We start from the raw sequence: 72,089 nt of genomic DNA, 5'->3' as shown, positions 1-72,089 counted from the left end.
AACGATTTTTCATGGCCGGAATTGGATGGTATTTATCTGGACAACGTTTATTTTGAACAAGACGGCGCTACATGCCACACAAGCAACGAAACCATTGATCTTTTACGGGAAAAGTTTCCGGACCGCGTTATCTCTCGAAGAGGTGATCTCAATTCGCCACCAAGATCTTGGGATTTAACCCCTTGTGACTTTTTTCTTTGGGACCACGTGAAAGAGAAGGTCTACGCCAACAGCCCAGGGTCGATTCAAGACCTCAAAGATGGAATTCGTGAGGCTATCGAGGACATAGGGCAGCCACTTTGCAATTCGGTTATGGAAAATTTCATGAAAAGGATATTGTCCTGTAAGCGTGGTCGTGGTAGTCATTTGCCTGATGTTATTTTCCACTATTAACGGCATACCTTCCTTTTTATAATGAAATAAACATCCTATCATTTATATTACAAAATAACATTGTCCTTTGAATATCAAAATAAGACCTCTTATTAAAAAAACCATACAGTCACCATAAAATATCTGTTTTTCTAAATCACATCATTTGCTTTTGGCAAAGCTTTACGAGGTCTACAAAAACGCGCCTCTTCCCACGCAAGCGGATATCAACTGCGTCTTCTCACTTGACTTCACAAGCTTGAACCAACCATTATTTTTCGATTTGCAGCTTTAGCTGCTGCAGCGAGCCTCTGCATTAAACTGCGGAAAATTGCACTCCGTATTTTCAGCGCACAATTCGCTTTGTAAATGCGCCAGCGCGACTGCTTCGGATAATTGTCGCTGTAGAATTCATTCGCAATTATGCTGTTGAAAAGTGTGCAGTTTTTATTACACATTTTTTTAGTTGGGTTTAATTCGGTTTCATGTTGAGCAACATGATAATTATAGCGATTATATGAGCTAAGCAGTGGAGGGGATTTGGTAAATTAAATCTTTTAATTATTTTAGATGGGCATTACTTAAATGCACTTGACTTAGAACAGCCGCATTAATATAATACTTTCAAACTATGCTAGGCATGCCAGGCAATGTTTCTTTACCAAAGATATATTTATATACAAAAATTAATTCAATTGTCTTCAAATATTTTCCCAACCAACAGATAAAAAAGTCGTTAACTTCAGCAATTTGAAGTATTATTATTTTTTTGGTATGTTTTTTCGGTGTAGTTATGTGTCAGTAGAGGGAATTCATGGGACTAAAAAAATTGGAAAATACAGTGAAACCTGGGGAAAATATCAAAACCTCAATGCAACGAAAAATGCAGACTTAAAAAAAATGCCTTGTAAGTTTAATTTCAGTTTTTATTGTTCTTATTATAGATTAACTAAGATGATGATAAATTATAGAAAAATTGTTCGCATAGGTGAATCAACTTACTTCTCACTGGATAACTAATTTTAGCCACAATTAAAACCAAACTGACAATTTACACTCAACGCAGTAAAATTCATTATGTAGAGACTTTTTCTATAATGACTTTAGTCGTCAATAAATTCATGGAATTTTTGTGCTCACAATGTCTTTAATCATCTGTATGTATGTTAATAGAATCACCAGGGAAATCAACAGCTTTGCCCCCTTCAGAAAACAAGTACCTGAAGTACTTGATATGCAGGATATCTACATGACGTGTATCGCTCTTAATTATTATTATATTTTTGTATTCGGCCGCCGTGGCCGAATGGGTTGGTGCGTGACTACCATTCGGAATTCAGAGAGAGAACGTCGATTTGAATCTCGGTGAAAAATCAAAAATTAAGAATATTTTTTTTCTAATAGCGGTCGCCCCTCGGCAGGCAATGGCAAACCTCCGAGTGTATTTTTGCCATGAAAAAGCTCCTCATAAAAATATCGGCCGTTCGGAGTCGGCTTGAAACTGTAGGTCCCTCCATTTGTGAAACAACATCAAGGCGCACACCACAAATAGGAGGAGGAGCTTGGCCAAATACCCAAAAAGGTTGTATGCGCCAATTATATATTCGTATATATATATTTTCCTTCCTTTATATATATTCCTTTATTATGCCACTTGGGATCATAGGGTTTTAACAAAACGTTTACATCCTATTCTATTAACTGCTGTTCTCTTTGCGATATCCCACGTTTGGTTAACTACTTCTAAATCACGAAGGTTAGAACGCCTCCAGGTAATTTGTGGACACACGACATCCCTGAGGACTCCAATTATCTTCCCCGCCAATTGAAAGAAAACGATGGTTGTTTTAATACCCAAGGCTAGTAGGAGGGGTCATAACTTGGCCAAGGACTTCAGGTCATAAGTCTTATCTCATTTATCCTAAAGATATTTGAAATATTGATCGATTATCATATCCGAGAGCGCATCGAATGCAAATTATCTTCAGCTCAGCAAACTTACCTGAAGAGGAGTCCACAGAGACCGCCTTACACGAGGTGGTGGGGACTGTGGAAAAATCTCTGGTGGTGAAACAATTCACTTTGGCGGCCTTCATAGATACAGAAAGTTATTTTAATAGCATTAGGGCAGAGCAGTGATGGTAAATGGTTTTTTGAAAAATCCCTACACAGCCCAAAAAAAATCCCTACTTTTCCCTATGCTTACAACAAATTTTCCCTACGAAATTTCCTACGTTTTTTTCTCCTATAATGAGGCAATTGCAACATCAAAATTGAATTATTTGCTTAAGATTTTTTTAAAATTTCGTACAGAGCTTCTGCAGTGCAATCAGTTCTTATTGGAATTAGATCCAGCAGCTTAACCACAAGCCGCTCGCTTTCCTCGTCGAAAAATCTCACTATGAGATATATATGCTTATTGAGGCCGATGTCTCTCATCGATCAGCGCAACATTATGCTCGGCGAAGAACATGCTAAGTCTTATTTCGAAATTTCTGGAACCATTTGGTTTACTCGCCTTATTTTAGATGTCTTTTTAATTGCTTTTATATTTTTTGGTGCATTTTTTGCATGAAATCTTACCGCAGATTTTTATTTTAAATGTACTTTTTTAATTTTACCCCGCTATTTAAAAATTTTTTTGTCCTTCTTGAAAATTCCCTACATTTACAGAATTTAAAAAAAATCTGTCCTTCTTTTCCCTACACCCACATTTTTCGACAAAAATCCCTACATGTAGGGAATTTTCCCTACATTTACCATCACTGGGGCAGAGCCAATTGTCACTGCGTCTCTGGATTTCGTTGCTGTTTCGCTGTAGGGAGGTTAATGCGATGTCAGAATGGGCTAAAGTCACTAGATTTTTGTACAGCTAACGCCGCTGGGTGGGCTCTTTCCGCCTCTCCTTTGGCTAGTTGCTTTTGACCTGGTCCTAATTGTATCTGGACCCTTTCCCTCAGTTATGGCTGAGATTTTGGAAGAACTATTCCCTTTACTCAGTCGCTGGCTTGCCTGCTGTGGCCTCCGAGACAACTCTGATAAAACGGAGCTGTTTCTATTTACCAGAAAATATAAACCTGCACACTTTCCCAGAATAAATAACACGCATGTTAGCATTTTTCGGCAGTTAGCACCATATTTTTCTGAACTCTCTATCCGCAAATTGGAGTTTGGCGGTCTTGCCATTGCAATCTTTCCAAGTAGATAGGATTGGAACGAAGGAATTGGAATCTGCACCGATTATGGTACCTCTGTCTTCACTGGCGGCTCTAAGGTGGAATCGGCAGTCGGAACAGGGGTTTTCACTAATATCTCTAATATATTCTGTAATTCATCTATTTTTTTTAACTGCAGAATACTGCTGGTGTTTTTCAAGCTGAAGTCTTCGTGATCCTGCAGGCACGCCAAATGCTTGGGTAACGTGAGAGCGAGGGAAATATTTAAACTTGTTCCTATGGCCGAACCGCGATCAAGGCTCTGATGACGCCGTAGTGCAGATCCAAACTGATCAACTCCTGTAAGGAGGAGATCAAATCTCTTTGGTGTGCAGGTAACATTTCTCTGCTCTGGGTTCTAGAATATAGGCACATAGCGACAAATGGAATTGCTGATGCGCTTGCCAGGTCGACTGAATTAGTCTCATAAGTCTCCGGTCTTCGCCATCCCCTTGACAGAAGAGGCGGAGCTCAATTTATTCGTGCGCTATTTCGAAAATCCTTTGGCTGCAGTATAAAAGACACAGAGCGCAGGTAGTCCTGGGAACTCCACGTCATGCAATTTCCAAACTTGTAGCTTAACAGTAATTAGAAGATCGGCACTCTCGTAGAAAAGCTTGGTTTGCCATTTAATCTCCATTGCAGAAATTGTGAGAACGTTTCAGAAAAGAAGACTATGGAAGACTTTCTTTGTGAATGTCCGGGCTTGGCAGTTAGACGGGTATGATCACTAGGTGCTCCTTTATTCGACAGCCTGGGGCAGTGCCTGGGCCAACCGTAATCCCATCAACCCTCTCCGTTACATCAACAGCTCTAATTGGGTGTAGATATCTGCCCGTTGGAGGTCCCATAAGGGTATCAAAACGGTACTTTAGTATTACTCGGGGAGTGCGAGACTGGTACTTCAACCATTTCACCGGCCTACCTACTTACGGAAAACAACATACGAATTAATATTCAGAGGATTTTTTGTCGTTTGTGGTTGGCTGGTGTGTTTCCAGTGGCAGAAATAATTACATCCAATTCAATGAATGGCTAATTAGAAAGTTTTTGACGTTTCGATTGACTAAAGTTTGCCCGAAAAGAAATGTCAGCCCAAGCACTGCATTTCGTTTGGTTGATAGTTGTAGTCACAGTTTTAAGATAATCTTTAAGGTTAGGAAGCAGTTTGGAAACCACATTTTAATGAATTTTCAGTAGCGTCTCCCATTTCTTGCCTTATTTTGGCGAATCGTCGTTCTTCTTCATATTGATTGGCACGATAACCACTCAAGTGAGTTTGACCGAGTTTAACAAAGCGCACCAGTCGTTTAATTCGCGTGCTAACCGACGCCAGTTGGAAATATTAAGTGATGCCATGTCCTTCTCTAACTGATCTTTTCAACGCAGAGGAAGCCTTCCTCTTCTTCTGCTACCACCAGCTGGTAACGCATCGAATACTTTAAGAGCCGGAGCGTTTGTATCCATTCGGACGACATGACCCAGCGAACGTAGCCGCTGGATGTTTATTCGCTGCGCTATGTCTATGTCGTCGTAAAGCTCATACAGCTCATCGTTCCGTCGCTGGCAATACTCGCCGTCGCTAAAGAGCAAAGCAAAGATCCAAAAATTTTCGTTGCGATTCGTCGTTAGCTACATTTTTTTGGTGGTAAATGCCGTTAATTTTTTAAGCGCTGTCCTGTGATTTACGAGCACCATTTAACTAAAACCTGATCACAATCAAGAATTTTTATTAATATATTTAAGATTTATCAACACGAAGATATTCTAAAAATCTACATATTCACTTGGATTCCAATTTACTAACCATAAAAACAAACCGAATTACATTAGTTGCTTAGAATTCCAAATGCGGGTATTTGCACTCAATCAATATTTGTACTGAATTGACGAAAATTTACGGAATTTGAAACATTTATTTACACAATAATTTATTCACAACAACACTAACAAAGCAAAACTGAAGCCGCATGTAATCCACACACATACTTCCACACTTCCATGCATGCATTAAACAAAATAAACTACCGTAATTGAAGACAATAATAGCGGTGACGGTGGTAGACATGCTGACTGGTTGATGAACGTGCTCGAAGGTGCAGTAGAGAGAGAGAAGAGAGGTGAAGAAGCTTTGACAGGCTGATTCATTCGTTCAGCAGAAAATTGAAATTTCGTATTAATTCAAAAACGGAAATCAAATTACAGGAATTTAAGTGGAATTCGTCAGGATTGGTAGCAGCCACTGCAGCCGAGCATGGAAACCTGTATAGGCGAGCAGACAGCAAGTGAAGACATTGAGCGAATCATCATGACGATATAGAGGATTTGCTCGCTTCTCCTTCGAGTGTCTGCCTACAGGCACAAAGGGGAAAGGGTGTGCAGGAAATTACGTTGGTTATGGGAAGGACGGGTGGTTCTACTGTACCGCCGCAGGCCGACGCCTTTATTAGGTTAGCAAAATGTCTTCATCGACAAGTGCTGCCTCTCACATGATCAAAATAAGCAATAGCTATACACTTATCCACATGCATACAGGCACACGTACATATATACAAAATGTGAATATCCCTATGCAGCCACTCACAAATGACAGGCATGCTTAAGGAATGCCGAACTGTCGTCTAAAGCCGCAGAAATTACAATACAACTAAGTGGGAGTAGTGGCAGGGGCGTTAGCGCTTAAATTATCTTGCTGTTATTTTATTTTGATTGGTAATGAAATGCTGAATTTCGATAATAATTCAAACATCACTAAAGATGCCATCAAGGAAGTATCAAGCGGGATAATAATAATAACACACAAAGTCGCATATATAAACAAATTTATACTTAGTCACCCTGTAAGAAAAACCACTAGTAGCGAATTTGGAGAGGAGTCATGACTATTTAGCATTGCTGCTCTTTTCGATTAATGCACAAAAACATTGAAAAATAATAACGAGCCTTTTATTTATCCAGCCTGTCCTTTGATTTTTAGAATACGCTTTCACAAACAGATATTTTATAAAATATGACTGAATAATTGGCACGTACAGGGTTTGATTGAAATGTAATGAGCCTTCCGCGCGGAGCGTCTGCCAAGCGATCAACCGAATCGGCTGGTGGGAGAAAATGATCGTTGGACCTTCCCCTTTCACTAGAAACCGGTTCGAGTTCGTTGGCAACAGCGGTGCAGTCAACATCGCTCCGCGCGTGAAAGCTGTTTTAAAAGTGTGTTAGGATTTTGCAGCCACGACCCAAGAAGGCGCGCATGTCGAAATCCAAGGTCAAAACCATGCTGATCATCTTTTTCGACTCTTAAAGGCAACGTCCACAAGTATAGGGTGATCAATCATGAGGTGCTTTTTTCAATAGTTAAAAAAAAACAAAAATGTAAATTATGTTCAAAACCTTTATTTATCATTTGAAAGGATATTCTTTGACATTTACTTTTTGAATATGACTTCATTCAAATGTTGGCCGCAACTACGCTTAAGGTGGTCCATTCTGAAGGTCCAATTTTCAATCACTCGTTCGAGCATTTCGACTGGTATGTCGTGAATAACACGCGTAATGTTGGCTTCCAGAGCTTCAATCGTAGCTGGTTTATCAGCATAGACCTTGGACTTCACGAATCCCCAAAGAAAAAAGTCCAAAGGTGTGATATCACAAGATCTTGGTGGCCAACTCACAGGTCCTAAACGTGAAATCAGCTGCTCTCCGAAATGACTTCTCAATAAAGTCATTGTTTCACGAGCTGTATGGCAACAGAACGCTGATTTTCATAATACAGTTGAACAATTTGTAGACGTTGTTGCGGTGTGAGTCTTTCCATGATGAAATGCCAAACGCTGTTCAACAAATCCACGATGACAGTTTGCCACAACTCGCGCGCGATCTGTAAAAAAAACGCAAATGAAAAAAAACTCCTCTTAATTGATCACCCTATAGTTAGTACCTCCAGGAAGCACTGTAAACGCGGCACTTTACAAAGAAGTGCTTCTTCGGCTGAAAAACCGCGTCGCCCAAGTTCGGCCCGACCTCGTCAACAATTGGACTCTTCATCACGACAATGCGCCGGCGCACACCGCCTTCCTCTGCACCTCTGCATTGGCCAAGGTGCTTCCTCACCCTCCCTACAGCCCAGACCTGTCCCCTCCAGACTTCTTCTGGTTCCCGCGCCTGAAAACAAAGCTGAAGGGGAGGCGTTTCGACTCCATCGAGGCGATCCAAAAGACTGTGACGCGAAAGGGTCCTATTTTGAAGAATATTAGTTGTATAAGCCAAAAGGTTTAATAAAACTGCTTAAAAAAAATAAGGCTCATTACTTTTCAATCAAACCCTGTACACTTCTGTTAGGTATTTGGCCGAGCTCTTCCTCCTATTTGGGGCGTGCGTCTTGATTTTATTCCACAAATGGGGAGACCTACAGTTTTAAGCCGACTCCGAACGGCAAATTTTTATTTTTTTTTATGAGGTGCTTTTTCATGGCAAAATACAATCGGAGGTTTGCCATTGCCTGCCGAGAGGTGGCCGCCATTAGAAAAAAAATTGTGAATTGGAGGTTCGAACCCATGTACTTCGAATGGCAGTCACGCACCAAACAACAATCCATTCGGCTACAGCGGTTTTGACACTAAATATTTTACAAAAACTCAAAAGTGGCGACAAAAACGGACATCAGCGCCCAATAACGACTCGAAACAGCAACTTGCCAAACCAAAAGCCATTAGAAGCGAAAGGTGCACAGATTTTAATACGCGCGCACTTGCGCCCAACGATTTTATAATTTTTTATATGTTTTGCGGTTCGATAGGAAAACCACAGTTTTATGGTTTGAAATACATTTTATTATTCAATATAGTCTCTCGGAACATCAGTACCCTGGTTCCGACGAGATTCCAATTTATGAATTCCATGCCTGAAGTGAGAATCTGGAAGGGCAGCAAAATACGCAGAAATCGATTGTTTTCTCGGTAGATGGCTGTAGTGATCGATATCTCATAAAGTATCGATCAAACAATTTAAAATGTATGCTCGTTCTCGAGGTTACATTTCACATTAAAAAAAATTGGTTTGCTGTTTTTTTTTTTTTTTGTTGTATTCAGTTGTGAGTGACTGGGTGTTAACAATGGAAGTGAACAAAGTGAAAACTAGGTACATTTTACAAAGTTTCTTTGATAAAGGCGAAAATTCAAGGCATCCCGCTGCAATTGTGAATGGTTTTCATGGTGCTGATACCGCTAATTACGTGCAATTTTTGTTTCGTCTATTCCGTTGAGGCATTTTTGATGCTTACGTAGAAAGATTGCCCTGGCACGACCATCAAACTCAAGTTTGCGAAGAGAGAAATCTGTCCGACGTTCGAAGAAATGCGGTGTTAACTGTCCATGTCCTTAGAGAGATTGACTCCAGAGGCCGACCTCCTTTAACCTGATTGCACTTTGAATAGCAATGGAAATAACGTGAAACTCGATGGGAAGTAAGTGCAAAACGACATTCAGGGCAGCACTGGGGTAAGTTCTACTTGCTCCGGTGATGCCAATGCATGCAGTCCTTTGCACCTTTCCCAGCTTAGTGATATTACAGCCCTTCCGAAGAGCTTCCCAGCAAACCAGGCATGCGTTCGTTAAAATTGGTAGAACCACTACGTTGTACATCCACAGTACATTGCAGTAGTAGAAAGTTATGCTGCCTTCTTTAATCGATTTTATATATGCAGGATCCAATGGAGTTTGGAGTCAAGAACCATTCCAAGAAACCTAACTTCCGATGAAGGCGGGCAAACATGGGTATTTAATTTGGGAAACCTAAAGTGTGGAGGTTTATATTTTCTGGTAAATAGCAACAGCTCCGTTTTGTCAGAATTGACTCTGAGATGGCGACTGAGTACAGCCTTTCCAAAATTTCAGCCATAACTGAGCCATTATGACCACGTCATCGGCGTATGCTACTTCCTGAACTCCACCCTTATTTAACATTCTCAGAGCTTCGTCAATAGCAACTAGACAAGGCGAGGTGAAAGAACCCCACCCTTTGGCATCCCCCTGTGCTCGAATCTAGTGACTTTGGAAATCTTGAAAATGAGAACTCTTGCCACCGCATTAGCTTCCCTACAACCAAGCAGAGACGAGATCCAGAGACAGAAAAATCTCTCCACCTCTAGTCTATCTAACGCAATGTCAAACGACCCCGCCCTTATGTTATTAGAAGCACCCTTTATACCTCTGCAAGCCGCGAATGTGAATTGTTTGTCTGTTCAGATTTTCCCATAGCCCCATACCCTACACGATGTGTGGTTGTTTCCATAGATTTCCCCTTCAGGTCAGTTTTCTGAGCTGCAGATAATTTGGATTCGATATGCTCTCATATGTGGTAATCGATGAATCTTTTAAACAGCTTTACGGTAAATGAGGTAAGACTTATAGGACTTTGACCGAGTGGTGTTCCCTCCTACTTGCCTTGGGTATAAATACAAATCCCATTTTCTTCCATTTGGTAAGGACGATATTTGTTTCGCAGGACAGGAACCACCAAAATGCTTGTTTCTGAAGCAACACAGCCAAGATATTGTCAAAACTAAAAGATTTAAAGAGGAAAAGTTATTGATTACCCAGGTGATTCTGTCAACAGACAGGATAGATTTCAGGGAAACATCGAGTAACCGTACCTGTCGACTCGTATTGACAAGGTCCGAAAGGGCAATAGAATTTTCCGGAAAATGAGTATGTATAAAGATAGTCAAGGATTCTTCTGTCGATCCATCTTACTTTCCATCCTCCCTCTTTACAGGAGTTCTGCTGGGTTCTTGCTTAGTCTGGCTGAATCCTTCGCGTATTCAGTGGACTCGCAGTACTCCTTCCAAGATCCTTCCTTCGCATATTTAATGACTTTTTTGTATTCACTCAAAATAAAACGGTAGGTTTGAAAGCCTTTTATTTGGTAGCATTCTCTGAAGACCCTGCTGACCTTCTCTTTCAAGGTGGTCAGCGTCATGCTCCACCAGGGAGGAAAATCTTTCTTGCTAAAAGACACTCGACAAGCCACTACTTTATGTTAATGATTAGCGAACTCGGTCGATAACCATGCCCAGCTGGCGTATAACGGTAATTTCCGAAAACGATGAAAACTGAAATCTCTGTTATACATAAATGAAGAAAAATTACTAAAATGTGGTACAAATAATTTAACCAAGGCAATACATGTATCGCAAGTAAGGTTTTAAAAATTAACGGTGCCACGCCTACTTTTGTGTAAATGGTGTATCTTGATAATGGCTTCGTTACATTTGGTACGTAAAATTACACTCCTAGTAAAGATCCGACAAAATTATTAATAAGATCGGATAAAAACTATGTCACCCTTTAGATGCAAGGACTAAGTTTCGGCCCGTCCTCTGCTGTTACAAGCTATAATTGCCATTGTCTATGAGTTGGTTGTTTTCCGAAAATTAACGGCCAGACCGAATTAAATCATGCGCGGGCATAAAAGATTCGGTTGGAAGCAAGTTAAGTCGTCCTTCCTTGTGCTTAATTACCTGCCCTCTGAAGGCAAATGTCGCGACTTCCAACTTAAGCACCAAAGATAAGGTTTTCACTAACTTACGTTTTTCCTGCAGGGCAGTTTTATACACGCAGAAATAGTAGTCTTTAGTGGCACTGCTACAATGCCATGCCAGCAAACGTTAACAACAATACAACAACAAATACATAAGTAAGTATATTTTTGCTTAGGAAGACAACAATCACCATCATCTTCCATGGAGCTATGAGTGAATCATGGCAAGGGCACGAAATGAATGACAGAAGTATTACAGTTTCCTTGAATTCCTGGAGGTGGAATTTTCATTAAAATCAACTGAAGGCGAGGATAGGATATTGGTGTGAAAAGCGTTTACGCCATAGCTCTTTCAAGCACGCTCAAGTAGGCGTTGCATGATTATGGTTTGTGACAATTTGTTACATATTCCCTACGATTCATTTGCCATTTGTCAGCTATTTATGCGAGTCAAATGATGCAACGCATATCTTTGGATTGTGATAATGTAGAAGGAGAGGGTACATGTGTGCGTGGAGAAAGTGTGATTGCAAAAGCGTAAAACAAGCGAAAGCACTTAGTGTTCCTGAACTCAGAAAATATTAAAAAAAATACTAAAGCAAATGCCATAAGTGAGCTTGCTATGGATGTCACTCGGTTCTTCTTCAATGGGTTAAACCCTATTTGTGTAACAGACGAAGTATTTTCACATTTGGTGTCATTTTTTCTACACCTTTGATTGCTTCTGCTGGTGCTCCTCAGTGAAGCATTTTAAGGCCCTTCGCTATTTGCTCTGTTTGCTAACGTTGTAGGTGGACACAAAAGAGCATGTGGTCGAAGTGCGAACCTCATAAATAATCTTATGTTGTAGGTATTTGTTTTTCTTACTCTAATTTTCTGCTCTGGGCTGATGATTTAAAAATCTTTTATTTCTTTCAATATGTTCTTGATGCCTTTTTTGGTACCAAGACCTGGGCGTTGGTGATTTGGTTGCGTACATTTGCGAAGGGCTGGGCAGTACCATCGATTTGCTTAGACATGTCGACAGCGCTACCCCACTTGGTCATGAAACTACTTTATAGGTCCCTCTATTTTGTGAAAAAAAACACCAGGACGCTCATCACAAGTAGGTCGGCCAAACACCGTAAAAGGATGTAGGTGTCAATATTATATTTATAAATATACACACAATTATTAGAAAAAATCACTAGAGCATTGCTCTAAAGTAATTTTCGAGCCTCGAAATTTAAAACGAAGATTTCTCTAATAAGTTCGAATATAGAAAGGTAGTTACGGCTATGAAGAAAAAAAGTAAAAAATAAGACTAAAACCAAAATGTTGGGTAGATGAAATGGCTCTAAAGCGCCGTTTCGATATCATTTTGAGACCTTCAACGGGCAGATATCTACAGCCAATCAGAGCTTTTGATGTAATGGAGAAGGTCGATGGGATTTAGGCTAAAGCTGTCGAGGAAAGGAGCTCCTAGTTACCTAATTCGTCCAGCTGCCAGAAACGGCCATTTACAGAGAAAGTGCTCAACAGTCTCCTTCTCTGAAAGGTTCCCATTCTGCAATGGGATTAAATTGTAAACTTAGTGTGTGCCGATCATTCTATGACCGGGCAACACAGCTACGAGTTTGAAAATTGAATAGCGTGGAGTCCGCATGCCTTTCTAAGTTCTGCGCCTTTCTGCAGTCAGTGGAATGCCGATAACTGGGTAGAAAACCTCTGAGACTTATTCAGTCGACCCCATCCTGGCAAGTTCATCAGCAATTCAATTTCCCTTTATATTCTTATGCCCTAGAGGCCAGAACAGAGAAATGTTATCTGCACACCAAAGAGATTTGATCTCCTCCTTGCAGGAGTTGACCAGTTTGGGTGTACATTACGGCGTCATCGGCTTGATTATGGGAAGAATTTTAATATCTCCCTCGGTTTCACGTTTCCTAAGCATTTAGCATGCCTGCAAGATCGCAAATACTTCTGCCTGAAAAACACTAGCTGTATTCTGCAATTTTAAGGAAGCCGATAAATTGGATGATTTGGAGAAAGCCACTGAGGTACCAGCATCGATACAGATTCTTCTTTTGTACCAATCCTGCCTACGTTTAAAGAGTGCCCTGTAGTGACCGTCAAACTACAGTTTGCGGATAGAAAGATCTGTACAGAGTTCAGAGAAGTGCAGTATTAACCGCCTAAAAAGGCTGCCTTTTCCCTTCAGAGATTTCCCAACACACGTTTATAGGATCAACAAGTAATGATTCAAAAGAAATTTTTTAAAGATTTTTTTTTTCTAGAATTTTCATTTAGTTGACTTTACATAGAAAAAAATTACATGCAGTCTTTTTGCCTAATACGATATTAAAAATATTACGTATAATTCGATTTGGATATCAAAAAAATAATTCTTGGTACCGAAAATCGCATTCAAAGCATTTAACCCATTTTCGGCAGCTGGTCGATTTTTCGACCACCAACTTCGGACTCCAATATCTCAAAAACTAAATGTAATTTTATTGATCAGTTTTCACAAGTTTTAAATTTGGAATTTAGTTAATTTCCAGAGCATAATTTTTTTGAGAAAAAAAGGGTCAGGGCAGATTTTTGTAAAAGAATGAAATTATCACTATTTTTACGTGTTTTTTGTGCAGATGAAAAAATAATGAAAAACAAAAAAACAAATAATTGTTACTAATTTATTTTGAAGAGAAAAGATGAAATTAAGAGAATCAAAAAAGTAACATATCGATGTTGCAATAATTTTTACTGTTTCATGGACGTAAACTTTAGTGGTCGAAAAATCGACCGCTGGCCAGGAACTGTCATGTAGGATAGAACAAAATCTAGCAATATTTTTTTCTTATTGAAAGAGATGGAAGTTAGTATCTTTGTGGTATAGGAAAGGTACTACCCCTGCAGGGAAAATCACTACTAGTGAACCAAAATTCTAGTTCAGCACTAGTACCTTACCTCCAAAATCGAACCTGTCCTATATTGGATGGTACGGGACTATTAGAAAATACCTACAAGTCGAACTAGTTCTCATTCGTCTAATATCGAACTAGGGCGGAACTATCCTAAAAGGGATGCAGCGGTGGAATTTTGGCATTCCGCTAAGATTTTTAGTTCTAGAGTTTTTCGCTTGAGTAAATCGGATTTTGCCCGTCCCATATGGCGAAAACCCAGAGATTTTCAATACGCAAGGACCGCAATAAATGTGGAAGCAATCAAATTGGAAGAAATGCTTTCTGAAATTGGTAAGCAATCAATCCTTTTTGTATACGTATATATAATTGCACTATTTTGTAGGCTCAAAATCCCCCTATGATCTCTTTACGTTGTTTTTTGATCACAAATATTACCACTTTCACAAATGAGTATGCAAACCAACACAATGCTCCAATTAACATCACGCCAATCGAAATACGTAGGTTTATTGGAATATTGTACCTATCGGGGTACCATACTTTGCCACACATTGACCACTACTGGTCTGTTCGACCGGCATAGGAGTTCCAATTGTGAAGCAGGCTATGAGTCGTAATTGGTTTAAAAAAATTAAGCAGTTTTTCCATCTCTGACAACACGAATTTAAACGCAGCAGACCGTTTTGCGAAACTTCGTCCTATTACTGCCGCTCTCAACAAAAAGTTTATGCAGTTTGGAGACTTTAGACGAACAGATGATTCCATACTTTGGACGCCACTCCTGCAAAATGTTTATCAAGGGAAAGCCAATCCGGTTTGGGTTTAAAATAATGGTGCTTGTGCTCTGAAAGTAGGTACTTATTTTCTAGTTCATTGTACGGGGGAGCAGCAACCCCTCACGATAAAACTATTGGTCTAGGCGCACAAACAGTCTTAGACTTGCTTGCCAACGTATCTGACCCTGAGTGCCACATCATTTTCTTTGATAATTTTTTTCTCTTCATACCATCTAATGTGCCCTCTGAACGAACGTCGATTTTTTTGCAACTGGTACTATACGCGAAAATAGAATGGGCGATTCTCCTTTGAGAAATTTAAAAAAAGAAATACGAGGAACATTTGACCAACTACTTGATCATCAGCAAGAAATATTTACTGTTCGGTGGAATGATAATACTGTAGTCAATGTTATAACTAATAACTCCACAGTCAATCCAATTATTAGCACTAAAAGATATTGTCGGAAGAAAAAACAAACTATCACTATCCCGCAGCCAAAAGTTATTCAAGAGTATAATCATGGCATGGGTGGTGTCGATCTCCATGATAATGCGGTGGCAAATTATAGAATAAAGTCAGAACAGAATTATTGAATTACGACAAGGACGAGGACGAGTATGAAAACGAACATGGATATGAAGGTCCATCGAACCTTCCTCGGATCAATGAAAGGGTACACGCCGTCATGAGAAGCATTGAAAACAAATTTTGGTGGTGTAAATTTTGCAAGAAACATACTATTTTTACTTGCAAAAAATGCAATATTCCTTTACATACTAAATGTTTTGATGATTATCATAAAAATTTGTAAGCTGACTTTTCTATCAATAAAACAACAAAAAAATATTTGTATTTGAAATAAAATGAAATAAATTGACTTCGTGTGCTAAATCTTTTTCATAAATGTTGCATTTTTTTTAATATATTTGACGGTTTTTGGCCAGTGGTCGATTTTTCGACCAGTCCATATCTAAAACACCGATGGTCAGAATTTTTTTTTTTTAATTTTTCTTGATTATGGACCTAAGCACTGACTAAAAAGGAAATGGAAAAATTATGTCGAATTCTTGTAGCGGCCGAAGATGGGTTAAGTAAATATTAAGCTTGTTGTTAATTCGTACTAATTAAAAATAGTTTCTTTTAAAATTTGAGGCGCTCAAAAATCTTTTTGGAGCTATGCTCTACCAGACTGTTCTTCTTAGAATCGTGCTTGGAATCCGAATCTGCTTAGAACGTTGGCGAAAAAAAATGTATCCCCCCTGGTGTATACCAAATTCAATGACACAATACGTGCCACCAATGGCACTTAACAATCCGGAATCCAATTTGCAATAAAACTTTTCAATTAACCGCCTTATCGCTATTCTCAAATACTTGCCTCCCTTGCAACATTCATACATTTACCCCCACATTCTTGTACATATTTGCCCCCACTACTAAACGATAAACGTCTTGCAGCCAGTAAATATTTTGTCTTATGACTAACCAGCAATCACCGCCAAATCTCCCCAAAGGCGTCAACAAAGTACATCGACGCTCAAATTTAATAGCCCGAAGATATTAAGCTGAAGCATTTCAACTTTTCAACTGACAATCAGTTTGACGTATACGTTTTACGCAATTTGCTGACAAATTTCATTTACTTTACGACTCCCTGGAAAGACAATGACAATTTAATTAGAATACATACAAAAAATGCACTCAAAGGAATAACGTCCATATTCACACACTTATATTATATATAAGTACATAAATGCACAAACATACATACAATGAGACCTCCTTGAAAGAAAGAAAAAAACGGAATTGTGAGAAGAAGAAAAATAAGGACCAAACTTTCTTTATAGACTGAACCAAACTGGACCGCCACCAAAGTGCAAAAATTGAACGCTGGTCGGTGTATAAAGGAGAGCGGGGTAGGGAATGGTTAAAAAACCACCATTTAAACGCATTTATGCGGCATTGAACTGGTGGCTCGTGGACAATTTTTTGGTTATATTTAGCACCATTTAATTGGCTGTATAGTATATGTACGTAGCGAACATACTGTAGATTTAATGAGATTTGAAAAGCCAGCTAAAATAAGCAAGCAAATATGCTCATTATGCAATGAAGAAAATTTTGGGTAGTCGAAAAAGTCTTTTCGTATTTGTCAATAGATGTCGTTGGAGTCATCTATCTGCAGTGCTACCAATCACATTGTGTCATATCATATGGTGTTAGAAAGGTGACATTTTAAGCTTCATTTAACCAAAAAAAAAAATTAAATTCGGAGAAGATGAAAAAAAGTTATAGCTGTTCAAAAATGAGTGAAAATAATGAACAAATTCGCTTTATTTTGAAATGTTTGTATAAAAAAGGGAAGAATGCCACCAATGAAATTTGTGAAGTTTTCGGAGACGATGCTGTATCAGTTCGTGTAGCACAACAATGGTTCGCTCGCTTCCGTTCTGGAAATTTCGATGTGAAAATGCATCTCGCTCCGGTCGACCTATCGTTGAAAAAGTCGATGAAATTATGGAAAAATTGACCAGGACCGTCGCATAAGCTGCCATGACATCGCCAAGGCACTACACATTCATCATCAAACGGTTTTGAATCATTTTAAAAAGGCTGGTTACAAAAAGAAGCTCGATGTTTGGGTACCACATGAATTGTCTGTTAAAAATTTAATGGACCGAATTAACATCTGCGATTCTTTGCTGAAACGAAAAGAAATCGAATCATTTCTGAAGCGAATGGTAACAGTAGATGAAAAGTGGATCAAATACGACAATAATGTGCGAAAAAGATCATGGTGCAAGGGTGGTGAAGCTCAATAAATGATCGCAAAGCCAGGATTGACGCCTCGAAAGGTTATGCTGTGTGTTTGGTAGGATTGGAAGGGAATCATCCACTATGAGCTGCTCCAGCCTGCTCGAACGATTGATTCTACACTTTACTGTCAATAACTGATCAAGAACTGATCAGCAGAAAGGGCGTCGTCTTCCATCAGAACAACGCTAGGCCACACACATCTTTGATGACTCGGCAAAAACTGGGAGAGCTTGGCTGGGAAGTTTTGATGCATCCACCATATAGCCCTGACCTTACACAATCGGACTACCATTTGTTTCGGTCAATGCAGAACTCCCTTAATGGAGTAAAGTTGGCTTCAAGAGAAGCCTGTGAAAATTACTTGTCGCAGTTTTTCGCCGAGAAACCACAAAAGTTTTACACTGATGGAATAATGCCTCTAGAAGAAAAATGGCAAAAGGTGGTCGACCAAAATGGTACATATTTGGTTTAATAAAGTTCATTATAAATATAAAAAAAAATTAGTTGAAGTTTGATTAGAAATACGAAAAGACTTTTTCGACTACCCAATAGTTCCAATCTCACTTTTTTGGCTATGGTCACTAATGTCACTATTAGAATATTTAGAGGATTATGGATTATATACAGAATTATGTTGAAGAAATTAAATAAAGGCCATAATATTTTTATTAGCGCAAATTTTATTAATGCAACTTTTGCTAAATAAAATTTGTATATTTGTGTGTTTGTGAGTTCGAATGATTGTGACTCAATCATGCTGAGACTGAACGTATTTCCATTGAATTTTGCACACAGATAACCCAGGACCTGGATTGAAAAATAGATGACTTCTTCAAGAAAGTTGCCACCTGTTAAAAAAGGTAAAATAAAATAAAACCATAAGCTCAATCAAATATTACAATACAGGTGTTAGGTGAAAAAGCTTCACAAGAGCTTGATTCCGAAAATATTTTAGAAGAGGGTTGCCACCTGTTTTCAAATTAAGTTAAATTAGACGCGGCGAAACAAATGATATGTAACAATTTAAGTATCAAAGGCAAGAGGTTTGAATAATAGCAATTTCGAAAATATTTTTGAAGAGGGTTGCCAATTTTTTTAAAATTAAGTTAAAGTAAAAGTAACAAAATAAACCAAATATTTACAATTTAAGTGCCAAAGGAAAGAAGTTCGAAAAATCTCAATTTCGCATATATTTTCGAAGAGAGTTGCCATCTATTAAAAGTTTAGTAAAATTATTAATATAAATAATAATAATTTAACTGTCAAAAGAGGTTTGAAAAATCTTACTTTCGGATATATTTTTTCAAATAATATCGCAAATATTTGTGAAGAGGCTTACCACCTTTTTTAAAATTAAGTGAAATAAAAGTATTAAAATAAGTATTAATAATTTAATTGTGAAAGAAAAGAAGGTCGAAAAATCTTAATTTCGGATATATTTTTAAATGGGTTGCCATCTGTTAAAAATTTAGTGGAAGTAAAAGTAATAAAATAAGTAAAGTTTTAATAATTTAAGTGTGAAAGAAAAGAGGTTGGAAAAATCTTAGTTTCCCAAATATTTCTGAATAGGGTTGCCACTTACATATTTAAAAAATAAGTAAAAGTAACAAAATAAATGAACTATTAATAATTTAAATGTCAAAAGTAAGAGGATCGAAAAATATTATATAAATTTTGGATATATTTCTAAGAGGGTTGTAACCTATTAAAAAATTAAGTAAAAGTAACAAGTTAAATATAATTTAAGTGCCACAGGTAAGAGGTTTTGAAGTCTCTCAATTTCTGATATATGTTTGAAGAGAGTTGACACCTATTAAAAAATCAAATAAAGGTAACAAATTGAATTAAATCAATAACTCGAGTGTTAAAGGCAAGAGGTTTGAAAAGTTCCAATTTCGGATATATTTTTCAATAGGGTTGGCATCTTTTAAAAATTTAATTAAAGTAATAGTAATAAAATAACTAAGTTTTAATAATTTAAGTGTCAAAGGAAAGAAGTTTGAAAAATCTTACTTTCGGATATATTTTTGAATAGGGTTGCTACCCTAACAATTAAATACAATACATGAAATAATTAATAATAATAACTAAGAATTTACGAAATCTTGTTTTACAATAAAATCTTTTTGGAGATAGTTGCCACATGTTTTGAAGGGCTGCTATTTTAATGTAATAAAAAGTTAACTGGTGTTAGGTGCCAAACGAAAGAAGTATAGAAATTTTTTATTTTGGACATACCTTTGAATGAGATTACCACCCGTTTAAAAATGAAATTAACTAAATTAAATAATTAGTAACAAATAACTGGGTATGGTTATCAGCTGGGAAAAATTTTAATAAATAAGTTAACTCAAATACTAATATGAATATGGGGCTCAATGGAAAGAGATTCGAAAAATCTTAATTTCTAATATATGTACATATTTATTTAGACATGAGTAGTGTTCTGACCATTCGAAATAGCGTTGGTTACTATGAAAATCGCAGTGAAGGTAATAAATTAATTACTACTAAATAAGTGAAAAGTTCTCGTTTTATTTTCACAAACCTGAGGTGCAAATAACCAGCTGGAGGTTCAATATCCTGCGCCTGCATGAGCAGAAACTAAAAGCTTTTCTGCGAAAAAAGAGTTCCATCTACTAAATAGTGCACTTTATGTTGCCTTTGCATTGGTATGTACGAGTATGTGCATATGTAAGCACGTAAGCGAGAGCTCGCAACTTATAGGGTGGAAACGGGTAAGTGAAGGAATGTAAATTTCAATATCGCATTGAGAAAAAATGCTCACACAAATGAATGTACGCTCGAATTTCCCGTTTATCCAAGTGCGTCTACTTTCTGCGCATATGAATCCGTACAACGACCTATGAAATTCGTTTGTATTAGAAATGCAATACTGCACCAGAAGCATTACAACTCTCCCCAAACCGCTTCCTGTCTATTTTTACTCTAAAACCCTTTGGCTAGTCGGCTGGTTACTTTTGCAATAAAATGGTGGCAACAAACACAAAAGAAAACACAGTGGCGGTAAAAGCAATAAAGACTTTCAGCTTCAAACCAACACAATGACAACAACACAACTACAACAATAGCAAAAAGAATACCAACAGTGCAAACTTACCAACTAACACCGCAACAACAATACCAACAACAGCCACAAGTGTAATACAATGCTAATAAAAATAAAAAAAAAAAAAGAAAAAATAAAAATATGAAGGAGAAATACAATAGGCGCGAGTTGAGTAACTGTAATAAAAAAATAATAATAGAAATAACAATAACAAAGGCTACAAATGGAATAATAGAATAACAAACAAAAAAACAAAACACAATAAGGCGAACAAATTGCAATGAACATGAAAATCGAAAATGATCTCCATATGCAAATTTGGAACTACGAGCATTCAGAAGAAGCAGAGTATACTCGTATGTGTATGCAATATTTATGTATGAGTGACTGGTTTTAAATACGAACTGCTTCAAGTATTTATGTAATGTAAAAGTGGCTCTTGTGGGTAATAAAAGCCAAATTAAGAGCGAAATTAACACCTTATCTGATCCTCTTCGTATGATTTCCACATAAGAGTTTTCAATTTATTTTCCATTGCATCTACTCTCGACTCATAATTCAATTATTAAAAGCTTGCTATAAAAGTATGCTATCCAAAAAGCAATGAACTTTGTTGTGGAAAACAGATGGGCAGCAAAGCTGCGCTCAACGCCTTACACAGCCCTCCAAACACTTAAAAGGGTAGTTGAGTCCTGTAAATCCAGGCTGAATAATGTCGGTAGACATAATAGCCTGATGCTGACATGGATCCCGGCGCACGTGGGTATCGCGGGTAACGAGACCTCGAACTCTTTAGCTAGGATGGCCTCTGAGGCCAACTTGTTTGGTCCGAAGCTCGTTCTACCACTCCCTTCTACAGCCATCAAAGCCACCGTCAACAAACGGATTACTTCAACCCACAAGCGAGCTTGACAGGCTGAGAGAGCCTGCAGATGGGCAAAACTGATGTTACCTCTAATGTCTAACCGATTGCCGCAGATCTTCCTGTCATTAAGCAGAAGGGACTGTAGGCAGCTGGCTAGACTGATGATAGGCCACTTGCGATGCACAGGCATATTTACACCTGCAATATTTGCCGGTGTAGCGAAAAAGTGAGAGCCCAGATGTCTAAACCTTTGCCAGACAATATTTCCAAATACGATGGATGTTAGTCTTAGAAGTTCCCTCGAGCGCTCGCGATCTACACGCGGCCAGAAAGATCTCGCGACTTTGCACGTTTGCGCTCGCTAAGTTGACGCGAGGCTCATCTTTCCAGTAGCAGACTACAGGTTTTCAAGGGAGCTCCAATCTTCTCATGTTACGGTGAAGCCACCTCCGAGATCCGCCCTCTAGCCAGCTCAACGGCCTAGCAGTTTTCCTCTATGCCGCTAGGACCGGGAACCCAAGGGAGCCCAATATTGCCGTATTCCGATGCAATTGAGAGAAAAGTCAGGCATTCCCCGACTAATTTCTAACGCACAAATAACGAGCCCAAGGCAATAATTGCTGCTTGGCTGACAGCTAATAAACACATTGGTTTTGGTAGACATTCTGGTCAAAGAAATACATAGAGTGCAGGCGTAAAAATATTAGGGAAGACGTAATGTATTCTGTCAAAATGGTGCACCGAATGCGGACTAAATGCGAATCCAGCAAAGACAGATCTTGTTCTCTTCAATAGGAAAAAACAATCTCCTCCATTGCAAACAATAACTTTAAAAGGGGAATCATTACTTCTATCTGATTCAGCTAAATATCCAGGAGTTATTCTAGATAGGAAGTTGAGTTGGAAATTGAACATCGAAAACAGATGTAAAAAAACTTCCATAGCTCTTTATACTTGTAAGAAAGCTATAGACAAAACCTTGGGTTTTTCACCTCGGATCATTTATTGGATATATATCTCGATCATCAAACCGATACTCTTCTACGGCGTGGTTGTATGGTGGACAGCACTCGAAAAACGGTGTAGAGTCGCCAAAATTGATCGAGTCCAAAGAATAGCTTGCCTCCTGATAACAGGATGCTTAAGTACAACACCTACTAAGGCTCTAAATACGTTGCTTCACTTGTTCCCTATCGATCTGGCTGGCAAAGCGATTGCAGCGAAAGCAGCGACACGCATGAATGCTATATCGAAATGGAATAAGTATCTTGGCCATTCGGCCATACTGAACAGGAACACTGTTAACACTCTTCCGACATAGACTATCATGTAAGTCTTCCATCACCACCCTTGCTATTCTCCTGTTCACTCCCAACTAGGGAAGAATGGAAGAAAAATCTTACCGAAATCGATGGCCCTCTGATTATATATACAGATGGTTCAAAACAAGACGGCAAAGTGGGATTTGGAATCTTTTCCAATTCCCCTCACATCAATCTATCATTTAGATTACCCGACTACTGTAACGTATTCCAAGCGGAAGTGTGCGCTATCTGGTATGCTGCGAAAACTCTCTTAGAAAATAGAATATCACTAGAGGATATCCGCTTTTTCACCGACAGTCAAGCGGCCGTTCGAGCACTCAGCTCCTCTTATACCAACTCAGATGTGGTGCGATCCTGTCTCTTATCTCTTAACACGATAAGTGTTCAGAATTCTGTCCAAGTTATCTGGATACCGGGTCACAGTGGATTCGAAGGTAACTGCAAAGCTGATGAGCTCGCCAGAGCTGGAGCTGCGCAATCAAATGTTAGTAACTTACCCACAATCCACATTCCGCTCTCAACATGTAAATTGCTCATTGCTCGAGAATTTCAGAGCATTGCTGATCGGAGGTGGCGAGTGGAAACTACTTGCGTTACGACCAGACAAATCTGGCCGTCCTACAATATGAAACAGACAAAAACCCTTACAAGTATTTCGAAACACGAACTAAGGCATATAATACCTCTTATCACCGGCCACTGCCTGTTGGGCACTCACGCACGTCGGCTCGGGGTTCCTCAAAACGACCTGTGCAGATACTGCGAGGACGAAGTTGAGGAAGTATCGAGCAGACATTTGCTGTGCAGTTGTCCCGGTCTAGCCAGAAGTCAACGCGCTCTTCTAGGCTCTCCAACAATTGACAATCTTTCAGTACTCTCGAATCTGAAAGTCGAATCTCCCATCAAATTCTCGAAACGAATTAATATCTTTGACCAAAATCTACAATGAAAATCTGAGTTAGGTGGGGAAATCATACAACATAATGAGCTCTAGGGCAACACAACGGACCCAACTTGCGGTCTATGTGGCACTCCGATGCGGGGTCACCCTTAAACCAACCAACCAACCAACCAAGACGTAAAAATATTAGAGCAAAAGCAAAGCGTTGTTCGATCGTGCTCTGGCACCAGTGGATTAGATCATCGAACCCAGCCTTGTATTCCTTTCGAGGCACGGGTTATTTCGAAAATACCTCCAAGGCTGTTCAACAAACTGCCCGATCCGTACGCAGAGGGAAGAAGTCGTTGATCAGGTTTTGGTCCAATGCCCACACTATGCTCCCGAAACCTTTAACATCAGATTTAATATAGATTTTATGCTGAAATCAGCTTATAACTGGAAAGGAATCTGCGCGCATGTAAAGTACATTCATTTTGATCTAAGATGCGCGGAGATTCGTAGACGTAAACAATAACTAGCAGCCTATGAGCTAACCAGCCCCGCTAGGTAATAACTTTTTGGCAGTTCCGCGGGGAGAGTGGTAGAGTGAGGAGAGGTGTTTAGTACGTAGGTGTAGCTGTGTGGCTACGAGTACAAATCGTTTCAGTACTGATGAGAGTTTCCTCTTCACACGCGTCATCTCAAAAAAAGAAAAGAGCTGCCAAAACAAAATCTTTTATACTTGTATTTATTTATTTTATTTAGATTTATAATAATTTATATAAAATTATTACATAAATGTATAAAGGCAGTACTAGCTACGAGGCCTTCAGCCGAAAAAAAATGTATTTTGACAATACCGCAAGCGCGGTTCTTTTGAATGAGAAAGTTCGCCCACTTTCTTAACAGAAGTCCTACTTATAGAAAAGACTTTTTTCTTTACAGAATGCAAGATTATAATACTTGCTTTTTAAATTAAATTTTGGGAACAAAGTTCCACTCTAACATAAAAAATAAATATTTCTACAACTTAATTATTTTCGATTTCGTTTTTTATCCACTCCAGATAGGCGTTAATACGTGTATAAAGACCTGGAAAGTCCCGCTGCAGTGCATACTCATAACTCAGAGTATCAATGCCAACCAAAAAATACGATTGAACTTTTCCAATCTCTTGCATGGACATAAGCGCGCCGCCAGAGTCATGAACTACGCTCTCTGCTGCACTCGTACCAGCGGCGCAAATGTGTTCTGGCGTCAGGTTAACTAAGCCACTGGTCCTGAACAGGCGAATACATTCTGCTAAATTTTCAACCGTAACAGTAGACGTCATTTTAAGGTTTCTCAATTCGCCATTACTGGTTGCACCCCAACCGGCTACATGTAAAGTAGTACCTTCAACTATACGCGACTGTTGACTAATCTCAAAGGGCAAACAGATTGGACTTAAAAATCGGGTGAATTGCACCGCGCTGGCCAAACGCAGCAGTGCTATTTCGTTATTCAAAGAGTCGTATTCTGGGTGCATAGTTAATTTTTCCACGCCCATATCGATATGTGGCGGCGCACAGACTTCGGAATGCTGCTCCTTACTTTGACAATCCACTTTCGCTTGTGTAGCCCACTCGCCCAAACGCACGCCAGTTAACGTGCTAGACGCAGACTCCTCTATGAGGCAATGCACCCCAGTGAGAACATAACGTTCATGGATAAGTGTCCCACCACAGCGAAAACTTAGTCGGCCCCTTGCTGGAAAACAGAGAAGTTGGTGATCGAATAAAATAATATTACAGCAATAATATTTACCGTTTGTGTAGATGAGCAATGCCGTCCAGGGGTATTCATCGATATCTGTGGTTCTAACAGCAACTACATCAGTAACATTCTCTGCCACTACTCTTCCGCAGTATGGCGGCATGGGTAAATTGGCTTCCGCAGGCATTGACATGTCGTTGGGACAACAAACCTAGTAAGTGGAGTGGCTTTTTATATAGGCAGAGCGACCAGTTTTGAATATTTTTCGTATTTGATTTTAATGTTCATTATCTTATATTAAATATATATAACAATTAATGTGTCTTTGTTTGTGCGCAATTTAAAAGCTGCCAAACCAATAAGAATGTAGGAGTTCCTCTCGCTCATACAACAACACAGCACCACACTTTGTTGGGTCCCCGGCTACTCTGGAGTGGAAGGAAATGAAATAGCGGTTGAGTGTGCAAAAAAGACGCTTAGCTTGACCTTCAACGAGTGGTCTAGGACATATGCAGTCCTGTAATCTATCCCGTACACTTGAGCGTAATCGTGGAAACCAATAGAAGGTGGTCTCTAACTACTAACTGTACAGTCCCCAAAGCACTCGGGCCAAAGCAGAATCTTAAAAGGTCAAAATGTCTGTTTGGATTCAACAGATCAAATACCAGCGTCTTCACAGGTGTTATAAGAGGTTACTGCGTTATTGGCACCTTAGCCAGTAGAATGGGTGTATCTCATAATGATTTCTGCAGGAGTTGTGGAGTTGAAAAAGAAATTAAGCCTCCTCTGTGAATGCCCTGCAGTTCAAAGAAGCAGTGTCAAATATCTTGGCGGTTATATCTTCGAAGATCTGGAAAATTTGTAAAATGTCTGGAGTGACTAATTATATATATATATATATACATATATATATAATTGGCGCGTACACCCACAAATGGAGGGACCTACAGTTGCAAGCCGACTCCGAACGGCAGATATTTTTGTGAGGAGCTTTTTCATGGCAGAAATACACTCGGAGGGTTGCCATTGCCTGCCGAGGAGCGACCGCTATTAGAAAAATGTTTTTCTTAATTTTGGTATTTTCACCGAGATTCAAACCGACGTTCTCTCTGTGAATTCCGAATGGTAGTCGCGTATCAACCCATTCGGCTACGGCGGCCGCTAGTGTACATTAGTACTTTTGTTATTTTCAAAGCAATGGATCAAGAAGAATTTTTAGTTTTAATTTTACACTATTTCTTAATGGGAAAAATACCGTTCAAGCGAAGCAAGTCTTATGGGGACTCCACCCATCAATGGATGATTTGCTAACTTCAAATGTGGTCATAGGGACAGAGATGATGTATAACTAAGTGGACGTACAAATGAGACGGTAACACCACTGAAAGCATCAAAAAATCCACAAAATCGTTTTGAGTGATGAAAAAGTGAGGTTGTCTAATTTAGTTGACATCGTAAAGATATCAAAAGAACGACGGATTGGCTTTATATTGCATGAGCATTTGACTATGAGGAAGCTCTGTTCAAAGTGGGTGCCGCGTTAGCTCATCATTTTGTTTCATCTAGACAACGCACCGAGTCACAAGTCAATCAAAACAATGGCGAAACGACATGAATTGAACTTCGAATTCCTCCCACATCTACCGCCAGGTATTCACCAGATTTGGTTTCCAGCGGCTTCTGGCTATTCGCAGACCTAAAAAAATGCTCGCCGGTAAGAAATCTTGCTCGAATGAAGGTTACAGCTGAAACTGAGGCTTATTTTGGGGCGAAAGTGAAATCGTTCTGCAAAGGTGGTATTGAAATGTTAGAGCGATGCTGGAATGGTTGCGTTGTTCTTGATGGAAATTACGCCGAGTCATAGCTGGTTTGTTTTATAAAAGTATAGCTCACTGTTTAACAAAATCCAAATTTCAAACCTCATAAAAAAATTGGAAAAGTTATGCAAACTATTCATTACAATTATTAGGTGCGCAACAAAGTTCTCGCTGTTTGTCAATAGATGCTGCCAGCAGAGTGTGCTAGTCGATTCCAATATGACCTAAACGTCATAAACCAAGCTTGGACATATGGTAAACAAACTGCTTCGACACATTACTGATTTTGTTTTGGTATCATATACTTTTGGTTTTGTGAAAATGTCTGATTTTGTGCCGAATAATCGTCATTTGCGGAAAGTGTTGATTTTCCTCTTTCATTTGAAAAAAACGGCGGCTGAAGCACATAGAGAGCTAAAAAAAGTTTATGGAGATGCTGCTTTAAGTGAAACAACGTACCGAGATTGTTTTCGTCGCTTCAAAGGCGGTGATTTTAATGTCGACGACCGCCCGCGTGAAGGAAGGCCAAAAACCTTCGAAGACGCTGAACTGGAGGCATTGCTGGATGAGGATCAGTGTCAAACGCAAGAAGAGCTTGATTCAGTATTAGTAATTACCCGCCAATCTATTTCAAAGCGATTGCATGCTTTGGGAATGATTCAGAAACAGGAGACTTGGGTTCCTTACGAGATGAAACCACGGGATGTTGAACGTCGTTTTTTCGCCTGTGAAGAACTGCTCCAGCGGCAAAAAAGGAAGGGGTTTCTTCATCACATCATGACGGGTGATGAAAAATGGATTCATTATAGCAATCCAAAGAAAAGAAAATCATGGGGACTGCGCCGTCATGTTTCTACGGCGTCGCCTCGGCCGAATATTCACGCTGCGAAGGTTATGCTATGTTTTTAGTGGGACCAAGTTGGTGTTATTTATTATGTACTGTTAAAACCAAGCGAAACCATCACTGGGGATCGATATCGACTTCAGTTGATGTGATTGAGCCGATCACTGCGCGAGAAGCGGTCGCAATACACGGAGAGGCATGAAAAAGTGATTCCACAGCATGACAACGCTCGGCCTCACGTTGTCAAACCCGTTAAAACCTACCTGGAAACATTGAAACGGGAAATCCGACCCCACCCGAAACTCTGTACAAAAAGGCCTTTACGAACTTTTAATTAAAAGACGTCGAATCGGAATCAAAAGTTTGTGGTCTCTAATTTTTGAATTAAGTTTTAAATTTGGATTTTCATTAGTATATTTAGACAAAAAACCAAAAAACAAATGAACATTCAATAAATAAATAAAAAATCAAAACTGGTAAAAATACCAAAGATCGCGTGAGTGAATTGGATATTTAATTTTGGAATTACAATAATTTTACAAAAATTTGCATCAAAAAATTAAGATCTAAATTTTAAAATTTATTAGTCAAAAATATAACGAAAATTTAAACACAAAAGATAAAAATATTCAACACTGGTCAAAATGTTAATTTTCTGTCGTATTATCGCTCGGTGTATATTTCAAACCTTCAAGTCTACAAACTTACCTTCGGAAAATTATCTGCATCTGCGCAAAAACTGGCTTTCAAATACTTAACGTCGTTATTTAAGAAATCACTTTTATTCATAATTTTCATTAAAGAATCGCAAGTGATAATGGAAATGCAAGTTCCAGCGACTCCATTAGGAGTTTGACATTCATTCAGATCTGGAGTGGGAGCTGCGAAAGCTGTGATTACAAAAAATTAAGTCAAAGAGTAGATAAAGTTTCAATATATAATAAACGCTTGGAACGTACCTGGTGTTGCGATTTGTGCTGCTTCTTCCAGTTTCGGTATGTCTTTGGGACAACAAACCTATAAGCAAGTAAATGATTAAAGAAGACAAAACCGAAGGACGAGTGCCTTTCAGCGTATTTTGATTTTATTTTAAATTTTAATGGAAGAGAGATGAACTCTTATTGAAAAACTAAGGTTCAAAAAGCAGCGAGTCTTACTATGGAAACTCATATTGGTGCACTTGGACTTGGACTTAGACTCCTTTAGCGGAGCCACATGTTGTGGTATGAATTCTTTCCCTACCCATACTAAAATTTGTTGCTATACCTCAACCAAATCGAGGAATTTGCATATTGTATATTTAACAACGTAACATCAGACATTGTGACATTCAAAACTCTAAGACCTTCAAGACCCTAAGAAATCATGAGTTTTTCATCCCTTTTTTTATCCCTTAATTTTATTCTGCCCTACTCTTTAATCTTTGTGGGTATGCCAAGGTTTTAGTAGGCCTTTAGCAGCTTAGATTGGGTTAGGATATATGGCTGCCCCAAAGAGGGCCCATTTAGACAAAGATCAAATTCATCCCCTGTGATGTTATACAGAGGACAAACAGAGGGAAAAATATCAAACGCAAACAAGGAAAAAGATGGATGATGACCAAATTGTGACTAATTACGTTTAGGCCTTTAGTAATTTGAAGTGAATTTCTGTTTTAGAAATCATTGATCTCAAAATCTAAGATTCATGATACCCTCAATAAATTTATTAAGTAATTCTATGGAAAATACATTTTTTTTTCGTTTTTTGAAGGCATACGATTTTGTAGACGAGGTCCCCACTTACTTGTATCGGGTGTTGTTTTTTAAGGTCTTGAGAACTTAAATGATAGTTCGAAACAGAAATATAATTGGGGTGAATTTTTTTTTATTATTATACAATCTGGTAGATAATTTCTTGGTATTTATTTTTTTGAATTGATACTTGGCATACGTCCGCCGCGGCTGCGGTTTACATGGTTCATTCGATTAGGCCAACTTTTGGCTACTTTTTCCAAAAGATCTGGCCGTAGGGTGTCAACGGCGGAATGAGTATTACAATAAATCGATTGTTAGGCGCGCTGTAAAGAAAGTTGCGCCGTCTTGTTGGAATCAAACGTCGGCGATGTTTCTCTTATTCTTCTTGATTGGCGCGATAACCCCTTCTGCGATTTTGGCCGAGTTTAGCAAAGCACGCCAGTCGTTCCTTTCTCGTGCTAACCGGGGCCAGTTGGAGGCATCGTATGGAGTTTTACTCGACATCTTCAGGACCTGGACTCAGGCGCTCTGAACTGCGAATATTCAGCTCACGTGTGAAGCTTGTATTGTTGTACAGAAGTGAGGCATTGCTGATCTCGAACAGCATGACACAGAGGCTACAACCTTTCGTCAGCAAATGCCTTCGCATTATCTGTTGAATATTCTGGTCCAAAACCCTCAGCAACGACGCACTGTGGAGATCAACCAATGAGGAACCTATCCTATGGCAAACAACTCAGAAGATGGTGAAAGAAAAGACACTTAGGAAATCAACAGGTATCATCAAAAGAATGGCACTAGACTAGAACCCGCAAGGGAACAGAGGTCGTGGTGGATTAAAGAATGATTGGAGAAGGTCTATGTTGCGCGACCTAGTAGATGCCGACATCACTTACACTTCTCATAAAAATTAAGGGAACAGACAAATTTCCTAAATTTCTTAGTGATTTTTGAAAAGCTGTATCTCGGTGAAAAATGGTCGCACATAGTTCCGACAAAAAGCAATTTGAAGCTTTAAACTTCTAGTTTTAAGATCCTTGAGCAAAAAGGGTTTGTGCTTAACGGTTATTTTATAATTGTTAGTTAAAGCCGGCACCAAAGTAAAAACAGTCCAGAACCGTGTTCGACGGAAGAGTCTTGTCGAGGTGCTTTGCTTCCGAGCGCGGTGAACAAGGGAGAAAAATTTACGAATCACAATAGTGATTTGAAGAAATCCAACGACACTTCCTTGCACTTACGATGCATATTTTTCTATGTCCTTGGTCGGAGAACGATTCGCGGAGTCGCTCAGAGTTGTATTATATAAAAATGGAGAGAGTACTGAGAAACTATCGAACTATCACCGGCCACCTTTCTCACAAGTATGACTCTCCGATAACCCGTTAATATAAACTTTGACAAAGGGAAATAAAATTACCCTTACTGCATCGGCAACCTCCTTCCATGAACAGATGGAAAGACAGAGAAGAACCATTTATGGTAATATAAAAAAAGTAACTCACACGCCTATTTTGCTCTCACTTCTATTTTAATAAAAACCTACCACAAATTTAGTTGCTTTGAATGAGACAGAACAGCGACTAAATTATTCTGAAAGTTCATACAACATAAATAGATCATTCTCGTAGAACAAAGTTACAGTCTAGTATGGCTCAAGGCGAGTATTTTGCCAATTACGTATGAATGCTCATGTTAACGGCTTTTGTGCCTCCGATAATGCCCATTAAAATTTTGTGACAAACACGTAAAAATCGAAATTAGAGGGTTAATAAGTTGCACAAAAAAAGATTCTCTTGAAATTCTACCACGTAATACTGATGGTAATAAGGGCTTTCCAATAAGAGGTGTTATTTTGATATTCAAAGAAAAATGCTATTTGTTAATACATATAAATGCTCGAATGTTTATTTCATTATAAAGAGGAAGGTATTAACGTTGTCTAGATCAATACCATCAAATTCCAATCCATCGGCCATAAAAAATCGTTAATAGTCTCTCGATATTGTTAATATCCTGTTATTGGAAAAACCTTATTTCTATCAGACCTCAACTTATAACATTTTTTACTTATTATATGAAATTATGAACAAAATTTGGAAACTTTGGCCCGCGGTGGAGAGCAACTAAAACTTTGTTCTACAAAAGTGAACAAACTACTCGTCCAATTTCACTCAGGATCATACCTATGTTTTTCCGCTTTGCTGTTCCAAAAATGTAATACTGGAAATTTTCAGTGAAATTATGTGTGGCTTAAAATTTGAATACTCACAAAGTCTTTGTCCATATCCGATGTTTCACATTCGCTTTCATCTAAAAATGTTAACTGCTCTTGTGTTAAGTGTTCCATTTGATGAAGATTCCATAGAGAGTCGCAATTTTCCCGCGCTTTGCATTCGCCAAGCGTACCATTTGGGGTTCGACATATTTCACCCGATATCACTACGAAGAAATTTCGATATAAATTACGCTAACCTAAATAGTGAACCATCAGCTGGTTTCGTTTACAATCTCATACTAATTTGATGCTCTTAGCAATTTCGTGCACTTTACGCATAAAAAAATTCTTCGAAATATTGAAATCTATTACTATAATTCTATAAATTACTAGATCGAAATTGCTCTTGTCCAGGTTAGGTACCAATTGGCCATCTCAGAGTCGCGATTACACACAGTTAGTATTAAAAAAAGATCCATCTGAGGACCTACCCTTTGTTACTGTGTATTCAGTAGTGTGAAATAAGGGATTTACCTTCACTTTTGGTGGTGGTGGTTGGGGATAAGGTTGTTGTTGTTGTTGTTGTTCTGGTTGTGCTTGTCTCTGTGGGCATTGAAGGCTTTTCAAATGTTGGGCAACACACCTGAAAATTAATTTTTGTTACTTAAGCTGCCGGCTAACGAGAAAAATTTTAATATGCAGATTGAAATTCTCCAATTAGTGAGAAAATTATATTATATTTCATTACAATATATTTTTCAAATGTGTGTATATTTGTGTTTGAATAATTTCTATTTTCAAAATAGCGTTATATGTATATTTAATATTTATAAGTTTTGTATTTTTCTATTTTAAAAATTGATATATCCAAAATTTTATTATATTTTTTAAATTTTTAATTCTAATATTTTTTATTTAAAAAATTTATATTTTTAAAATTTATAATTTCAAATTTTTTTTTATTTTCTATTTTAAAATTTTATATTTTCAAAATTTCATTATGTTTTAATATTTCAAATTTTTATATTCTTGTATTTTAAAAATTCATATTTTTATATTTTATAAAAATTCATTATATTTTTAATATTTATAATTTTAAGATTTTTTTTTTTTGCAAATTTATATTTCCAAAATTTCATTATATTTTAAAAAAATTTGTAATTCTAAAATTCTTTTACTTTCTCAATTTATATTTTCAAAATTTCATTATATATTTAATATTTATAATTTTAAAAGTTTTATATTTCAAAAATTTAAATTTTCAAGAATTCATTATATTTTAAAATTTATAACTTTAAAATTTAAAATTTAACTTTTCATTTTCTGTTTCAAAAATGTATATTTTCAAAATTTATATTTTTCAAATTTGTAATTCCAAAATTTTTTTATTTTCTGTTTTAAAGTTTATATTTTCAAAATTTTATTACTTTTTAATATTTATAATCTTAAGAGTTTTGTATTTTTCTATTTTCAAAATTTATTTATTCAAAATTTTATTATATTATTAAAATATATCATTTTATGATTTTTCTTTTTTTCTATTTTCAAACTTTTATTATGTTTAAAAAATTTACATTTTTATATATTTAAAATTGCATTATATTTTAAAATTTTTCTGATTATACTCACAAGTGGACTATTGTTGACATATCCACATTGATTACTCTGCAAGAAAACTATATCTGCATCCGTCTTATCCGGTTTCAGAACCAGATTCAGCAAAATGCTGCAATTCCGTATCGGCATACACTCGCCTTTCTTCATATATGACGTCACGCATGGTTCAAATGAGGCAACTGCAAAAAATATACAGTGTTAACGAGAAAGTCGTACTAAATACTTAAGGACATTAGTTTTTTAAATAATTTATGATTAGTTTGGTTACATAATTTGATGCACAAAACTTAAACGTGTTAAAAATAATTTTAAAAAATTTTGTTTTTGCCTTTTTAAATGTTAGTCAAAGGGTATATCTATCAATAAAAATCATCTACATATAAAATTTTAGATTTATGATTTTTCACTAAGTGTTTTCTACTTCATATAATATTATTGAAAAAAAAGTCTTGCGTCAAACTATGCCGAAAATTGTTTTATAAACGACTTTTTAACTTTTTAGCTATCCGAAATGCTAAAATTAAAGAAGCAAGTGATGGGTGGATTGCGTGATCTATCGGCAGAGGCTAAAGTTTCATAATAAAGAAAAAATAAAAAAATTATTTGAATGAATTTTTGGAAAAGAACGTAGTGCGTACCAACTGTTAGCTATATAATTCACTGGATAAGGCTCCCTGAGACTTTTTTTCTGTTTGATCGAGTCAAAAACCAGTACGAGGGAACAAGTTTTAGTTGATGTAGAGTACTTCGAGGACGATAATTGCATGGCAGGAACAATCGGAAAGTCTAAGCAATTCATTAGTCTCGAGTTTTATTTGGTTACATAATAAATATATAAATTTTAAGCTCTTTTTATCTAAAAACTGAATACGGGTGCCTATTGAATTTTAAAACGATATATACTTTTATATTATTTTATAAGTTTTAGCTGATATAAAGCACGTTTTTTTGCTGTCTAAACAAATGTGCATCGTGCATACTATAAAGTGACCAGATAGCAGCGATAATTTTTCCAATTGCTACATTCAAGTAGCTGTAAAAGTTACAGTGGCAACCAGCTTCCAAAATATTCAGTAAAGTTTGTTATATTATCAGGGTATTTTTTTTTTTATGTTTTTTTTTTGTTGGTATCAAAGTTTTATCAAATTTACAGCTCAGTTGTAAATACCGAATTATGGTATGACTATGTTCAAAAAACCTTTTTCTTCTCAACAAGCAAAATTGGCTTTATTGAAGTGAAAACAAACCACAAGTATTCGGCTTAGCACCAAAACATCCACAAGGTTTGATTTTTTTTTGCGTTTTATAGCATGGCGACATCATCGGGCCTTATTTTTTCGAAGTGCAAAAGAAGAAACGTTTTTCTTGCTTTTTTAATCAATTTACTGTAGCCAAAGCTCGTCAATAACGATATAGTCGAGCTGTAGTTCCAACAAAACGACGTTTCATGCCATACTAGCGAAGCAGCACTCGAAGTAGTGGAAGAGAAATTTGACGGCTGGGCCAACCTACGGCGAGCGTTCATCTATTGGCCGTCATTGATTATTTGCACTGGGGCTACATCAACTCCTTATGTAAATATATATTTAAACTTCTTCTATTGGTGGCGTGCTTGTCGATGTTGTTCCACAAGTGGAGGGACGTACAGTTTTAAGCCGACTCCGAGCGGAAGATATTTTTTAAGAGGAGCTTTACATGGCTGAAGTTTGCCATTGCCTGCCCGGGGGCGACCGCTGTTAGAAAACACAACTTTTATCTTTTGCGAGTATTTTCGAATGGTAAGAACTGCAAAAGGGGAACTGCGATGGCTTTGACACCAAAGAAAACCCGCTAAATTCTTAGGATTGCGTCAAATTCCGCCCATCCAACAGGAAGAATTAAAGAAATGGCAAATGCTGCACCCACATCTGAAGCATAAAAAACCAGCTTTAAATAAATTTCGCAAAGAACACCGCTTCGTTTTTGCAAGGACCCACATGGTTTCGGTGACTGGAAAAAACCATCCCATTAGTGTCGAAAAGAAGTTCAATCTGGCTGGGTCGGGTGCATACAATTACTATTTCCATGATTTATGAAAGGAGAAAAGGTCGACATCGCAGCCGTGAACGTGGTTTTGTGGGATGGGGAGCAATTTCGTACTATTGCGCTTTCGAATTGAAAATTGTAAGCTACAAAATAATGGGAAACAGCCATAAAGCTCTTTTTCCGCGATTCGTGAAACATTTGATATTAATTGGATCTTTCAACAGGATATTGCCCCTGCACACAATTCAAGGGTGATCAAAACTTAGATTGCGTCCTAAAACGTTGAAACTTTAGCATGGCCATGGTATTCCCCAGATCTGCACATTATTGAAAATTTTTAAGGATGGATTGCAGTAAGGTTTATGAGAACGGGCCAACAATTTGAAGACAAAAATGCTTCTATTCGGATTATTAAAACAGCATGGTCTGAAATTTCATTAAGCTATCTAGAGAATTTTCACAAATCCATGATCAACGTATTTACGAAGTAATTTTTAAAAAGAGTGGCAGCACAAAATATGAAACTCCAAATAATAAATGTAAAAAAAAATTCCCTTATTTGTTATTATTTTTTTCTCATTTGGTTAGTGCCTCCATTCAAGTGAACTAAAGAAAGTTTTACTGCTACGAAATAAAGTTAGATGGAATAATATTTTTATGCATGCCCTTTTTTCGAGCAAAAGACAGTCTTCGCTTCAATTGTCAACAAACCTCGGATTACTAGATCAAACACGGTTGCTTTAATAACCATTTTCTTTCATAAAAATCATTGCATATAATCGAGTGAATCGGACTGTATGTCAGAAAATACTTGAAGAATATCATTATTAGACATATTTTTTATTGTATTTGTATTTACGAGTATAAATACTTACCATCATTACCGACTGTACGAACTTTTAGTTCTCCTATTACTTTATCTGGCTTGTGTTTCGGACAGCATATCTAAAGAATTATTCCAAATTAGCGATCCAACACTCCAATAAATCAAGTTAATAAAACCTTACATTTCGAGAATTCACATCAGACCCACATCTGTTTCTTTTCAAAAACAGGATGTCAGCTTCCTTCTTCGCAGTGAGATATTGACACTCTTCCATACGTACACAATCACCCTCTTCTGCGTTCGATGTTTGACATGAATTAGAAGCTGCTGTCATATCACAAAAAGAAATATTTATTGAATTACAATATATCAGTACATCTTTATAATTTCTGCTTACAACTCTTTTTAACTTCTGCTTGATTATGTTCCTCGCCGTCTTCTGGGCAGCACACCTGAAAATGATAAAATGGGATTTATAATGAAACGCGCAAAGGTCTTGGCTTAATCCCATTTCCACCTGCAGGTGACGGTGCGTTGGCTATACCTTCCATGTGCCTTTATCTAACACTTATTTTTAGTAGAAAATGTTTAATTAATCTTATCTGCCAAATTTCTGTGCAAAACAGCGGCGTCCAAATTTGTGTGAACTAGCACTTCTGGTGTAATAATTGAACAAAAAATGACGTATACGTAGTGAATGATTGTTTTTGTTTTATTATTTAAAAAAAATCTTTGCGGCAAGTAAATGTGCTTACCCAAAAAAAAAGTATAAAACCATTTGTAAAACAATTATTTTTTTAATTTTGTGACAAACACGTAAAAATCGAAATTAGAGGGTTAATAAGTTGCACAAAAAAAGATTCTCTTGAAATTCTACCACGTAATACTGATGGTAATAAGGGCTTTCCAATAAGAGGTGTTATTTTGATATTCAAAGAAAAATGCTATTTGTTAATACATATAAATGCTCGAATGTTTATTTCATTATAAAGAGGAAGGTATTAACGTTGTCTAGATCAATACCATCCAATTCCAATCCATCGGCCATAAAAAATCGTTAATAGTCTCTCGATATCCTGTTATTGGAAAAACCTTATTTCTATCAGACCTCAACTTATAACATTTTTTACTTATTATATGAAATTATGAACAAAATTTGGAAACTTTGGCCCGCGGTGGAGAGCAACTAAAACTTTGTTCTACAAAAGTGAACAAACTACTCGTCCAATTTCACTCAGGATCATACCTATGTTTTTCCGCTTTGCTGTTCCAAAAATGTAATACTGGAAATTTTCAGTGAAATTATGTGTGGCTTAAAATTTGAATACTCACAAAGTCTTTGTCCATATCCGATGTTTCACATTCGCTTTCATCTAAAAATGTTAACTGCTCTTGTGTTAAGTGTTCCATTTGATGAAGATTCCATAGAGAGTCGCAATTTTCCCACGCTTTGCATTCGCCAAGCGTACCATTTGGGGTTCGACATATTTCACCCGAGATCACTACGAAGAAATTTCGATATAAATTACGCTAACCTAAATAGTGAACCATCAGCTGGTTTCGTTTACAATCTCATACTAATTTGATGCTCTTAGCAATTTCGTGCACTTTACGCATAAAAAAATTCTTCGAAATATTGAAATCTATTACTATAATTCTATAAATTACTAGATCGAAATTGCTCTTGTCCAGGTTAGGTACCAATTGGCCATCTCAGAGTCGCGATTACACACAGTTAGTATTAAAAAAAGATCCATCTGAGGACCTACCCTTTGTTACTGTGCATTCAGTAGTGTGAAATAAGGGATTTACCTTCACTTTTGGTGGTGGTGGTTGGGGATAAGGTTTTTGTTGTTGTTGTTGTTGTTCTGGTTGTGCTTGTCTCTGTGGGCATTGAAGGCTTTTCAAATGTTGGGCAACACACCTGAAAATTAATTTTTGTTACTTAAGGGGTAACACCACTGTACACGCGTAAAATAAACACGATTTTTAAAGAATTTTTTTGTATAGAAGGAAAGGGGAAACAATCACTCTGATTTGGGAAGTTATTACTTATATACTAAAATACAAAACTACAAAGTTTGATCGAAAAATTTTACAAAATGGCGGTATTGGAGACATTTTTGTAATGTGGTTTCTCTTGAAGGAGCTCCGCGGCACGCAGCACAGAGGGTGCAAATTTTAATCTGGAACAAAGAAACATTTTTTTTTCTTAATCTAGATAAGAATAGCTAGAGAAACACGTAGGGGATTTAAAAAATATTTATTTTTGTGGAATTAGCAAGCATTTGAAGGAAAAAACTCTATTTTGGACTAAAAAAACGGCACTTAAATAATTATAACAATCGTTTAAATTAATCTATCGAAAATCCCCTACGCTCTTCTCTTAAGCAGGTTATTATACAGACGTAGTGAAAAACCTGATTAAAAATATTTAAAATTGTTTGAGTTATGCTGCGTGCCAATTTCAGAAAACGTGTTTTGAGAAAAACGCGTTTAAAGTTTGGAAATTTGGAGAAGTCGTTAGGTAGCAGTCACTAACGCTTGGTTAAAAGCTTAAAATATTTATGAAATAGACTTCGGTAACGTATAAAACTTTTTGTTCTGTATTTTAAAAGGTTCAAAGAATTTTTTAGGCTTATAAAAAAAAAATCAATTTTTTGAAATTTCTACAGTGGTGTTACCCCTTAAGCTGCCGGCTAACGAGAAAAATTTTAATATGCAGATTGAAATTCTCCAATTAGTGAGAAAATTATATTATATTTCATTACAATATATTTTTCAAATGTTTGTATATTTGTGTTTGAATAATTTCTATTTTCAAAATAGCGTTATATGTATATTTAATATTTATAAGTTTTGTATATTTCTATTTTAAAAATTGATACATCCAAAATTTTATTATATTTTTTAAATTTTTAATTCTTATATTTTTTATTTAAAAAAATTATATTTTGAAAATTTGAAAACTTATAAAAAAAAATCAATTTTTTGAAATTTCTACAGTGGTGTTACCCCTTAAGCTGCCGGCTAACGAGAAAAATTTTAATATGCAGATTGAAATTCTCCAATTAGTGAGAAAATTATATTATATTTCATTACAATATATTTTTCAAATGTTTGTATATTTGTGTTTGAATAATTTCTATTTTCAAAATAGCGTTATATGTATATTTAATATTTATAAGTTTTGTATATTTCTATTTTAAAAATTGATACATCCAAAATTTTATTATATTTTTTAAATTTTTAATTCTTATATTTTTTATTTAAAAAAATTATATTTTTAAAATTTATAATTTTAAATTTTTTTTAATGGACTATGAATAAGTTCGTGCGGTTTTTTTCGAAATTTGAAACTTTATTGACGTAAAATGGTTACAAATTTAATATTCAAAGTATTGTCCATCGCTTGCTACTACTTTTTCCCATCTTTCTGGCAATTCACGGATTCCCTTTGTGAAAAATTCGGTCGGTTTTGCCGCAATCCACGAATCGATCCATTTTTTGACTTCATCGTAATTACGGAAGTGCTGGTCAGCCAGGCCATGTTGCATCGATCGGAAGAGATAGTAATCGGATGGCGCAAGGTCTGGACTATACGGCGGGTGGGGTAGGACATCCCATTTGAGCGTTTCTAAGTATGTTTTGACCACTTGTGCAACATGTGGCCGAGCATTGTCATGTTGCAAAATAACTTTGTCGTGTCTATCGGCGTATTGCGGCCGTTTTTCTCGCAGTGCTCGGCTCAAACGCATCAATTGTCGTCGGTAGACATCCCCCGTAATCGTTTCATTCGGTTTCAGTAGCTCATAATACACAACACCCAGCTGGTCCCACCAGATACACAGCATAACCTTCAGGCCATGAATATTCTGCGCCGACGTCGATGTTGAAGCATGGCCAGGGTATCCATACTTTGCCCGACGTTTTGGATTGTCGTAATGGACCCACTTTTCATCGCCAGTCACAATTCGATGCAAAAAACCCTTTCTTTTGTGCCGTTGAAGCAGTTGTTCGCATGCCATAAAACGGCGTTCAACGTCTCTTGGCTTCAATTCATACGGCACCCAATGGCCTACCTTTCGGATCATTGCCATGGCTTTTAAACGTTTGGAAATGGTTGATTGATCAACTCCCAAAGTTTTTGCAACCTCTTCTTGCGTTTGAGCCGGATCTTGATCGAGCAATTCCTCCAATTCGGTATCCATGAACTTTGGCGGCGCACCCTCGCGTTCTTCGTCTTCCAAGCCAAAATCACCACTTTTAAAGCGTGCAAACCACTTCTGGCACGTTCGCTCAGCTAGAGCATGCTCACCATAAACTTCCACCAAGATACGATGACTTTCGGCTGCTTTTTTCTTCATATTAAAAAATTCCCCGCAAAAACACATTATTTGGCACGAAATTCGACATTTTCAAGTGTGGTAAAAATATTGTTGTTTACGCTTCAAATAAAAAACTTATACTGACGTTTGTGCCTTACGACAGTAGCTCTCCAATGAATGTTTGGAAATGTGGATCGATGGAATAATAATCAAGTTACGCCATCTGTTGTAAAACCGCAAGGAACTTATTCATAGTCCTATATTTTCTTTTTTAAAAATTTTTCAAAATTTCATTATGTTTTAATATTTAAAATTTTTATATTTTTGTATTTAAAAAATTTATATTTTTATATTTTATAAAAATTCATTATATTTTTAATATTTATAATTGTAAGATTTTTGTTTTGTAAATTTATATTTCCAGAATTTCATTATATTTTAAAAAATTTGTAATTCTAAAATTCTTTTACTTTCTAAATTTATATTTTCAAAATTTTATTGTATTTTTAATATTTTTAATTTTAAAGTTTTAAAATATTTCTATTTTAAAAATTTATATTTTTATAATATTGTATAAGAAAATTCATTTTATTTTTAATATTTATAATTTTAATATTTTTGGATTTTTTTTATATTAAGAATTTATATTTGCAAAATTTCATTATATATTTAAAATTTATAATTTTTAAATTTTTATATGTCAAAAATTTACATTTTCAAGAATTCAATATATTTTAAAATTTATAACTTTAAAATTTAAAATTTAACTTTTCAATTAATCTTATTTTGTATTAATCTTATCTGCTAAATTTCTGTGAACTAGCACTTCTGGTGTAATAATTGAACAAAAAATTACGTATACGTAGTAAATGATTGTTTTTGTTTTATTATTTAAAAAAAATCTTTGCGTGCAAGTAAATTTTTATGCATAAAAAAGTTTTTTATTATATAAAACAATTTTCATGATCTCTCCATCCGCAAACTATTGTATGTTTTAAGGGTTTTGCCAGAGATATCTTTCCGAGCAGGCAAGACTGGAAGGAGGGGAGAGTCGGCACAGATATAGGTACCTCTGTTTTCACTGACGGATCCAAAATGGAATCTGGAGTGGGAGCTTTCTCTAAATCAGCCAGCATTTCGGTCTCCTTTAAACTGCCGGAAACGAGCATCGTTTTTCAAGCTGAGGTCTTCGCGATACTGCAGTCATGCAAAATGCTTCAAGATCGCTGTTGGGGGGCAGACATTAATATTTTTTCCGATAGCCAAGCTGCGATCAAGGCACTATTGTCGCCGTATTGCAGCTCTCTTCTGGTGAACTCTTGTAAGGAGGAACTCAAACATCTCGATCGAGCAGGAAACATCTCCTTTATCCGGGTTCCTGGGCACAGGAATATAGAGGGAAAGGAAATTGCCGACGAGCTTGCCAGGAAGGGGTCGACACAACCGGTTTCAGCTGTCCCCCTCACAGCCATCGGTACCCCTTGTCCGTTGAAACTACACAATTTCTTTCTAAGAAAAGCGCCAGACAGATGGAGGTCTGTCTCATCGTGCGCTATTTCGAAAACACTATGGCCTCAATACGATAAAAATAGAACGGCTAAGGTGATGGGAATCCCCCGCCATTCAATTTCCAAACTCATTGCGGTGTTCACTGGTCACTGGGTGATCGGTACTCATGCGGAGAAGCTTGGAATTCCATACAATCCCTATTGCAGAAGCTGTGGGGATCCTACAGGGAAAGAGACTGTTGAACATTTTCTGTGCAAATGTCCGGCTCTAGCGGCTAGGCGCTTGAGATTCCTTAGCGTGCCCTTTGGGGATGACTTGAAGAAATTCTCCAACCTAGATCCCTTTTCTCTCCTCCACTACATCAACAGCACTGGATGGCTGTAGAAGGTTTTCTCTTCCCAACATTTTTTCTTTGCACATTTAATGGTATCAAAACGGCACTTAAGTGCTACTTGAAGTGTGCTAGTGGCACTCTTGCTATTTTACTTACCTACCACTGCCGCAGTCTTACCAGAATCACATGTCGCTTACAACTTTGTATGTCTAGCAGACTTGGAATCGCCGACCACCCGCAGTATTTTGTCATTTATTCGAGGAACGAAGTGGTTTCACCATATTGGGTATTAGAGGAGGAACTTGAGTCCAAACTAATGGTATCACGATTGGCCTCTAGGCTTATGGAGTGTGGCAGCCACCTTAACTTAACCTAACTTGCTTTTTGGCGTTAAATGTTTAGGCTGAAGGGCCACATTTTCCAGCAATTAATTATGACTTAATTTTTTCTACAGACATTTGGTACCACAGGCTGTGATAAAATTAGTCATAGACCAATGCTCAGTTGAACAACACGCAAAAATATAATAACACAAACGTTTTACGAGCAAGGTGGTTCTACAAAAAACGAGTTTCCCGTATTGCGAAAAAAGTCATCGCGAGGATGAGGCACAATTTGAGCAAAACGGGTACAAGCAAAATTGTTACTTTGGGACACCGAAAATTCACATGCGATTAAAGAAAAAAACTATGCACCTAAAACGAGTCACAGCTTGGTGTGGCTTTTCGGAGCCATCGAACCGTCATCATCAACATCATCGGGTAGCTTTGTAGCCCGGGGTGAGCTTCAGCTTTGTTCACATCCATTTCGATCTTCGGTTCGAGTTCCCAGTTTGTAACACCCAGTGTCCAAAAGCTCATTAAAAATTGTTCAAACCACATTAGTCCTGGACGTCCTTGTGCTTTAGGCGCTGCGGGGACAGCAAAACTTTTATGGCCTGAGTTAGATGACACGGATTTAGACAATATTTGGTGGCGCTGTGGACCAAACCGGTCCATGGAATCGATGGCTGGAAGTCAACCAGACTTACTATGAGATACTTTCATACTTCTGTATAAAATTTAACGACTTATAGAAGCAACCACTACTTGTGTTATTGAATTACGATATTAATTAAAAATGCGTTAGATTCACCTTTAAAATTATTTTACTCACAATTGGTTTGTTGTTCGCAACGCCGCATTTGCTCTGTTGTAAAAAGTGCATTTCATCTTCAGTAAGATAGTCTCTTGTGGCAAGTTTATAAATACTTTCGCAGGCATCTATTAGTTTGCAGCTGCCAGCTGAGCCATTCGGTGTCTGACATTTCACAAACTCTAAAAAAAAAACCAAAATACAGCACTAATAAATTCATTTAAATTTTTTTTGAACGTTTTTAATTTCTGTTTTTGGAATGTTGCTTATGTAATTTTATAATATTTGTTTTTTATAATTTTTTAATTTTTTTAATTTTTTATTTAATTTAATTTAATTTAATTTTATTTTATTTTATTTTTTTTATTTTTTTATTTTATATTATTTTATCTTATTGTTTAATTTTATGTTGTTGAGAAATTAAGCCAAGTCATTTTGCATTGAACACAATCACTCCCGATTCTTTGATTTGAACACGTAAATCACTTAAAGCCTTTCTATTGAATTCTCACCGCCATTAACTGTGATGAGTTGACTCAAGCCGCACAAAATCACAAAAGCTGTACTGACGAAGAACTCCATGCTTTACCGATATTTAAGCGCTTTATTTCCGAGTTTGTTGCACTTTGAGCAACGTTGGAGAATCAACTGTTGATTGACCGAGGCGTCGTGTTGTATTAGTTTAATTCAACCACATGTATTTGCACTTACCGCGAAAAAATTCTTATCAATAAGAAGAAATGAAAAACAAAAAAAAAACGTCTACTTATCGCACGAGTCATAATTAAAGCGTCGCTTCTCGCGAATCACCTCTATAATTAATTATTTGTATATATATGCAAACATATATAAGAGAGCTTTGGATTGTTTTGTAGAAAATGTATACAGGGTGGTTCAACTACAAACTCTTACTTGTACCGCAAATTGTTTTGACGCTAAAATCTGAGCGGCCGCTTGAGCTCTAAACAGCAGGTTTTACGTTTTAGAAATAATGAAAAATATTAAGTGGGTACATATTCATACATATATGGACGTATATATGTAAATATAGCTATGTAAGTAAATATAGTAATTATAAAAAGGCACGAGAAGGAAAATAACCGAATACCATACCATATAATATTTAGAAGTCCCTCATCATGCCCGTTCAATTGCATGGCGCAGAAGCTTGTATGAAATGCGATGCGGCATCACTTGGAGTGTTGGAGCGAAAGATTTCGTTGAAGATTTTTAGACCGTGCACGCCGGTGACAGCGAGTATCGTAGGTGATGGAATAATGAGCTGTATGAGCTTTGCAACGGCATAGACATAGCGCAGCGAATAGAAATCCAGCGGCACTGCAAAATGGGGATTTTTCGACCATTTTGAAGCATTTCAAATGGAGGCACAAACATCTCTTTTATAGCAAAAACAACGAATTTCATTTGGTTCAAAAGTCTTAAAGAAGACAATTTTAGAGCGATTTTAATAACAGTTTTTTTAAATCCTCCAATGCGAATAATTTGGAAGAGATTGTTTAGGCCTGAGTTTCAATTTATTAAATCAAAACGCACCTTGGAATAGAGGTACTTGTATGAAAAATTCAGAAAAACTTTATGAACAAATAATTATATGTATTCAAATTCGGTTTGGAATTTTTAAAATTTATTTTTTATTGTAGGTCTAATCGACGGAATCTTAATTCATTGTCCGTTTGTCTTTGCGAGATCAAATTGTAGCTCACTTCAAGGTCTAACACAGAATACTCTCCACAAAAATTTAAAAAAATGTATATGATTGATATAAGGGTTTTTGTTGTTGCTGAATCAGAATTCATTGTCCTATTGTATTTTCGAGGTCAAATTGAAGCTCTATATCCATCAGAACATATTCCAAGGCAATTAATAGCCTTGATATCGGATGAAACTCTTTCCAAATCCGAAAGTCTGTTAAAAGTTTGAATAAAATTAATATTTTCTTCGTTTTACATTTTTCAAACATCGAATACGTTAAAGTATCTTATAAGACAACCCCTAATGGTTGTCTGATCCTGTAACCTCTTTTGAATAAAATTGTCCGAAAAATGCACACTGTGCGCCTTTGGCTAGGTCATGTCGTCAGAATGGATACAACCGCTCCTGCTCTGAAAGTATTTGCTGCTGGAACTGGCGGTAGCAGAAGAAACACCAGCCCTCCCTTACGTTGGAAAGATCAGGGGGAGTAGGACTTGGTTTCACTTGGTGTGTTCAACTGGCGCCAGTTAGCACGAGAAAGATTCCTTTGGTGCGCCTAGCTAAACTAGGCCAAAATTGTTTAATCGGCCAATCAAGAGAGAGTAAGAAGTATTATTGATCTTAATGCTGGGATGCCGGTATTTCTCCCGCTATTTTAATTTCTAATTAAATTTAATTGACTAATTTTAATTTAGGTGGCCGCCGTGGCCGAATGAGTTGGTGCGTGACTACTATTCGGAATTCAGAGAGAGAACGTCGGTTCGAATCTCGGTGAAAACACCAAAATTAAGAAAAACATTTTTCTAATAGCGGTCGCCCTTCGTCAGGCATTGACAAACCTCCGGGTGTAGTTCTGCCATGCAAAAGCTCCTAATAAAAAATATCTGCCGGTCGGAGTCGGCTTGAAACTGTAGGTCCCTCCATTTGTGGAACAACTTCAAGACGCACACCACAAATAGGAGGAGGAGCTCGGCCAAACACCCACAGAGGGTGTACGCGTCAATTATATATATAGGGAGGGCCATGTAAAATTTGCTTTTTGAATTGGCTATAAAAAAAACCAATCAATATTTTTTCAAACTTTTTTTTTTATTTTGAAGATTGAACATTGTCATTTATGAATGAAAAATAATATCGTTCAAGCGACTGCAACGACTGGCTTTACAGTAGGCCATTCGATCAACCCAATTTTTAAGCACTTTTTCGATTGTTTGGACTCCAATTTCATGAATGGCAACTTCGATTTCGTGTTTTAAAGCATCAATCGTCTCTGGATAGTTCGCATAGCATTTGTCCTTAACGGACTATTCGGTTTTCAAAAACGGTAGCCAAAATTTCAAGTGTAACTTTGGCAGTGTGACAAGTTGCACCGTCCTGTTGAAACCAAATGTCGTCCGTGTCATCGTCTTCAATTATTGGAAACAAAAACTCGTTGAGCATGTCATGGTAATGCTCGCCATTTACTGAATAAGACTCACCACTTTGGAAATTGGTTTTCAATATTTCCCAATTTTGTTCAAGCGTATAGCGTCCCATTTCGTAAATGTCAAACCTTTAAGTAAATTACGAACACATTTGACATGTCATTTGTGTTACCATTCTCAAAAAAATAGGTAGTTCAGAAAGCAAACGCTATATGGCCCACCCTGTGCATATAATTTTAATGGGAAGAAATTCAATGACGTCATTTGGGGTAATCCTATAATTACTGATAAGTTTTAGAAAACACAAAGTACTCACGCTAGTTAAGGCAAAAAGTTCACGAGACTAATTTGCTAGTAGACATACCTATTAAGCGTTCTCACACACACCAATACAATGTTCATTTCATTTCTACTTACTTATAATCAAGATTTGCATCCCGAGTTGAGAAGTCTACTGGGATTGAATGCACACTTTTTTCTACATCGGTAGAAATCTTAAATGTTTGTACCCCATTTGGTTTCGGAGTGGATTCAAATGCTGAATCAGTTGACCGGGTGTTAAAATATAGAAAAACATTGAAATAGAAATATTTGACTGGACTAAGAAGTACTTAATTGACTTAATCGCTGGTATCAAGAAAAATCGAAATGCTCTACAGTAAAACCAAAAGAATTAAACCTGTTTTAGAGCTGGTTACCAGGGAAATGGCGAAGAACAACTATTGAAAAATATAGACCAAGTTCGAGATAAATTCAAAAATTCCTAAAATAGATTATTTGGGGGTTAAGTGCGTCTAATAGCAAAACACAAACCTTTGGATTCATTGCATTCAGTTTAAAACTAGAGTTAAATTATCAGCTCAAGTAAGAGGTTTACCCATTGCCTTTGCCCGTGTTGAATATAACAGAGTAGAGATGAAGCATAAGCATTGTAGGAGCAGCTTTTTTCATGAGCTTTTTTCATTGATAGGGTTAATTTTTTCATCATAGGGTCTTCCAAACAGAGGATATTCAAAGAAAAATGCTATGTTTCATATAAATAATCGGATGTTTATATCATTATAAAGACCTTCTGTACGCCGTTAATAGTAGAAAATAACAGCAGCCAATAGACCACCACGACCACACTTACAGGACAATATCCTTTTCATGAAATTTTCCATAGCCGAATTGCAAAGTGGCTGCCCTATGTCCTCGATAGCCTCACGAATTCCATATTTAAGGTATTGAATCGATCCCGGGCTGTTGGCCTAGACTTTCTCTTTCACGTGGCCTCAAAGGAAAAAGTCACAAGCTGTTAAATCACAAGATCTTGGTGGCCAATTGTGATCACCTCTTCGAGTGATAACACGGTCCGGAAACTTTTCCCGTAAAAGATCAATGGTTGCGTTGCTTGTGTGACACGTAGCGCCGTCTTGTTGAAAATAAACGTTCTTCAGATCAATACCATCCAATTCCGGCCATAAAAAATTGTTAATCATCTCTCAAAAGAGCAATCCATTCACCAATAACACCGCTTTAGTTTTTCCTTTTTTCAACTATTTTCTATACTTTATGACTTGTTTTTATATTTATATGGTTACGCTAAAGAAGAAACCAAAGTATACACTTTTTCATAAGTTTTTGTTTAATATGTCTGTATTGATAATCAAATAAAGCTATTTCTACCGGAAACAATTTTTTTCCAACGCTATTAATTCATGCAGTAAAGGGTTAAGAAAATTTGATGAATTTTGTTCAAAGTTTATAACTTGGATTTATATGGTTATTTACGTTTTCATAAAAAAAATTAAATAAAAAATAAACAAATAGTCAGAGAGTCGAAACATTTCAATATGTCACGCTGCTATTATTATGAGCACATACACGTACATATTTTCGGCGGAGTATTTTAACGTAACGTCTTATCGTTACCAAACTTTGGCGGGAGATTCAAACGACAACTTACTGCCTACATAACAAACAGTCTGTGAAAGAACCGGTTTTTTTCTTGTGCTAACTTAGGTTAGTGTCGTTCGAAACTCTCCCGTAAACGCAATAGATGTGAGTATGAACACCATCGAACGTCGACTGAAGTAGGCGAACATACTATATCCTACCATCCCACATCGTCAAAACCACAGTCCCCAGACGGCAACCCCATTGAAACTGTGTGGGGAACTATAAAAACGCATCTTGCCCGAAGGCCAGTCCATAATTTAAAGCAGCTCATGCGTCAAGTTCGCAAAATCTGGTTCTCTTTATCGACGAGCTACGTAGAAAAGCTTTAACGCATACCGAGAAGATGTCAGGCTATATGCGACAACGATGGAGACTAAACAGCTTATTGCGCCTCGTAGTTTTGTACATACTTTTAGGTAAAAAAATTGTTTAAATATATACTTTTTATACTTCATGAATTATCGCGGTCCTTTTTTTCTGACATAGGCTGTAAATGCATCAACAAGTGAATATCTCAAATTTCGTCGCTTAACCACTTTATTTTCGCGTTTAAAGCCGGACAAATTCAAGTTTATGAAATAAAATATTCTGCTACTGGATATGGCACTCCTTTTGCACAATATTCTAAACCACATTCCCTAGACATCACTTATCATATATGATTGGAAAAAGGCATTTTTTGGACCAGCACAATTTTATATTGTAAAAATCGTGTCTATGAGTAGCATAGCAGTAATATTACATTAATATTATATGAGAATTATTTCGTCATAGTGTCTTCTATCCAATCCACATATGCTCCGACGCGTGTGTAAATACCACGCGTATCCTTTTGTCCGCATTCGCCAGTGCCATACGAAACCAAGCCAATCAAGTAATAAGAAACCTCGTCATTTTGTGACTCTGTCAGCATAAGTGGACCACCTGAATCGCCATAGCAGGAGTCGGAACGATTGCCCGTTGCGCACATTTGCTTATCGCTAATTGTAATACGCCGACGAGCTTTTTTCACACCACATTGTGTGGAATTCAGCACTGTAATAGTAGTTTTCAATTTTACTGAACTATGTCGACTCGTTTCAGTTGTTCCCCAACCAGCGACTACTGCAGCGGCACCTACGTGGAGCTCCGATTGTAGGCTCGCCTCCAACGGAAGACATATGACATTAATAAAATCTGTCAAATCAACATATTCCGCTAGGCGCAACAATGCAATATCATTGGTCAGGGTTCCAGAATTGTAATGTGGATGAATTGTTATTCTCTGCACGTCTACATCTCGATGCGGTAGTGCACATAACTCTTGGCCTCTGTTGTCTTCTTGGCAATCTCTCTTTGTTCTAGTGTTCCATTCGCCTAGGCGAACACTTTTGAGCAAGAAATCCTCAGCAATATAACCGTCTGCGCAATGTGCAGCGGTGAGAACGTAATTCCTACTAATCAGAGCACCGCCACATAAAAAGTCCACTTTGTCGTAGTCTGTAGGGATATTTGTATATATTTTTTTTATTGTTTTCTTTTTTTATAAAATTGTATTTATTAGTTACCATTAGTGTACACTAGCAATGCTGTCCAAGGAAACTCATCGATATCTGTTTCTTTTCCATTGAAAATACGTTTGCTTAAAACAGCTCTTCCACATTTGTTTTGCTTTGATGGAATTCGTGTACTCTCGGTCGTATCTCGGTAGTTTTCCTAAAATATGCAAATATTCCATAAGTTAAAGTGTGTAAATGAACCTTTTTATATATAGAATTTTTCACCGAGAACTTCATCTTTCAATAGGAGCGAACCCTAACATTATGACCGTTTTGACGTCCGATTTTTCACATATACGCAGTCGAAGCTTTGATCAATGATGAGATCAATTTTGCACGCAAGCAACACCAAACTAAGGATCATCTACGTTAATTCAATTATAAAAGGTTCTGTATTCAGTGACAACTGAAATTTGACACTCTAAAGCAGTGAAATGGTGTTGTAATAGAAATATTAAGGAAAACATATAAAAATTTCAATAAATTATTTATTCATCATCATCATCAAGTAGCGATTACAGCTCTGGTTGAGCATTAGCTTTGTCCACAATATCCTTCCAATCTGAACGGTTCGGTGCAATAGACTTCCAGCTCCTAACTCGGAGTTTCTTCATGTCGGCTATAACTTAGACAAGCCAGGTTATCCTTGAACGTCCTCGGGCTTGGGTCGCTAGGGAGTTTGTTGTTAGAAAGGATTCTTGAGGGCGGCTGTCCTCTACGCACAGTGCTTACTAACCATCGAAGCCCGTGGGATTTAATGTGTTTAACGACATCTTCTTCACGACATCTTCTTTAACGACATATTCTCTAGTTATAAGTTCAGCAACTCTTCGTTGTAGCGCATTCGGACATTCCGTCGTTGCAGCGTATGGGGCCAAACACCCTACGGAGCACTTTTCGCTCGAACACTCTTCAGCTTGTTTCGTCTTTGCTTGTCATTGTCCAGCACTCGTAGCCGTACGACAGCGCCGGCAGTATTATTCAGTGGTAGAGGCGGAATATGCATTCACATGTTAGCAGTTTAAGCTTCAGGAATTTAGTGTGGGCGTCATGTGCTTTGTATTGCGTTGTGGCAACTGTTGTAATTTTTTTATTAACACTTCCAATTATTTGAAGTGTTGAGTGCCCTCAAAGGTAAATGTGCCGATTTTGATGTCTTGAGGGGTTTGCCTCTCTTCGCGCGCGAGATCTTCAGATATTTACTTTTGCCTTCATTTATTCTTCTAATGCTGTTGCACGACTTTCAATGTTGCAAGAGGTCTCGTCCGTACACGCGACTGTTATTCCTGAGCGACTAAGAAGATTACCAAACTTGGCTTTATTTCTTATCGTACAGTGAAGAAGGAAGGTGGAAGTGTTTATTATCAGAGCTAAAATTCAAAGATCTCTGAAAACTAAAGTGAAATTAGATGAATTTATGCCATTTTTCTCCAAACACTTGTTCAAGTGCGGAAGTTCATGACATCTTCATATATGCAATATTTTCTGCGTGCGGCAATAGTTTTATCGTAATAGATGTGCTGTCGTGTATTCTGTTGTCATTAAATTTAGCAAACGCAGCTTTTAAAAACTTAATTCTTCTTAAAAAATTAGCACTTGGTTTAGCCAATGCACCCTTGGAAACCGTGTCGACCCATTTAAACGAAGACTAATTGGACACATATTCGCTTAAGTAGATGAAACTTCCGGATGAAATAGCCGGCAATGTACTCCACAGCATCCTCGTGGAGATTTTCGAAATTTTCTTCGGCTTCGAGCTCGCTGAGACACACTCACCACATCACCTTCAGTTAGGAAACATTGCAATGTTTCCAAAGAAGTATCGCTGAGGCGTAGCCACTCGGTTTCGTCAGCTTCTACACTACCGTAAAAAAATAGTGTTACAGAATAAGTATTGAGTCATCTAAAATTTAAGTTTTATATTGAGGAATTATCTCATTTACCTAACAAGTATATTCGCAACTTGTACTTGAATTGTTTACTCGCAATGTTCTCAAGAAATCTGCCATTGTCTGGATATATTGAAGGCAATATTTGTCGTGGACATATCGACGTAAATCTGTCAGGGACGTGATGCTGATCTTAATACTCTTTTGAAAGGCTAACAACGCGTTTCGCTCAAAAGCACGAGCTTACATGAGGAAAACTGAAGAGTGATCCGATTAAGAAACCGATTTTTTCTATGTTTTATTTGATTTTGTAAAAAAATTCCTTTTTAAAAATCAAATTTTCAAAAACTCAACCTTCTTTGCTGTATGCTAAATTTTTGCATTCAATGGATAATTTATACAAGGGTTTGTTCCTTTTTCAGTGAGTTGAAAAATGCATCTCGCCCAAAAGATGGAATTAACTCGGGAAGATTTTCGTGCTATGATTTATTCCGATTTTCGAAGTGGATTATCAATACAGGAGTGCATTGATCAACTTGCTTCGACTTTTGGTGTCGAAGCACCACATTTAGCCGCTTTGTGGTACAATGAGTACCAACCTGACTGTTAGACCTTGCAAAATGAATTTCGTGAAGGCCATCCAAAAACGATTGTTGTGCCAGAAAGCATATCTGTGGCATTATAACAGGTGACGAATCCTGGATCTACGCATTCATATGAGTTGGAAACAAAACAACAATCGGCAGTTTGGGTGTTCCTAGGCAAGCTTAATCCAACAAAAGTTGTTCGCGGAAGAAGCAAATCAAAGCAAATGGTTGAATGCTCGGTCACCTGTTTCTGCCGAAAATTTAATCATGTCGCAACTGTACTACTAGAGAAACTTACAATAGTTAGTTCTGAGTGGTAAACAGTTATTTGTGTTCTAGAAGTTTTTGGAGAATTAAGGAAAATCAACGTCCGAAACGAATCATAATCTCCCAAGATAATGACAGCTCCTACACATCGGCTCACACAAGAGAGTTTTTGAGGACACAAAAGATGGAATGAATGCAGCAACCGCCTTACAGCCCTATTTGGGAAATGAATATTTATTATACTTTTGGACCTATTTCGTAATATATATGCTTGGTTTTATAGTCCTGTGAAAAAAATAAATTAAATGTTTGATTGGTGGATTCAGGAGCGTTTTTTATTTTTATTAAAAAAAATTGTTTCCCATAAATTTCCGGCAAAAAACTTAAATTTTTGCATTCCAAGTATATTTCAAAATTTTCAATATTGAGTAAATCGAAAAATAATATTTTTTTTTTGTTTTTCAAAATTGTTTGAATTTACTTCTTATTACACTCAAGCCTACAAATAAAGCAATTTTCAGAAATATCGAAGACCATCTCCAAAATACTTGGATAACTTGGCGTATCAGAGGAAGGCTCTGGAGCCGGACGGAGCGCATAGCTTACTGTCTTCTTACGCAATTCGAATCCTATATAACATCATATGGAGGTTGCGGAGCAATTCAAAGTCGAACCGAGCCGAGAGAATAAGTATAACCAACTGTAACTAGAGTTCTGGCCTCATTCACGCGCAAGTATTAACTTGGGCCGGGGACTGTCGCTGGGTATTTGGCAAAGCTCTTCCTCTTAATTGTTGTGTGCGTCTTGTTGTGGTTTATGCTGCCTCCGCAAGGCAGATGGTTGCATATAAGGAGATTTTTCATGGCAGCACTCGGAGTTTTGCCATTGCCTGGTGGCTGGCCGTTCGCTATTAGAAAAAAAAACCTTTTCTAGCATTTGGCATTTCATGTTCACACTGGGTTTCGAATCCGAGCACAACGAATGGTAATCACGCACAATGCGGCCGATCTCTGGTTTTCTAAAACGTGATCTCGAACTCAAGAAGCTCATGACAAATAATTTTAATAAAATTGGACGTTAAAATATTTATATTAGCACGAAGTAAAAATTTTTTTTTTAAACAAATTAAAAAAATCGAAAACCGCTTTAAAAAATGAAATTTTTTTCTTAAAAAAAACCAAATTAAAAAAATGGCAAAACGCTTTTAAAAATGAGATTTTCAATTTGTACGATGAAAGTTAGGTGCACTTAAATAAATATATGCTCTTAAAAGTGCCCCTGGAGTATAAACATACTTCTTAAAGTAATTATCACCGGGCGTAATTTCTTTTTTTTAATTTGGTTTTTTAATTTTAGCTTTTCACTCACAGTTCCTGGCACAGCTTCTTCCGGAAATTGTGCTCGCTCAATTCCCTTAGAACTACTTTGTGTTGAAAAAATCCCCTCTGTACAAAAATAGAATACAATGATTTTATTGTTATTTAAGCATATTTATGTTTTTGGTGTAATACATATAAAGGGTCTTTCAAAAGACGCAGCCAGACGTTGGTTTAATATAAAAAAATAAAAATTTTGGTTCTTTCAGGTTTCAATATTTGTATTCAAAATACGGTTCTTAATTACATGTGAAAAATTACATCGTTTAAATGTCCATCATGACGACGTTTACAGGTAAAATTCGCCAAAGCGTCGATTCATAATTGTCTAGTTGTTGAGATATCAGTGCTGAAGGTTGTTCAGCAACATTTGGCGCGACAGTAGCAATATTCTCAACAGAATGCCACATTGTTGGTTCCCCAATCCTTTTTCTATCCTCTAGAGAACCAACTTCTTAATATTTTTTCAATTTTTCCACCAACCTTTGAATTGTGGGCGCATTTGAACGATTATTTTGCCCTAAAAAATCACGAATTTCGTTCACGAGATATGTTGCTCTTAAGGCTCTCGCCTCATTTGAAATGGTGTTTTTTGGTGTTGCTTTAAAATCATGTAAAACGGAAACGAAAAAAGTTTTTTTATTTTTGTTTTGAATATTTTTTTTTTTTGATTCAGTGTTAAAAAATAAAAATTTGTTTGGCCATACAAGGTTCGTTAAAAAAGATGTCAGTATTGAAAAAATGGTCATCTCATGGACAATGGGCACATATATAGCCGGTTCTACTAAACCGATTTTGATGAAATAAAAGTTACAAGACGTAGAATTGATGTCGTTTTCGTGGAAAGTATGATCATTTGGAAAAAAAATTGTAGTATTTTTTTCGAACCTTTAAAGTCTTAAAAAGGATTAGAAAACGAAAGAGAAAGGGTAAAATTTGAACGTCCGCCATTTTGTAAAATTTAATTTTTTATAGGATCATAGCTCACACGTTAACGTTGTTCAAACTGAACCAGAATGTTTTTGTCTTTTTGATTTCAGACACTTGTGAGTCGCGGAACAACAATGCATCAAAAAATTAAATACTCAGAACAATAGCAAAAAAATCTTTTTTCGTTTCTGTTTTACACGATTTTAAAGACACACCAAAAAAGAAAAAACACCATTTTAAATGAGGCGAGGGCCTTAAAGGTCAAAGATTTCAATAATTTTTGCGCGTTGTTCTAACGCGTCTACTTAACCAATGCCAAAGATGAATAAAGGAGGTACAGTCTAGGAATTATTCACTACTGACTTCTAGGCGTCAACTTTTGAAAGGCGCTTTATAATTATTTGAATTTTTTTCATAAGCTATTAACTCCCGCACTTACCTGTTGTTGGATCATCACGGATTTTAACGGATTTCCGCAATGGACAGCAAACCTTCAAGCAAAAACAGTAGATTTATTACACTTACAAACATAAATATGTATAACGGGCTAGTCCGTGAATTATTTGAAATACTCACTAAAATAGTTCCATTTGCAAGTCCACATTGACTTTTGCGCAAAAGAGCAGTTTCTGCTTCCGTTCTATCCGGATTGGTAACTAGATTGACCAAGGGGCTGCAGTCCCGAATGGATGTGCATTCTCCAGGTTCGCCGTTCGGTGTTTGACAGGCCTCTGGTTTAGGAACTGCTAAGAAGTTTCAAAAGTTTAGGAACTTTGTCGTTGTACTCACAAAAACATTTCTCAGCCATTGCAGTGAGCGCATAAATGGGAATTGGAGAAAGCGTTTCATTAATGTTGATTTGTGTGGCACTGAAATCTCCGATCGACAGGACGTGAAGAAATACTTTTATACAAATTTTGTTTTACGGCACGTCTTTCTACCCTAGGGAGTTCATTTCAATGGGCATTAGCTTGCTCGAGAAAAAATTAATGGGCCATTATATTACCTCAACCATACCAAATTTAGAACTTTAGTGCTCCAACTCTTGCCTTAACAATATTTCATAGACGGAGCGAATTTCAATTTATTCTCATTCATGCACTTCTACTCTAATAATAGCTCAAAATTTGTATCTTTCTAAGACTGTTTAACGCACTCACCCTAGTCCGTTGGAGTTTTTGAGGTTCGACTACTCCTAGTAAAATTGTCCCATTAACATTTCTTTGGAAATTTGAACTTTCAAACTTCTTATTTTTAAATAATTTCCATGCAAACGCAAGGTTGTTTCTTCTTCGCCCCTTCCTAAAGCCAATTGACCCTGCACAAAAGAGGAATCGTATGGAGTTTCACCAGACATTTTGAGGACCTCGACTTCGCCGATGACATCTGCTTCCTCTCTCACAAACTCACTGATATGCAAGCGAAGGCTGACAGACTAGTCACACTGGCGTCAACTGTCGGACTGGAGGTCAACATCGCCAAATTGGTAGAATTTGTCGAAAGCTTCTGCTACCTCGGCTCAACCATGCCGAAAGACGGCAGAGCAGAAGAAGATGTCAACTGCTGGATAAACAAAGCAAGGACGGTATTCGGGTGAATGCATACAGCAAGCGCGAGTTCGCAAATTTCCAGGCGCACTAAACTGCTAATATTCAGCGCATATGTGAAGTCAATATTATTCTATGGAAGTGAAACATGAATGATATCCAACACCATCACATAGTGGCTACAATCTTTCGTCAACAAATGCCTCCGTATCATCTATGGAATATTCTGGCTGAACACCATCCACCACCAGCAACGACATGTTGTAGAGATCACCGACGGATAGGTCAGACGCATAAAAAACCACCAGATAGCATCACGAGAATGGTACTGGACTGGAACCCGTAAGTGATCAGAGGTCGCGGGCATTCAAAGAATACTTGGAGAAGGTCAAAGTTGCGCGAGCTAGCAGATGCCGACATCACATGGGACGGCGCAAAAGCAGCAGCCCAGAGCCGTATACGATGGAATAGTCTTGTGGAGGTCTTATGGTCCCGAGTGGAGTAAGGAAAAGTATTTAAAAAAGGGGTCAAAACTATGCCGGATTGAAGCGTGAGGGTTAAAAAATCTGTCGAAAATTTGAATCTTTAATTTTGCAAGGAGTCACTGATGATAGCATTGACATTACTTTCACATAATAAATGATTGAAGCAACGTAAAACCGTTCATGATTTTAACATACTGCCAAAAATATTTGATGAAGAAGAGCTAAATTCTTTTGGAGGTTAGCTACAATGCATAAATACAACCATGTCCAACTGGTTTGGTTGAGGGCCTAAACAACAAATGCTGATCTCCAAGCAGTTTTGCGCGATGTGAAAGCGGCTTTTATGCCTTGAATTGGGTTAATCTGCAAGAGTTGCACCTCGCTTATCTAATTGCCCATGTCGTGAAGACAAGTCAAAAAATATTTATTCCGAAAATGGGAAGGCGAGGTCAAGTTCCTCTTGATTTGCTGTGTTCTCAAAAGCCCTTAAGAAGGTTCTTGACGTCCATTGCTCTGAGATGCTCACATATCTGAGCACAGTTTCATATTTTAAATAAGTATTCGCAGAGGCGGCGCTTGAAGTCATTAGAACGGTCGAGAAGTTATTGGAATTTAAGCAATTCACTTCGGTAGCTTCTCATAGAAAGTCTTCTGTGCAGAACTTATGCTGAAATCATTAGATGACTTAGGCGTCACGGAATGTTTTTAATTAAAATTATAAGAAAAAATCTGAATTAACATCACCTTGAAAAATGTTGACGCCTTTACGCAAAATTAGTCTCGTGATTGTATCATATACCTATATACCTAAGTTCCTATTGTTCCGTTAAGAAGCAAAGGGCCGTAATGTATGAGTTTAGATGTCTTTGCAACTTAAGGGGTTATATACCTTGTGGTCCGGTGAAATTAGCGAAAGTTGGGTTTTTTTTAAAGATATGTAGCAATAATTTTATTGTATAAAAGTTTTTATTATTGGATATTACAATGTTTAAAGAAAAAAAAAGGCTTTGTTTGTGTAAAAATATTTAAAAATGGCGGAGTTATGGCGTTTTCCCCCAAGACCCTTTTTTTGGAAGAGGCTTGCGGTGGACGCGATTCAAGTCCACCAAGTCAACTGAAATCAAAAAATCGAAAAGATTTCATTAGTATAGGGTTATATCTTCTTAGTGAAGGATCAATGTATTAAATATTTTGATTTTTGTGAAAATAAGAACATGTTTTTAAAAAACTCCACTTTTACAGTCCTAAAATTGGCATTAAAAAATTCATATCTGCAAAATAAAAATTTATACATAAAAAGTTGATCGTTCACTAAGAGGCGACATCAATTACGAACAATTAAAAAAAATTATAAAAATCGGTTGAATACTTTTTTTGCAATCGCGTCCACCGCAAAAGCATTTTTGGAAAAACACGTTTTTGAGATAATCGCGTTTAAAGTTTCAAGTTTAGTTACGTTACGTTGTGACGACGCACAATTTAAAACGCTGTAACTTTCGATCTATTGCTCAGATCTCTATGAAATTTTTGGAAAATGTTCTCAAGGGATTGTACTTTACGATAAAGAAATAAAATTTATTTTATTTTTTTTGAAAAACACAAGGTATATAACCCCTTAACTGGAGATTATCGATTTCGATTTCAAGGTGCCTTCTTCAGGTATCAGCTGGTTTTCCTCTACGTCCGGTGCCTTGTGGATTCCACGTATGTAATAGCTCGTATAGCGATTTCGTCGGGTAGTTTATGGTAGCGTATGGCCAATCCAATTCCACTTGCGTTGCTGTTGTGTTAAGTGCCACAGATTGTCATTTGTTATTGTATGGGACAAAAAGATTTTGATGATTTGACTTTCTCTATGTCTTTTGGTGCTGGATTCCACGTTTCACATCGGTACAAAAGTTTTGATTTTACGTTCGATTCGAAGATTTTTAGTTTTGACTCTTGAGTTCCACACCGGGCCTAGGGCGCCGAAAGCTTGTCTAGATTTTACAAGCCAATTAACGACATCTGCCCAAGAAAGGAGCCTACGTAACAAAAACGAGCTACATTTTCCAACGAATTATTGCATGTGAAAAAGTATCTACTCGTTACAAACGGTGTGAAATCGGAGAGCTTTAGTTTTGTCAACATGTATGCGCAATCCTACTTTCATTGCCAAATTAACCACCAATTTGATTTTCCTTTTCATATCTGCAGCGGTGCTGTTTAAAACGCAGATGCCATCAGCGTAGTCTAAATCCTCAAGTCTTTCGGTTAGGCCTCATGGAATGCCTCTCTTTTCCTTAGTTGCCTTAAACAATACAGTATCCAACAAAGTATCTAACACAGTATTGAAAACAATGCTAATAAAATGCAGTCTTGTCTTACACTACATTTAACAGCTATTATGTATTATGGATGTATACAGACACAGTTTTCCCAATCTTGTATTATGGAGCCTGAACTGGTGAACATCATTAAATAATCAATATAGTGATATCGAACTAAGAAGGCCATAAAGGGCAAATTTCGTTGAGGCGATGGTTGCAGTAAAGGATTTCCCAACGGGCAGCTGCATTTAAAAAGACGAGACCCACGAAGTACGAATATGCCAAACGCCAGCAACTGCAACGCTTCTTTAAACAAATCAATATAGACATAGCCTTTGCTCGAATTTTAGTTGTTGTTTTTTTTGTATGCACTCTCTTCAGATAGCTGATTATAACCTAGACTGAATTGCATAGAAGTTTAAAAAAGAAAATGAATAGAAAATAGTTGAATATCTTCTCTGTATATTTTACAGCTTTATTGAGGAAGCGGAGAAGCGCTCTAGAAGGTCTTGAGCATAGTCCTCTGTAGGATTTGTCCAAGTCACAGCCTTCACCGTCGAACACAACCATCCACAATAATCTAACAGATTCATTCGTCATTATCAAAAAGTGTATAAACGCCTGGTGAAAATCGGTATATGGCGAATGTTACTTGACTTTCAGGTTTTCACAGGTTTCTCTATATAAGCGGGATTTCCGCCACGTTCCTCAAGAAATATTTCGATACGTTAACGAAGTTATATTGCAAAGTACATGAAGTTGATCTTCATCCAAATGAATAATAAATTAGGATTTTGGTGCAGAAGTTTACAGGACTTAGTTTGCGAGCTAGCAAAACTGTTCAAACATACCCGTAAAAGGTGCAGATATTCAGCGAGAAAAAAAGTAACATGAAAACGCTAAAAGTAAATATAGGAAGTTTGACTTACCCGTCGCTACTGTAGTAGATTCTACTTCATTTTCAGATATATTTGGAGCTACTGGGCAGCAGACCTAAAAAATTAGTTTCAATCAACAACCCCGTTATCAAATTCTAAAATATTTACCATAAAATTGCCATTAGCATTTCCACACAGACTGCTTCGTAGGTAGATAATCTCCTCGGGTGCAATTTTTTCTTTCATAGCGATATTCATTAAGGCACTGCACCCTTTGATGGGTTTACAAACTCCAGGTGTGCCATTGGGTGCTTGGCAGATACTCTCCGGTACAGCTGTGCAAAATAAAAAGTGCTGTAGTTTATATTCATAAATCTGTAATTACAATTTGTATGTATGCGCATTTACAGTCCGGTTCACTTGATTAGAGGCACTAATTTTTATAGAAGAAAATGTTTATTAGAGCGACCGTATTTGATCTAGTGATCCGAGGTTTCCTGATAATTCGAGTGAAGACTGTACTTTACTCAAAAATATACATGCATCTAAATATTTTTCCACCTAACGGTATTCGTAGCAGTAAAACTTCAGCAGTTGTAATACTGTGCTTGATTTATTGGTTCACTAGAATAGAGGCACTAACCAAATGAGAAAAAATAATAACAAATAGGGAAAATTTTGTTTTTCTCGCATTTATTATTTAAAATTTAATATTTTATGCTGCCACCTTGTTTATAAATTACTTCGTAAATCATCAACGATGGATTTATGCAAATTCTCCAAATAGCCTAATAAAATTTCAGACTAGGCCGTTTCAATGTTCCTTACAAATTGTTGCCTATTCTCATAAGCCTTGGCTTGCTCCATCCACATAGATTTTCAATACTGTTCGGATCTGAGGAATACGGCGGCCATGCTAAAGTCTCAACATCTTGGGACGCAATCCAAGTTAAGACCCCTCTTGAAGTGTGTGCAGGGGCAACATCCTGTTGAAAGATTCAATTAATAGATCCAAATGTTTCACGAATCTTGGGAAAATATGATTCCAAGAGGGTTTTAGATGTTTCCGATCATTTTTTAGTCTACAATTTTTAATTCGAAACCGCAATAGTACGATAGTGCTCCCCATCCCATAACACCACCTCCACGGCTATGATGTCGACTCTCTGTCGACCTTTCCTCCTTTCTTAAATCATGGAAATAGTAATTGTATCCATCCGGCCCATCCAGATTTAACTTCTTTTCGTCAATAAATACTACATTTTTCCATTCACCGGGATCGTTATTTGCAATAGAACTCCAAGCTACATATATGGTCCGTTGAGAAATTGAGGCGGCATTATTTGCGAAATTTATTAAAACGATTTTTTTTTGTAATTTTTTATGCTTCAGATAATGCCCTTCGAACGGTGGATTTGCTGGCTGCAGCATTTGGCATTTCTTTGATTTTTTCTGTTGGAAGGGCAGAATTTGATGCAATCCTCATGATTTTAGGCCGTCATTCGGTATCAAAGCCATCGCAGCTCTGTATTTTTTGTTCTTACCATATAAGGCACCCTGTTTCACGTAAGATTCCACAAGTCTGAAAGTCCCTCTGAAGTCAAGATACCGATTTGTCCTTTTTTCGCGATCCATTAAACCTTTCTGCTTTTCCATTTAATTAAAATTAAGACGTTTTCTATGAAGATGAATGCTTAAAAATACGATCGCTTTTCACAGCATTCATGCACAAATAGGTATATGTATATTAATGTATGTAGGTTAACTGAGCGCCTCCTTTCAAGTTAAAGCTGGGAAATACTATGATGCACGTTTATTTTTGAGCAAAGTACAATACTTGAATTGTCAGAAAACCTTGGATTACTAGATCAAACACGATTGCCCTAAAAACGATTTTCTTGCTTAAAAATTAGTGCCTCTAATCAAGGGAACCGGGCTGAACATGACGTGTGGAGAATTACGGTCTCAGCGCTTGTATTTGTTATCTTTTATACGAATCGTTAGCGGCTATTCTGAATAATTTCCATTAGGGTGTCAGGAATTTTTAGTCGCCGTGAGAAGGGATGCAGTACAAGTGAGGTTAGCGATACTAAAAGCCTCTTCCTTTCAGCAATCATTAGGAAGTGGCGAATAGATGAGGCAACTGGTATACATTAACATATCTTGGCAGCGATGCAATAGAGCTGCCTAGAATTATATTTGTTTGGAAGCACTTAATGGATATTATTTATTTATTTATTAATAATGAAATATAATTATAAATGACTTTATTACAAAAAATAGGCACTAGCTACTAAGACTATCGGCCTTTAATGGATATTAGTAAGATCGCGCTCATATGGGGAAGTATTTGTTGCTAAAACTCGTACTTGTGATTCTCGTGTTTTTGTTCTTCGCAATATTGTTGTTGGTTGTAGACTAAAAACGAATGGAACTCTCATTGAAAATAGTGAGTTATACCAGTTTTATGAGGTATACCAATACTCCTTAGCGGCGAATTGTACTCGATAACTTTGTTGTTGCCTTCATATGCAAATTTATCGTCAAGTGAGCCGAGCAGACAGATAGCGCGCAGAGAAGTGGCGAATAGAAGAGGCTTCAAATATGATTAATGAGAATGTAAGACCGCGTCAATCGACGCAATTGAAATGTCTCCTGGGATTGAGCTAATAAAAACAATCGACGCAATTGAAATGTCTCCTGGGATTGAGCTAATAAAAAACATGAGGAGGATGGAGGAAGATACGATCTCCCAATGTGAGCTGGTGATAAGGTCTATACAGCAGATGTTCAGATGTCAAAAGAACACTAGCAACGAAGTCAAAGTTGGAGTATCCAAAATGACTGAGCTGATGGATGTAACGCTGGAGTACAGACGTTCATGGAAGGCAGCAGAAGACGAAAGGAAGCTCTCGAACCTCCGAAAGAACACTGCCATCCAGCAAATAACAGATACTTCCACCTCTGCGACGACGAGCCCGAAGCGAGTGGCAACCAGTGCGGCTGCCCCTGAGAGCTGTAAAATAGCCAGGGCAAATGGACCCACAGGGAACAAAAAAGGACCCTATGAGAAAACGGATGAAGGCTTGCAGACAGTTACGAAGAGGGGCAACCCAAAGAAGCCGAAGTATAAGCTAGCCGAGCCAAACAAAAGGAGTAAGCCGCGAACCACAACACGTAAATCCAGAAGCTGTTCAGATAAAACCCGCAGAACGTCATGGCTATGCACATGTGCTGAAGGAATTGCGCGCGAAGATTACGACTGATGAGTCGGTCAAAGTAAGGTCTGGGGCCATACTTTTGGAGGTAGGTTTTTACACTTTTTATAGTATTCAGTTTTGAAATGTTTAACAATTTTCGTTTTTTTTTTAGTTCGGAGTCAAAATAATTGCGCCGCTAATAACTGCTTTTCAAAATCCTGTTCTAAAGTGCAAAAATTAGACTTTTTGTTTTTGTGATTATTGTTGTCAGTTTTTTTTTTCAATTTCTCTCCAAAGCCTACAATCTTTGTTGTTGTCTAATATAGAAAAAAACAAATTATTTTAATACAACTTACAAATGGAAACTCGGGATTGCCGTAGCCATGAATCTTTTGGGCAGCAAACCTATAATCAGCAGATTAGCAGGTAAGAGAAAAATATTATAATACGAAGTTTTGTTACTTAAAGTTCTTACATAGAATTTATTATTTGCACTGCCACATTTGCTATTTCTCAGCAAATTTACATCTTCTACTAGTAAAATGGGTTTCAAAGCAATTTCATATAAAGTGGGGCAATCCTGTATTGGTATACAGTCACCGTAGGCAATACCCGCGTAATACGAAAGGCACGCGCCAACTGTGAAGTCTGTAAGTAAAAACAGTTGTTATTACATTTTTTTTGATTAAAACAAGGTTTTTAAGGTAAGTCAAAAATTTTCATGCAATATAATGATAAGAAAAAAGTTGTATATGTCATGCTTGTTTTTGTTGTTGTAACAGCATAAAATATTGCCCTTAAATATAATAATTATAATAATAAGAAAATATAATAATAATTCCTGGTGTATAGTCAGGGGATTTCAATGATGATGCAATTAAACTAATCTAGCAAAATAAATCAAGACCTCTTGTCGTCAAAAGCAGTGTCATTTATTTATTTTTATATATTTGTTTATTTGTCTTTGAATGTATTTATTCATACAGACTATGTTAAGCTAATATAAAATAGTTGAAAAGTATGAAAAAAGAACGAAATTTTACACTCCAAATTCTAAAAGTCAAAAAAAGGTTCGGTGCACTTTGCTGCAAGCTGGAAATTTCTACTTATGATGAGGAAGAAATGGAATATTTGGAAGAGTATGCAAGAGTGGTGTATCTTATGGCAGAAGCTAACGACTTCTTCCAAAGAGTGCAAAATACGTTCTTTGATGTTTCCCACCGCTTTGGTACCCATCAAAATAAAAATGCGACGTTTATCTTCCGAAAACATGGAATTTCTTACGGAAATTATTATTCCAATCCCATCAAAGTTAAATATACAGACTTCTTCTACTTTTCCATTTTTAGTTAAATTTGCATTAGTTAAATCCATCCTTCCATTTGTTAAATTTGCTTTTTATGTTGACTCAAACTTATAATATGTTTTTGTCAGTGACTAATGCGTGCTAATTAGTTTTAAGTACTTTTGTTTTGTAATCTGTTGGAATTTATTGTTCAATTCACTGACTAAATAAATAAATATATGTATTGTAATGATAATAAATGTATTACACACTGCCAAAAATATTGTAATCTCACAAGTCAGCTTGAGCGCTTTAGCCGGCAGTGAAATTTTCCAGCGAAAGCGATGTTAAATTATCTCGTATTGATGACTTCACACTCCGGTTTTTCATAAAAATGTAACCAAAACCACAGATTTTTTTATTTTGTGGAAATTAGTCAGTTGATTTTGCATAGTATACACATATAAATCCTCGATTTCACAATCACTTTCTATTATAATGCAAAATAAATAGGAATTAATATATCATATTAATCATCAAAACCAGTTGTGGCTGGTTGCTGGATAAACGCCGCCTAGTTTGGGTCTGCGGTGGTATCATGCCGTTGGTTGAGAGCTAACTATGCGAGCTGCATCGCCTGGGTTTACCTACCTACATCATGGAGGGCCGTGAGGGTTGTCTTCATACCCAAGGCAGGCAAGAAGTCGCATGTCTCCCCTTTCATCTCTCTTGCTGAAAACACTTGAGAGACTGATTGACTTGCGCATAAAAAGCGAAAGTCCTTGTTGTACTTATTGTAAAGTCTTGCGGTATTTCCGCAAGCTTGTCTTTGCAAGCGCGTAGTTCTAGTTGTATTCGTCGCATCGGTTCACGCTAGAGCTTTTTGGAAAGCTCTTTTCACGTGCTAACACGTGTTTGATTAATTGTTGTTTGCTTTTAGTCGTTCGTGAATTACAGCGTCACAAGCATGGAGCAAAATAAAGAGAAAATACGGCATATTTCACAGTACTACTACGATAAAGGCAAAAATGCATCTCATGCTGCCAATAAAATTTGTGCAGTTTATGGACCCGATACAGTTCCCATTTCCACCGCACAACGATGGTTTCAACGTTTTCGTTCTGGTGCAGAGGTGATCGAAGATGCGCCACGGTCCGGAAGGCCTGTCGTCAAAAATTGCGATAAAATCGCTGAATTGTCCGAAAGAGACCGGCATAGTAGCAGCCGTAGCATCGGCCAAGAGCTGGGCATGAGTCCTCAAACCGTTATAAACCATTTGAAGAAGCTTCGATTCAAAAAGAAGCTCGATGTATGGGTGCCACACGACTTGACGCAAAAAAACATTTTTGCCCGTATGGATGCATGCGAATCGCTTCTGAATTGCAACAAAATCGACCCGTTTTTGAAGCGGATGGTGACTGACGATGAAAAGTGGGTCACTTACGACAACGTGAAGCGCAAACGGTCCTGGTCGAAAAGCGGTGAAGCTGCCCAGACGGTGGCCAAGCCTGGATTGACGGCCAGGAAGGTTCTTCTGTGTGTTTGGTGGGATTGGCAGGGAATCATCCACTATGAGCTGCTCCCCTATGGTCAAACGCTCAATTCGGACCTGTACTGCCAACAACTGGACCGCTTGAATGCAGCACTCATGCAGAAGAGGCCATCTTTGACAAACAGAGGCCGAATTGTCTTCCATCAGGACAACGCCGGGCCACACACATCTTTGGTGACGCGCCAGAAGCTCCGGGAGCTCGGATGGGAGGTTCTTTTGCATCCACCGTATAGTCCGGATCTCGCACCAAGTGATTACCACCTATTTCTGTCCATGGCGAACGAGCTTGGTAGTCGGAAGTTGTCCACAAGAGAGTCCTGTGAAAATTAGCTCTCCGAGTTTTTTGACAATAGGGAAGCGAGCTTCTATAAGAGAGGCATTATGAAGTTGGCTTCTCGTTGGGAACTCTTCATCGAACAAAACGGCGCATATTTGACTTAAATCGCATTATTATAACCAATTTTATGAACAATTGAAAATTCAATAAAAATACCGCAAGACTTTTTTGACAACCTTTATAAGAAAACAAGCAGAAACCGGCACAAATGGCAAGTACCGATTGGCAAGCACGATTCATTTATGTGTCGAAAGTAATGCAAAAATGTCGAATCTTGCGAGCAGCACTCTAGTTGGTGCGCTAAAGTATGTCCACCGCACGCGACATCTGTTCGTTCAAAATTATAAAGCGGTTAAGATGTGGCCACTTCTTCAAAACTTCTTAGTCTTAACCTTATAACAGCAAAGTGAACTAGTAGTAGGGATCTGGGTGTAATATTTGATTCGAAATTCCTATTTCTGAGTCATTTAACTTGCATAATTTCTAAGTCATATTCTACACTTGATTTTATTCGACGTTTTGGTTCAGATTTTACTGATCCATACACGCTGAAGTTTCACCTCACTTGTACAATACAATCTAAGTTGGAAAATGGTGTCTTTATATGGAGACCGCACCACCTTTGTCACACTAATAGACTTGAACGAATTCAAAGCAATTTTCTTGGTTTTACTCTCAGATCGCTTAGTTTTGTTGAACCGATTTCTTCGATATTGCAAAATATGCCTTAATAAATTTGGAGTTATTACAAAATAGAGGGAGCACTCTTTCTACAACTACTATGCACATTTGCTTATTCCACAAAGAAACCTAACGAGTAATGATTTAATCTTTCTGGAGCGGGCTAAATGCACAGATCATTGCACAGATTGGCTCTTGATTTTTCATCTTCTAAACAAAATTTCAAATTGCCACTAAATAAATTATGTAGCTAAATATGAGCTGTTATCAAAAAATCTAAAAAAAGAAAGCAAATCAATTATTATAAATAAAAAAAAACTATACTTATAAGTCACTCAGCTATAAATAGTTTCAATAATTTCCCAAAAGCTGAAATTCTTTTTAATCAATGCTCACCAGCACGAATTCCAGTGAGGATCAGCAGGCCGCAGAAAATTAAAAGCACTATGCATTTCGCGAATTCCATTAAAACAATTTTAACACTAAAAACCTTCACAGTTCAGCACTTCTTTTTGCTGGGAACGCGAACAAATAACTGATTCCCGGGTTCTACTCTGCAGAAAAAGCAAAATCACTTCACGCTGTGTCAATAAATACGTACATATGTATGTATGCACATACATACATACTTAGGCAGAAAAAACGCAAATTTTTTAGCTGTGTTATCAATGCAACGCTTGATAATTATACATTTTTTCTTGTGACGAATATTTCGTTGTTATAAAGGGTAGTCTAAATATGCGCAAGCTTATCTCTGAATTATTGCTCTGCTCAGAGAACTCATCCCCACTCGAAATATTGGTTGTTCGTATGAACTGTTTTGCACGAATGAATTGGATTTACTCGTATGAATTGAGTTGCTCATTGGGCACAACTTCTCACATCTCAAATTTATTTCACACTCCATAATTGTTGTAATGAAGCGCAATTGTAGCATTTTGATGTAAGAAAATCGGCACCACATCATGAGAGAGGGCTCCCCTTCGAAATTACTTCTAATATAAGATGGCGCAAAATTAGTCATCCAATTTTTTGTAATGCCTTTTCTATAAATTAAAAAATTATTTTAAGTGATGGATGTGGAATGAGTTGAGAGATGATTTTGAGTGATCTTCTTCTTCTTCTTCCATAGCGTTACAATGCGGGGTGCGTCAAATCTTCAAAATGCTCCTCTAAAGCGGTCTATCTTCAGCTGTTGCTTCGTAGTTACGTATTCCCAGCTCCTTAAGATCGTGTTCCACTGCGTCTATCCAACGGTTCCTCGGTCTGCCTTTGGCCTTCACGCCCATTAGCTTTCCTGTCAAGGCTTTCTTCACTGTACCGTCAACAGGCATATGGATCATATGACCTAGCCATCGCACAGTGATTCAGGTATATGGGCTAATCGGACAAAAATCACTACTCCTGTATTACTTTACCGATTTTAATTTATTAAAAGCAGTTGTGTAGCTCATGTATAGAGTTACAACTGTAGCATGAAAAAAAGTTCTGGGCTAAGTTAGGAGGCAGGAAGTATAAACGAAAAATTTTAGAATATTAAACATTGACATTTTAATAATATTAATTTATTTAAAACAATAATTTTTGCTATACATTTCAAAAAATCAAAATTTCTCAGAAATTTCTCAAATTTTCTCATCAAAGTTTCCTCTTTAATTAGCTAGGAATATTTTTAACGCATTCACCAACTTTATATAATAAACTTTAAATAATAAAAAAAAAATATATTTTTCAGTAGTACAAAAAAATATATTATACTTAAGATAGGAAAGGAAGAAAAACAAAATTATTTAGTTAGTCACTATCTGAAATATTTTCTAAATCAAATTGATTTACATTTTCCTCTAAAATATAGGTTTTAATATCCGAAAAATTAAAAGAATGCGAAGTGGTAGTCTTTCTCAGAGAAGATATAAAGGGGTATGATGTTACTAGTAAATATGTCATAATATCTTTATTAGTGTTTATTCTAGAATTTTTTCGTGTATGATAAAGACGACTATTTCGTACCTCCTTATGCCTAGCTTCAAGTGCGTCTTCTGCCAGTTGCCCTATTTTTAAATCAAAATGTTTAATGATCTCTTCGCCATGAACTAATAATTTATGTACACTGGAAGGCATATAAAACCAGTCATATAATTCAATGTCAAGCTCTCTGGTATTATTTAAAAGTTCTCAAAAATTGTCGATGTTAATTTGCTTTCCAGAAGACACAACACGTAATATTTGAGAAAATTTAAAAATCAAATTCTCATCAATGCCCGTTATTTCAGAGCTTATTTTGGGATTTTGAAAAAACCTTCTTGCCGTATTCCCATAATTAGTGGACCCACAACCTGGCTTAGGTTTATCCACAACTAAGCCTATCAAATAACGCTTTTTTTCTGTGCCTTTTACTTGCCAGCTTCTAAAAGGAAGCCTATAAGCAATATGTAATAAACATTCGAAGCTACGGATCCACGAATGAAGAGATTTTAAAATTAAAATTTTCGATTTTAACTGGTTGTTTAAGAACTTCTTTTGTATTCATTTGTTTTGGTGTAGCTCCACAAATGAAGCAAGTTTGAGTAGAATTAGTCTCTGATAAGGTATTAATGCAACTTCCATCAAGGATTGTAAAGTGAAATTTAAAATTTACAGTGTAATTTTTGTTTTGAAAATTTATAGTTATAGGTTTTAAATCGTTTATTTCTTGCTGCAGTCTCAAGCCTGTTAGTTCTGCTTTCTCCAAACTGGATAAAGAGGCAAAGCGAATGGGTTTGGTGGTGAACGAGGACAAAACGAAGTACCTCCTGTCTTCAAACAAACAGTCGGCGCACTCGCGTATCGGCACCCACGCCACTGTTGACAGTTATAATTTTGAGGTTGTAAAAGACTTCGTTTATTTAGGAACCAGCATTAACACCGATAACAATGTCAGCCTTGAAATCCAACGTAGAATCTCTCTTGCCAACAAGTGCTACTTTGGACTAAGTAGGCAATTGAGCAGTAAAGTCCTCTCTCGACGAACAAAATTAACACTCTACAAGACTCTCATCATGCCCGTCCTAACGTATGGCGCAGAAGCTTGGACGATGACAACATCCGATGAAGCGACGCTTGGAGTGTTCGAGAGAAAGATTCTGCGTAAGATTTTTGGACCTTTGCACGTTGGCAACGGCGAATATCGCAGACGATGGAACGATGAGCTGTATGAGCTTTACGACGACATAGGCATAGCGCAGCGAATAAAGATCCAGCGGCTTCGTTGGCTGGGTCATGTCGTCCGAATGGATACAAACGCTCCGGCTTTGAAAGTATTCGATGCGGTACCAGCTGGTGGTAGCAGAGGAAGAGGAAGGCCTCCTCTGCGTTGGAAAGATCAGGTGGAGAAGGACTTGGCTTCACTTGGTGTGTCCAATTGGCGCCGGTTAGCACGAGAAAGAAACGACTGGTGCGCTTTGTTAATCTCGGCCAAAATCGCGTAAGCGGTTATCGCGCCAATTAAGAAGAAGAAGAAGTCTCAAGCCTTCTGTTTTAACTAAATCGGAATTTTCTTTAACAAAAATAAATTTAATTGGTCGACAGAAAAATGTTGACGAAGAGCAAGGATTATTCCAAAAACTATAACCTTTTTCATCTGACAAGTTAAGGGGTGACATAGCAACTAAAAATAAATATTCGTCAGTCATTTCTGTGGAGCTAAATACTTGTTTGTAGGTGCTATGCCCAGAGCTTCTATCGAATCCGTATTTACATGTCAGAGTTAAAGTTTCACTTTTTATATATTCTTTGTCTAATATTGATTTTAAAATGCTTTTTAATGTATAATCAAGAAGTTGTTGTAGATTTATTTCAGATCCTTGTTCTGTGGTTATAATATCTTTTGGTAATAAACTGTCTCGAAACTGTCGCAGTTTATAGATGCTAGGTAAAAATTCTGAATGCACACTATTAACAATTGATCTAAGTAAGTTATATTTTCTCTGAGAAAGTTCTAACTGAAGATAAAGCGCTAAAGTTTCCTGTAAAGTCAATAAATGTTTTTTGAATTCCTTAAACTCAACCTGACTATTACTTTTTTTAGATAATTGTTTTACCGCAAAAGAAAGCTCCTCCAAGGTGTATTTTGAGACCAGTTCTTCAATTCGCCTCTTTTTAGTCTTCTCGCTTGACTCCCCAAAAGCTACATAAGGTCTTCCACGAGAAGTGCTTTGTTCAGCAAAAGTATTACCTGGAACAGCTGGTTTTCTTAAAATAGCTTT

The 72,089-nt window shown here is 37.1% G+C and overlaps 2 protein-coding genes across 7 annotated transcripts; both read right to left on the bottom strand.

Annotated features, from left to right (window-relative positions):
- Positions 1-24,565: 24,565 nt before the first annotated feature.
- Positions 24,566-44,561, bottom strand: LOC129241840 (serine protease easter-like). 5 transcript variants are annotated; one of them, XM_054878366.1, is made up of 14 exons: positions 44,419-44,561; positions 43,928-44,088; positions 38,414-38,525; positions 37,934-38,103; positions 36,999-37,053; positions 36,783-36,928; positions 36,651-36,720; positions 33,763-33,929; positions 32,668-32,776; positions 32,188-32,357; positions 29,142-29,199; positions 28,891-29,072; positions 25,573-25,732; positions 24,566-25,515 (listed from the first exon to the last, which is right to left on the bottom strand). In XM_054878366.1, exons 1-14 carry the CDS (start codon positions 44,486-44,488, stop codon positions 24,797-24,799), a joined length of 2,349 nt encoding a protein of 782 aa, XP_054734341.1. In that variant the 5' UTR covers positions 44,489-44,561; the 3' UTR covers positions 24,566-24,796. The 5 variants fall into 5 exon arrangements, with proteins under 5 accessions (XP_054734341.1, XP_054734343.1, XP_054734342.1 ...); XM_054878368.1 differs by having other exon boundaries at positions 28,891-29,063; XM_054878367.1 differs by having other exon boundaries at positions 32,194-32,357.
- Positions 44,562-49,021: 4,460 nt separating this feature from the next.
- LOC129241845 (serine protease easter-like) lies at positions 49,022-68,384 on the bottom strand. Of its 2 annotated transcripts, none has more exons than XM_054878374.1 (10): positions 68,242-68,384; positions 64,466-64,638; positions 64,347-64,395; positions 60,959-61,125; positions 60,842-60,905; positions 56,148-56,317; positions 56,011-56,062; positions 54,634-54,710; positions 50,532-50,679; positions 49,022-50,463 (listed from the first exon to the last, which is right to left on the bottom strand). In XM_054878374.1, exons 1-10 carry the CDS (start codon positions 68,309-68,311, stop codon positions 49,745-49,747), a joined length of 1,689 nt encoding a protein of 562 aa, XP_054734349.1. In that variant the 5' UTR covers positions 68,312-68,384; the 3' UTR covers positions 49,022-49,744. The 2 variants fall into 2 exon arrangements, with proteins under 2 accessions (XP_054734349.1, XP_054734350.1); XM_054878375.1 differs by having other exon boundaries at positions 56,148-56,314.
- Positions 68,385-72,089: the final 3,705 nt, after the last annotated feature.

The sequence above is a fragment of the Anastrepha obliqua genome, chromosome 3 (genome assembly GCF_027943255.1).
Source record: "Anastrepha obliqua isolate idAnaObli1 chromosome 3, idAnaObli1_1.0, whole genome shotgun sequence".
NCBI classification, from domain to species: Eukaryota; Metazoa; Arthropoda; class Insecta; order Diptera; family Tephritidae; genus Anastrepha; species Anastrepha obliqua.
This window is presented reverse-complemented; position numbering and strand designations above follow the sequence as displayed.

What these genes read in the sequence shown, in the direction of transcription:
- LOC129241845 (XM_054878374.1), bottom strand. Translation starts at nt 68,311, where the DNA reads ATGGAATTCGCGAAATGCATAGTGCTTTTAATTTTCTGCGGCCTGCTG. An exon ending in CCTCACTGGAATTCGTGCTG is followed by an intron (nt 64,639 to 68,241) that starts GTGAGCATTGAT and finishes TTTTACTTACAG; the next exon opens with ACTTCACAGTTGGCGCGTGC. An exon ending in AAGAAGCTGTGCCAGGAACT is followed by an intron (nt 50,680 to 54,633) that starts GTGAGTGAAAAG and finishes TGCATATTTTAG; the next exon opens with GAAAACTACCGAGATACGAC.
- LOC129241840 (XM_054878366.1), bottom strand. Translation starts at nt 44,488, where the DNA reads ATGGAGTTCTTCGTCAGTACAGCTTTTGTGATTTTGTGCGGCTTGAGT. An exon ending in CTGATGTGAATTCTCGAAAT is followed by an intron (nt 36,721 to 36,782) that starts GTAAGGTTTTAT and finishes ATAATTCTTTAG; the next exon opens with ATATGCTGTCCGAAACACAA. An exon ending in ATGTCAACAATAGTCCACTT is followed by an intron (nt 32,777 to 33,762) that starts GTGAGTATAATC and finishes ATTAATTTTCAG; the next exon opens with GTGTGTTGCCCAACATTTGA.